The 72,089-nt window shown below is 43.1% G+C and overlaps 1 long non-coding RNA gene across 1 annotated transcript; it reads left to right on the top strand.

The window, feature by feature from the left end:
* The first annotated feature begins 46,018 nt into the window (after positions 1-46,018).
* Positions 46,019-50,145, top strand: LOC134293631 (uncharacterized). The gene is made up of 2 exons (XR_010000580.1): positions 46,019-47,049; positions 49,714-50,145. It is a non-coding gene; the product is annotated as an uncharacterized LOC134293631 (long non-coding RNA).
* The last annotated feature ends 21,944 nt before the right edge of the window (positions 50,146-72,089 follow it).

The raw sequence follows: 72,089 nt of genomic DNA, 5'->3' as shown, positions 1-72,089 counted from the left end.
AGGAAGGAGAGGGAAGGAAGGAAGGAAGGAAGGAAGGAAGGAAGGAAGGAAGGAAGGAAGAAAAAAGGAAAGAAGGAAGGAAAGAAAGCAGAAAGAGAGGGAGGGAGGGAGGGAGGGAGGAAGGAAAGAAGGAAGGAAGGAAGGAAGGAAGGAAGGAAGGAAGGAAGAAAGAAAGGAGAGGGAAGGAAGGAAAGAAAGCAGAAAGAGAGGGAGGGAGGGAGGAAAGAAGGAAGGAATGAAGGAAGAGGAAGGAAAGAAAGGAGAGGGAAGGAAGGAAGGAAAGAAGGAAGGAAAAAAAGAAGGAAGAAAGGAAAGCAGAGAGAGACAGGGAGGGGAGGGAGGGAGGAAGGAAAGAAGGAAGGATAAAGGAAAGAAGGAAGGAAAGAAAGCAGAAAGAGAGGGAAGGAGGAAAGAAGGAAGGAAGGAAAGAAGGAAAGAAGAAAAAAGGAAAGAAGCAAGGAAAGAAAGCAGAAAGAGAGGGAGGGAGGGAGGGAGGGAGGAAAGAAGGAAGGAAGGAAGGAGAGAGAAAGAAGGAGAGGGAAGGAAGGAAAGAAGAAAAAAGGAAAGAAGGAAGGAAAGAAAGCAGAAAGAGAGGAAAGAAGGAAGGAAGGAAGGAAGGAAGGAAGGAAGGAAGGAAGGAAGGAAGGAAGGAAGGAAGGAAGGAAGGAAGGAAGAAGGGAGGGAAGGAGGAAGAAAGGAGGAAGAAAGGAAGGGAGGAAGGAAAGAAGGAAGGAAAATGGTTCCCAGAGAAAAGCCTGTTTCCCAGTGAGCTGGGGAACTCTGCAGAACCACAAAGCCCAACATCTGCAGAACAGCTTCTCCCTTTTCTGAACAACGTCATCCTCATAACAGCAGCAACGCAGAAGAGTTCCCTTCCTTCAGCTCAGGTGACCTCCCTCCCTCCCTCCCTCCCTCCCTCCCTCAAACGCAGGTGGCTCCTGGGTTGTGTTTTATGAGGCACCTGCAGGATGCCAGCAATTGCCGACCCTCGTGAAACCGCAGAGACGAAGGCGGCGAAGGCGACGCTGGCCTTAATCAGGAAACCCAGTCCTGCCGGGTGTGAAATGAAGGAAGTGTGAGCGGGGAGCAGCATGTGTTGTGTGTGTGTGTATAATATATATATATATATACCTTAGCAAACAAGAAAAGCAGGCAGGAGGAAGGTCTCTGCCCCTTTCCTCCCTTCATTTCCATGAAATGCCTTGCCTCAATTCACACAACCAGCAGGCTGCCCCTTCTCCCCTTTGCGCACAAAGACACACAACTGAGGCACAAGGAAACCCTTGGATGGAGAAAAGGCCACTGAGGACATTGTGGGTCTGCAAAGGAAGGATCTGCAAAGGAAAGAAGCGGGGAGGGAATTTGCCACTTATTCTCTTCCTGGAGAAAGAAAGGATAATATCTACAATTTTTTTCTCGCTGTGAGAAAGCTTTTGTCCGTTTCGATGGCAATTCACATTTTGAGACATATTCTGCAAAAAATTCACTCACAGTCGTTTTTATACAGAATGGAGCACATTCTGTGCAGAAAAATGTTACTGCTGTAACAAAATTGTATTTCCTGTGCTGAATAATTCTGTGCAATTTTATATAGAATACATTCTGAACTGGAAGGGAATAATTCGTCCTCAGGGTTGCTTGAAAATGATGAAACATGTTGTCGAAGGCTTTCAAGGCCGGAATCATTGGGTTGCTGTGAGTTTTCTGGGCAGTATGGCCATGTTACAGAACATGTATGGCCATGTTCCAGAAATGGGTAAAACGTCAGGAGAGAATGATTTGGAACATGGCCATACAGCCCAGAAAAATCACAGCAACCCAATGATGAAATGCCTTATTTTTGACCATTTTTCAAATATTTTCAAATAGTCTTCCCTAGAAGAAAGAACTCCAATTTGTAAATCTCCTACTCTCTTTGCAGCTTCCTTCCTCCTCCTTTCCTCCATACTTCTTTTCTTCTTCCTTCTTCCTCTCCTCGCCTCTCACCTTCCTTCCTTCCTTCCTTCCTTCCTTCCTTCCTTCCTTCCTTCCTTCCTTCCTTCCTTCCTTCCTTCCTTTTTCTTCTTTTCTCACCTCTGCCTGTAGACAATGGTGCCACCCTTGCCATTCTGCCCTCCTCAGACGCTCCGCATTAATCTCTCAAAGGCTCCCGTCTCATCCATTCACCCAAAGGGCATAGCATCAAGATATTGTGATCCTTTGTGACGTACCAAAGTAGTTATTAATTTGCGCTCATTATCTAAAAGCCGTTTGTCAGTAGCCTTTAGATAAGTGGCGAACGATTGCACACCAGAGGAAACCACCGACAGACAGCCGGCTCTGGAGGTGGCACCAGAAGACGACGCCATTCCATGCTCAGGTGGCATTTGCCCACCAAGGAGTGGCAGATGCCGGAAAAAACCCTCCGGCTCCATTTACTCACCCTGGAAATACCCACAGAGATCATGTAATTGTAGCCGCCTTCCATGTTTCCTTTCTTGTCCAGCACAAATGAAACCATGATTTGGACCATAGCCATTTCTTCCAGCATCTTAGTCCAATATTTCTGGGCCTTTTTGCAAGGCCGCTACATAGAATAGAAGGTCACTCTGGACATGCCTGATCTCCTCTGGTTTTGGATGTTAAGCAGGAATAGGGTCCAGCTGGTGCTTGCATGGGAGATCACATGGGAGGCTCTGTAGGGAGGACTAAAGGTCCTTAAAATCTGCTGTTGCCACCATTCACGGTCAGTAACACTGGCCAAATAGATGGATGAAGTGTATGGACAGATTCCTATTCTGACTGCTTTCTCTTTTAATTTAATTTTTCTCTTGTAATTTAAGATCTTCAGGGGAGGCCCTGCTCTCAGTCCCACCAGCCTCACAGGTGTGGCTGGTGGGGATGAGAGACAGGGCCTTCTCAGTGGTGGCTTCTTGGCTGTGGAACTCTCTCCCTAGTGACATCTGGCAGGCTCCATCCCTTTTGAGTTTTAGAAAGAAAGTGAAGACCAGGCTATGCGAGCAAGTATTCAAAGAATAAGTTTTGTTGGCTTCAACTCAGTCTGGACTAAGGTTTATGTACAAGGTTCTGTGGATGAATTGTCTATATATATAAAAGGGTAATGAAATTTCGGCCTAGGACAAAACAACAAAACTACACATCCCAGAAACACTAAACTTGGCAGCACAACCCCTCATCCATGCCTCTACGTTCATACAACAAAAAGAAAAGAAAAATAAAGTCCTAATTAGAGGGAGAGGAATAATTGTTTTTACCCAATTGCTGCCAGTTAGAAGGCTAAGCTCCGCCCACTTGGTCTCCTAGCAACCCACTCAGCCCTGGGAACAGGCAGAGCTAGGCCTCACTGAGGCCTCTTCCATACTGCCTATAAAATACAGATTATCTGATTTTAACTGGATTATATGGCAATGTAGACTCAAGGCCCTTCCACACAGCTATATAACCCATTTATAATGGACTTAATGTAAGGTAAAACCTTTACCCTTTACCTTAACTACCACCAATTCCTCAATACTTTATTTCCCATACCACCATACTTCACCACAGCAACGCGTGGCCGGGCACAGCTAGTATTTTATATTGTTTTAAATCTGTTTTAACTGCTTATGTTTTATTCTTTTATATTGTTGTGTATTAGCATCGAATTCTCTCAGTTTTGTAAGCCGCCCTGAGTCCCTTCGGGTGAGAAGGGAGGGATAGAAATGACGGAAATAAATAAATAAATAAATTTCCCAGCATTAATTTTTCTTTTGGCTCTGGTTTTATTGACCCAACTCCCTTCTTCCTTCCTTCCTTCAATCACAAACAAAACAAGCAGCTCCTTATTGAGAGAAACTTATTTGAGGTGCCTCCCTCACCTTTTAAGGCATCAGTAGTTATACTGAATGGGGAGATTTCCCTGCCTGGACCCATTAAACAAACTCATTAGATCCAGCCCAACTTCCAAAGCTTGCCATGAGGGCCTGGCATACCTCGCTCTTGATGTCAGGGGGTTCTTTGTGTGTGTCTCTGTGATCCGGTGTCATGTGTATCTATTATCCATAACCTTAGGAGCTCTGGATGGAGGAGAGATGTCATGGATGGAAACCCTCGCAAACATGTGGCAACCATAAGCATTTAGATGGTCCAAGGCAAGGGCCCACTTCAAAGAGCCTTCCTGCTCTTTCTTCCCGGTCTCTCTTTGCAGAAGGCTTCCAATTCTGCTGCTTTGAAAGACAACATCCACCTCGGCATTGCTCTTTCCTCCCACCTTCCTCCCAGGTAAGGAGCCCAGAAGATGCTCTAATTGGGCAATTTGCGGCTGGCCTCTTCTGGCGGCACCTGACCTGGGGCAGCCCTCTCTGTCACCTGGCCTCCGTAAAGACGCTTCCCCTCCCAAATGGTGAGCTCCGTCTCCCTGATTAGCAGAAGGAGTCCACTCCTGACATCCTTCAGCCAGAGAAGGAGACCCCGCAAACCGGTAATTAATTTCAGGTAGTAAAACTGAGCCGCCTCATTATCGAACGATAAAATAGACTTGTTTGTTTTAAAGTGACGGTAGAGTCTCCTTGGGCAGCAAATGTCAACATGGTCAACAGAGACAATGAGAGCGCAAGAGGAGTTCTGAAAGCAAAGCACCATTTAGGCCAAGAAGATAAGGAGGGCCAAGAGCACGGATCAGAGAGCGGGATATCAATGAACTAGAGGGGAAAGAAAAGGGGCCTCTCCATCCGCAGGAGAAGTAGCTCCGCCTCCTACAAGACCTGCCTTTGGATAAGGAAAGATGGTGGGTCAAGTCACCTTCTCTTCTCCCAGACAAATGGACCCAGTTGCCTAGGTTTAGCTCATTTGGGTCACTTCATAAGGTTTAATTACCATGCCCTTTCTCACTTTGGTCACTTCATAAGTCTTGGTTGCCAAAACCTTCTTGCTTTTGGTTACTTCATAAGCTTTGGTTGTAAAACTCTTCTTGCTTTTGGTCACTTCATAAGCCTTGGTTGCAAAACCCTTCTTCCTTTTGGTCACTTCATAAGCCTTGGTTGTCAAACCCTTCTTCCTTTTGGTCACTCCATAAGCCTTGGTTGTCAAACCCTTCTTCCTTTTGGTCACTCCATAAGCCTTGGTTGTCAAACCCTTCTTCCTTTTGGTCACTTCTTAAATCTTGGTTGCCAAACCTTTCTTTATTGTGGTCACTTCTCTTCTTCACTCTGGTCACTTTATAAGGTTGAGCTGCCAAACCCTTCTTCATTGTGGCCACTTCTCTTCTTCATTTGAGTCACCCCATAAGCCTTGGTTGCTAAACCCTTCTTTGTTGTGGTCCCTCTCCTGTGGACACCATCCAACTTCCCAATGTTCCCTTTGGATGGTGGCGGCCAGAACTGGACATAGGGCTTATCCAGAGGGTTCTGACAAAGGCAGGAGGATGCATCCTTCCTATGACTTCTCTGCAATTCAGTCAAAGCATTTCAGTGGTGTTCACAAATGCTGATGGATTAGTCTTCATGAATGCTTTTCATTTAATTACAATTAGGAAGGGTAATGAGCAAGTCCCTAGAAGCAAAGAAGAAAAGGGGGGAGCAGCAACATCAGGGCGAGTGTTGCAAACACCAAGGAGGAAAGACATTATGCCAGTAGCCCAGGGAAGTTGGAGATATTGACAGGCAATGAAATGAGCTACAAGCTGGATAATGTGGACTAATGCACCTGGGGAGCACTGAGAGCAGCTACTCAATGAGAAGGAATTAAGCGGAAAGCAGGGAGGAGAAGGCAAACGCCTCTATCACCGGATTTCGGACCAGAATGAACCAAGCTGCAGTTTCTTATATACTTTGCTTTGTGTTTTTGGAAACCAAAAATGGAGGGAAAATCTATACTTAATGGGCACAAAGTACAGGTCGAACTCGTGAGGTCTGACCTTTCTGGTAATAAAGTTATGCCGAGAAAGTACCAGGTGGATTCCAAAAACAAAATAAAATTCCATAATCCACTGCACAAATCCAGCTTTAATTATATCAGTAAGTAGAAGGGGTGCCCAGTTGTTATTCACGAGTCAGATGTCATTTGTGTGAGACTGTCCCCACTATTTCTGCCTCACGCATGAAAGCAAAACCCGTTGAATGTCTTCCCAGGAATTAAATTCAGAAAATTGCATTGGATAGACCACATCAGCTCTAGTTTCTGATACAGAACATACGCCATCCAGTAGTCGTCATCTGCTCACCCACAGAAAACCATATTTAATAATCTTAAGATGATGTGGTCTATCCAATGCAATTTTCTGAATCAGCACCCAAAATAACTCCAGAAACAGGCCTAAAAACGAAGACACCAAGGTGCCCCAGCTTGCAGGTGCCACATGGAATGGCTCCGCTCAGGAGAAGGGAGGAGGAGGAGGAGGACAGGCAACAGTCAGGAGGCTTGTTGTGACACCTTTCGTGGGTAGTCAGCCTCTCCCCTCCCGACATTTATGTTGCCTCGGCACTAGAAGAGGGTTTCGCGAGACCAGTCGCTCTTGTTGCAACGGTGTAGTAACGGTGAGACCGTGGACCATACTTTAGTTCTTGGGGACCACTGGTGGTCCATGGACCACAGGTTAGGAGCCACTGCTCTAGTGAGAATAATGGGGTTTGTTGCGGTAAACACAGAAGAGCTTTGTGATGTGTAGAATGAGATCCTTAAGTGCAAACGGGCAGCAAAACTTGACTGTACCAAACATTGGTACCTGCAGCTTTCTGTAATGTCTTTGTCCATTAGAAGAGACATTATGCAAGAGACAAGGCGACTGAACAATTGCAAGAGTTCTTGCATACTTTAATTTGTTTATTTCCCCCGTTTTGGACAAAGAAACAATTTGTGGGAGGAAAAGACCTTGTTTGGAAATTTGTCAGAAGTGATGCATTCTTTGCAAAAATAGGTTGTTTGCATATGAAATGCTGCCCTTTTGCCTGCTGTCTCTATTGCATCCTGTTTATTAGGGTTCAGTCCCTTTCAAAAAGGGAATCCATTTATGGCTCCTGTGGCATCTTCCTGCAGCATGTCTGCCTTGTCTTTTAAAACGTTCCTCTTCCAAGAAATCCCTTCCTTCTAGAAAAAAAGGGGGAGGGAAGGTAGAGGAAAATAATAACAATAATAGAAAAGGTTGGAGCTAATCTTCCTTTTGCGAAGCCCCCAATTCTGTATTTCAGCAACAAACACTGAGAAAATAGATTCCTCCCGAATATGCAGCCCCTTTAGTTTCATGGGGCGCCTTGGATTTAATTTGGGAAAAGGGGAGGGGGTCATTAAATGAGACATGAGGGGTCCCTCCTTCTTTCCTTTTCTCTCTTTCTTTTTCTCTCTCTCTCTCTCTCTCTCTCTCTTTCTCTCTCTCTCTCTCTCTCTCTCTCTCTCTCTCTCTCTCGGCCAGGGATTGGGAGAGTTAATTGCATTTCCAGATGACAAACCTCTCACCTCTGAACTGAATGGCTCTTTATAAAAGCTATCAGTAATAAACTGTAAATCTCTGCTATGATTGCAAATAAAGGTCATCCTTTCCAAGCTGCCACCTCTTCCCCGGCGCTTATTATTATTTCCCTCTCCTCCGAAGCCGCCTTCCTTCATTCCCTCCTTCCTTCTTAAGGTTGGATGGCCAGCTGGCCACAGAGAGGGAGGGAAGGGGGGAGAGGGAGGGAAGGAAGGATGGATTGCTTGCTTTCTCTCTCCCCCCCCCCCCCTTTGTATTGCATTTTCAGAAAGAGACCATAGTGAACCTTAAATGCACAAGGAGATGGAAGGAATAGCCTTCTCCTTTTCTCGATCTCCTTCCTTCCTTCGTTCCTTCGTTCCTTCCTTCTTTCCTTCCTTCCTTCCTTCTTCTTCATTCCTTATCTTCCCTTCTCCTTTGTTCCATCCTCTCTTGTTTTGTTTCCTCCTATTTACAAGGCAGAAAAATCTTGGGGGTGGGGATGAGAAAGAGGGCCTTCTTGGTGGTGGCGCCCCGGCTCTGGAATGCCCTCCTTAGAGAGATTAGGTTAGCCCCCACTCTCCATACCTTTCAATCTAGCCTAATAACATGTCTTTTAAAATGGGCATTTGATTTGGAATAGACTGAAATGGGTGCATATGAAGACTGAGTATTCATAGTGCCCTTTAGTTCGTTAATTGAGGGCAGCCAGTTTTTATACACAGGTATCTTTGCATTTTATAAATTTTAACATTTTTTTACTATGTGAAGTTATGTGCGTTTCATTGTGGGTGTCGCTATAATGTAGGTTGTCATTGTCTTTATGTTTATGTATTGTATATTTTATATGCAGCACTTTGGAGTGCTTTTGTGAGTCGCCCCGAGTCCCTGCGGGGAGATGGTGGTGGGGTACAAATAAAGTTTATGATTATTGTTACTATTTAAAGATACAATAGAGTCTCACTTATCCAACCTAAACGGGCCGGCAGAATGTTGGATAAGCGAATATGTTGGATAATAAGGAGGGATGAAGGAAAAGCCTATTACACATCAAATTAGTTTACGATTTTACAAATTAAGCACCAAAACATCATGTTTAACAACCAATTTGACAGAAAAAGTAGTTCAATACACAGTAATGCTATGTAGTAATTACTGTATTTATGAATTTAGCACCAAAATATCACGATGTATTGAAAACATTGACTCCAAAAATGCGTTGGATAATCCAGAACGTTGGATGAGTGTTGGATAAGTGAGACTCTACTGTACATTTTTCAGTCTGTGAATCCCTTTGCACCAGATGGAAACAGATGAACCATTGCACAAGGCAGAAGGACGGTCAGTGTTGAAGCCAGTGGCCGCAGAAGAACGAATGGGTCTGCCTTGAAGAATGGTTCAGAGGCACAATCGGTCGAACTCAAAGGGGGGTCTCAGGCAGAGCCGGCTCTAGGTATTTTTCAAGTGTAGGCGAACAGAATATTGGCGCCCCCCCCCAAAACAATCACTGAAAAATAAAAGCGTTGGATAAGCGAAAATATTGGATAATAAGGAGGGATTAAGGAAAAGCCTATTAAACATCAAATTACAGTAAGATTTTACAAATTAAGCATCAAAACATCATGTTTTACAACAATTCAACAGAAAAAGCAGTCTCGACTGCGGCCCCGTATGTTTGCTGCCCGAAGCGACCGCTTAATTCGCCTCATTGTTGGACCGGCTCTGGTCTCAGGTGTGTTCCGAAGCAGGTGCAAGAATGACTCAAGGCACTTTTCAACTTCATCCCAGTCCAAGGCAAGTCTTAGAGATACATCCAGCAAAAGGCATGTCCATGATGGCATGGCATAGTTTGGGAAATGGCAAAAGAGAGTGAAGTTTGTCCTGGAGAGGAATCGGGCATCAAAGGCAAAAACTGAGGGTGGAGATTGGGAGAGCACTGCCACTTAAAACAAGGAAAACACTTTTTATTTCCAATTGTTTTGGATTGCACCTCCCAGCATCCTTGACCATTGACCAAAGCAGTTGGGAGGTAGAGTCCAAAACACTTGGAAGACCAAACTTCGGGGATCGCTGCAGAAAAGGATGAGAGGAAGTGGCAACTGGGGTCACTATTTCGGAGAAGCCTCCCTCCTTAAAAGGCCAACGGAAGCCCTGCTTTCTCTCTTGCTTTTAAGCAGAGCGACTTCTTTCCCTCCTTCCCTCCCTCCGTTTCCCTGCCTTTCTCTCTCTTATTCACTCAAATGGACACCGAAACCCTTCGGCAAAGCCACGACTGTGGATTTATTATAAAATGCAGTTGAGAATAATGGCTGGAAGTCTTCGGAGGAGCAGCCAAAGAAGATGAAAAAGAAGAAGTAAACAAGGCTTTCTCTCCTACTAAATGATAAATTAAAAGGAGCACTTTGCTCTTCTGCCTCATTTATTACTGCCTTCCACCGAGGCAGCGGCCGGAGTTAAGTTGGTGTCAGCATTTCCACCGCAAAACCCCTCCTATTTTTAGGGTTTTTGAAAAAAAAAATCATTCATCCATAAAAATACTATGATCTCTCGCTCCCCTTGCTAGCTTCCAGGCCAGATCCAAAGTTGTTAGATTTCAAGGGAGACTTGCTGTGGATTTAAGTAGCTTCATGGTGAAGCTATGAATGAGACATTGGTTGCATCTACACCATGCATAGGCCAACTTTGGCCCTCCTGGTGTTTTGGACTTCAACTCCCACCATTCCTAACAGCCTCGGGACCTTTCCTTTTCCCCCTCGGCCGCTTAAGCGGCCGAGGGGGAAAAGGAAAGGTCCCGAGGCTGTTAGGAATGGTGGGAGTTGAAGTCCAAGACACCTGGAAGGCCCAAGTTGCCCATGCCTGATCTACGTTGTGAAATTAATGCAGTTTGATACCACTTTCGCTGCCATGGTTCAATGCGAAGGAATCCTCGGAGCTGGAGTTTTGCAAGTCTTTCAGCCTTCTCTATAGTTGGGTGCCTCCGCAAACTATAACTCCCAGGAAGGAGTTGATGAAAGCAGCAGACTCTCAGCCTTCTGTAGTGATAATGATTGTTGTGTTCTTAAGTCACGCAAGACTTAAGTGACCAAAATATAAATTATACGCATTATACGAAAATAAACCAAGACACAGGTGGATTAATGCCTCTGAATTACAAGCAGCGGCTCCCCGCAGATCAATGGCTCCGCTGGAGTAACTTCAGGGGAGAAGCCTTCGATAAACGCAATGGATGATGAGAGTCACCGGGAGAATTCACCTCCCTCCCTTTCTATGCAATCCTTCTATTCTGTGGCTCTGAGGGTTTCCCTTTGCTGAAGGGCCTCCCGAGGAATAGCCCTCATTGTTCAAGCGCCCAAGTCCTGGCCAATGTCCCCGTCATTTCTGCAGAGCCAGCCCTTGGTAAGGAGCAAAAGAGGGGCCTCTCCATCCTTTCTGGCGGAGATTTTGAAGGGAAACCTGCCTCTCCGATCAGTCCTTCTCTTCCGAACCCCGTAGGGCTTCAAAGCAACCGCCTGATGCAGAAACAAGGGCCGCTATCGACTCCGTGCACGGAAGCCACGACCTTTCTCCCCCCAAATCATTAATTGGGGGGCATCCCCAGCTCATGTGCATAAAATTAAGCCCTGTCATTCCCTCGCCGGGGACACCTCTCCCCCCCCATCTCCATGTGGGGCGCCATTGATTAGGTGTCAGGTCGTATCGACAGAGCAGTTTGTAGAGGTTCCCTCTCCCATTAAGGCCGGGCAAGCAAGCTGGGACCGGAAAGGACATTCCCTCGCACAATCGTGCAATGGTGGAAGCAGACGCGAGAACATTCTCTTGCACGCTTATGACAACACGGGAGACACGAGCATTCTCTTGTGGTGAAACAGGATGCAAGAGCACACCCTTGCATGCTTGTGAATCAGGAGACAAAAGTATTCCCTTGCACACTTATAGTGAAATGGGAGGCACAAGTATTATCTTGTGGTGAAACAGCATGCAAGAGCATTTCCTTGCAAACTTGTGAAACATAAACACAAGCATTCTTTTGTACACTTACAGTGAAACAGGATGGAAGAGCATTCTCTTACAGTGAAATAGGACATGAGAACATTCTCTTGTGATGAAACACTCTCTTGCACACCTGTGGTGAAATGGGAGGCATGAGCCTTCTCCTCTGGTGAAACAGGATGCAAGAGCATTTCCTTGCACACTTGTGAAGCAGGAGACATTAGCATTCTCTTGCACATTTATTTATTTAATACATTTATATCCTGCCCTTCTCACCCCGAAGGGGACTCAGAGCAGCTTACAAATTAAATTTGCATACAATATTATATTATTAGCATAGCACAATACTGGCAATAAATTACTATATTGTACTATATCAATATATTGTAATATTATTATTAATAATTACATGTAATATAATATATAATTAACATTATTATATTGTATTATTAGTATTATATTGTATTATATAATTATAATAATTATAATTATAATTATATTATATACTTATAGTGAAATGGGAGACATGATCATTCACTGTTACACGTGTGGTTTTTTTTTTTCATATCAGTAGCAAACGGAGTTGCTTCTGGATTGAGAGAATTGGCCGTCTGCAAGGACGTTGCCCAGGGGACGCCCGGATGTTTTGATGTTTTTACCATCCTTGTGGGAGGCTTCTCTCATGTCCCCGCATGGAGTTGGAGCTGATAGAGGGAGCTCATCCACACTCTCCCCGGGTGGGATTTGAACCTGGCAGCCTTCAGGTCAGCAACCCAACCTTCAAGTCACAAGGCTTTTATCCCCTAGGCCACTGGAGGCTCCAACACGTGTGGTGAAAGAGGATGTAAGAATATCCTCTTGCACACCTCTGGTGAAGCAGGATGGCCAGCCAGACTCCTCTGCCTCTTCTTTGGAGCAAGAAGCTATTACCACTATTTGCATCTCTATATGAATATAATAGAGAGGCAACTTCGACAAGAAATCACCAGGAATTTGGCACTGCCTTCCCCTGAGAGAGGGTTTCCATAGCCAGATCTGAATCCTAATCCAACATTGCAAAAACACAACCCAGCAAAGGTTCTCCAATGTTGATTTGTGCTGTGATTGGAAGAAAGAGAGAATGGTGGAGAAGCAACCAAAAGGTCAACAGGCCAATATATGTTTTCCCTGCCTTCACTCTGCTTTACTAGGAGCCTGGCCCAGCGTTTGCTGCAGAAATGTTGAGCAGAGTTTGCCGAGCCCAAAGGGTCCAGTGTATTCCCTTGAAACCTGACTGACCGTCTGCCTGCCTCTGGCCTTGTCTATCCCTCCTCCTCCTCCTCCTCCTCCTCCCTGTGGCCTTTGAAAGGGGATCCCTTGCCCTTAGCCTTGACCCTGAGCCCATTCTCCATTTAGGACTGGCAAGGAGAAGGTCAAGGCAGTGACCTTTCGGTGGGAGATGTCTAATGGGATGTATTTATGGAGCGTCGGGCCCCTTTGGCGTCAAAAGAACAGGCCCACAAAGCATATGGAGGATGCATAACAAACACAAGGCTGTCCCAAGACTATTCTGATTTTCTCCCCTGCCCTCTGAGAGCAGGCTGATACTCTGTTAATCCTAAAGAAAAAGGAAATTCCTTTCATAAAGAACTTGAATCCTAGAGTTGGAAGAGGCCCCAAGGATCCATCCAGTCCAACCTCCTTCTGCCATGAAGGAAGACACAGACAAAGACTTCCCGACAGATGACCATCTAGTTAAATTTGCACGTTAATCCCCTGTAGGTGAAATGCTGCAAATAAATGGTTTCAGAAGAGCGCCAGAAAGAAAACAAGGTCTGGATTAACAACTTTGTCCATCTGCAGCCATTATTTACTATCCCATGACATGATTTATTGGCACAGTTGCATTGTCTCGCCTGTATTTCTGTTGGGTTTCTCACCCAGTTTTGGACCTAGCCTTAGGCCACACTTATATCACAAAAATGGCTAAAAACCAGCCACAAATGACACTGGATGTGTCTGCTGCCCCTTCCAAGTGTGCAGCTTATTTCATAAAAGTCAACTAGATGGAACAAAAGAACTCTCTGGCCTTAATGCAAATGTTAAAACACAAAGAGTGTTCGTTTCAGCAAATATGGCAGAACATCATGCTGCAGTCCGCTTCAGAAAGGGCCATGACATATTCTTCATAAAATATAAAAAGCTGTGGGTTGCATTCATAAAATATACAGTGGTTTGTTTGGATGGTTTTAAAGTGATTGGGCTGAAAAGTGACCCCGTTGAGGTTCCAGCTTGGAAAGGTTCCCCAAGGGCCACAAAGGCATTGCGCCGAATAGCAATCCCGACTAATAAACACTGTGAATCAGGACAAGGGGCTGCTTTTTGCCTCCGATTCTGTACAGAGTGAGCCAAACATCTCTTGGCCCAAAGTGATGCTCTCTTTCATCACCAGTCTTAATGAATGTTGGTTTGCACACACAAACACAAACACGTGTTGCCCATTAACATGATCCCCGAGAGACTGGTAATTATTGAGTCTGTTTACGCAAGGGACTAAACGTGGGAAACCGGGTTGATAAGCCAAAGCGCAAAGTGGGAAAAACATCCTCCGGGAAGGAAGGAAGGAGGACGGATCTGATCCCCCACAGATTTATTTATATGGATTCTGAAGGCGCATCTCAAGACTCTCCGCTCCTTATTAAAAGAATGAGAAGCCCTGGCATTGATTTTGTCGTCGGAACGGAGCGACCCTCGGAAGGAGGAGGAGGTCTGATGGCTGGGAGGATTTCCGCAGCCGAGGAAATCAAAGGGAACGTGTTTATCGGAGTGACTTTGTTTGCTGTTTGTTGGGCCGTGCGTTATTCCTCTAATTCACGGGCAGCGCCCCCTCCTTCCCACAACTTTGGCTCCTGCCAAGAGGGATCAGCATCAAGGCTGGGCCCAAGAGGACCCCAGACAAGGCCTGGTCATGGGGTCCAGCGGCCGAACACCCAAGACATGGCAGGGAGTCCCCATCCCATTAGCCAGAATGGAGGGAGGCAGGATTAGAACCCGGGGCCTCTTCCCGCAAGCGACAGGCTTGCAATGGAAGAATCCTTCATCAATTAGTCTTATTAACTGATCTGTCCACTTTGTTTGTGTGTAGTGATAATGTTTCCGAAGCAAAACAGCGAAGGCACTGAATTTTCAAATGGTGCAATTGTGAGTTGCTTCTAAAAATGCAAGATAAATGGGTGAGAAGCCTTTTTATCTCTCTCTCCGTCTATTTTATAGATCAAGCACGGGCAAACTTTGGCCCTCCAGGTGTTTTGGACTTCAACTCCCACAATTCCTACCAGCCAGTATCACAGGCAGAAATAACCACATCATTTAGGGCATTGTGCTTTGTTGCATTATATTCTTAATTCTTAATTGAAAAGGTGCTACTGGCGGAATTCCGTCCCTCGGAAGTGTGTTCCCATGGACACAATGTATGCGTTGCAAGGGCCGAGGCTCATGGCGATCCTTTGGAGGCCGTCCATCCGCTCCGGCGGCGGCAACGAAGTCCACTTCATCATGTAAATCATTAACCGCGGAACTGCATTGAGCAGGAAACCCCCAAAGAGGCCGCTTGCTTTTCTTTGAGAAAGGCCCTAAAACCAACAGTCTGACAGGCGAGGTATTGATTGGGATGGCAAACAGAGAGCCAGAAACACGGTGCACGAGGGGCGGACAGAAGCGGGAAAAGGATGAGGAATACCTGCAAACTTATTCCGAGTGGCGTCCCTTTTGATGATTGTGTGGTTATGATATTATTCAGATTTGTTTGGATGTACGCTATGCAGTTTGAGATGTAATTGACATTAGGATTGTTTGTCTGTATGCAGAAGTACTGTTAGGTTTGTATATACATTCTTTTCCTGCTAAATGTTTAATTAAAAATATTGAATTGAAAAAAAGATGCCATTATGTAACTCCATGAATTATACTTTGCTTCCTTGAGAAGAAAATAACAACAACAGATCCCTTTGCTCTCCAGTTGGGCTCCATTATTATTATTATTATTATTATTATTATTATTATTATTATTATTATTATTATTATTATTATTTGATACACAACAAGATTAGTACACAGCAAACAAAATCACTATGCTGGCTGTTGTATTAGATCACACATCAGACACTTCCCAAGTGTCTAGGACTATGTGATGTATCGCGAAAAATGTGTGCAGATTTGGGTAGGGTGTCCTTTTGCAGCTGACAGATGGTAATTTTGTCAGCACTAATTGATTTTAAGTGATGTCCAAGGTCTTTAGGCACTGCACCCAGTGTGCCAGTCACCGCTGGGATCACCTTGGTTGGCTTCTGTCAGAGTCTTTGCAGTTCAATCTTTAAATCCTCATATCGTGTCAGCTCTATTATTATTACTATTACTACTACTATTATTATTATTATTATTATGCTCTCCTCGCTTAAAAAAGATGAAGAGCAGATACTCATCATCATCCTATTATTATTATTATTATTATTATTATTATTATTATTATTATTATTATTTCGATCTCCTCTTTTTCAAGAGACTCAAAGCAGCTCCTCAACTTCACATCATCATCATCATCATCATCATCATCATCATGAACAACAACACACTGATCTTTCTTAAAAGATTCTCAAAGCGAGGACTCAACTTTTGCCCTGATGCTGGCCATGTTTGCCAAAGGAAGGGAGATTCTGGAGTTTTTGTGACTGACAAAAGGAACTTCTCCAAGCCCACTCCCTTGGGCCCGATTCCACCTGTGTTGCCCGCAAACCCCTTTGCTGGAGGAAGGCGTTGAGGGCGTTTATGGGGGGATAATGGGGATCGCTTGCCCAGGTTGCCCTCCCGCCACTCAAAAGGGCCACAGAGCCGAGCGCCTGGAAGTTAAAAGCATTAATAAAAGTGTGGCATATAAATTACTTCATCTTTGTCACCCTTCCTGAAACGGGGTGAGGGAGGGCAGCGTAAATTTATATTTAAGTGCTTTTGGAGACCGTCGCAGGTCAGGCCTGAAGCGCCGTCCTCCATAAATCATTCTCTCTCGGATCTGATAAATGTGGGAGGGGGGATCATAACATGAGCCAATATGGCCCTATTTATCATTAGGAAGGCAAGGGCCGGGACCCCATAGGGTTAACGGGGGAGAAGGGGCGGGGGGAAATGAGAACTGGGAAGCCCACCAACCCATCCACCCTCCCAGGGGTCCGGTCTGGGCTCCTGAGGGTCCAGGCATCACCCCTTTCACCACCAACGACAACTGTGTGTTTTGGTTCTAACAATGTTTGGGAAGGTCTTGAGACCTGAGAACCACTGAATTATAGAATCATCAGGTTGAAAGAGATCTCCAAAGGCCATCCAGTCTAGCCCTATTCCGCCAGGCAGGAAGATGCCATCAAAGCCACACACACACCAACGGATGGCCATCCAGCCCCTGCTTAGAAATCTCCAGAGAAGGAGACTCTATTGGGCATATTCCACTCTTGAACAGCTCTGACTGTCAGGAAGTTCTTCCGAATGTTCAGGAGGAATCTCCTTTCTTTCCTGGAATATGAACCTATAGCTCAATTGAGTGCTACAGAAAACAAGCCCGCTCCTTTTTCCTTTAGTTATCCTTTCACATATTTATACATGGCTCTCATTTGCTTTTTATTCTGCAGGCTAAACAGGCTCAGCTCTTTAAGCCACTCCTCAGCAGGATTAATGGTCTCCAGCCCTTGAACATTTAAGTCACCCTTGTCTGGACACGTTTCAACTTACAGTCAATATCCCTTTTGCCCAGAACTGGACCCAGAATTATTATTCCAAGTGAGGGCTAACCAAAGCAGAAGAGAATGGGACCTTGATCCAGACATTAGACTCCTGTGGATGCAGCACATAATTGTATTCGCCATTTTTGCTGCCACATCACACTCTTGGCTCCTGTTCAGTGTGTGCTCCACTAAGACTCCCAAATGCCTTTCCCATGGACTGCTTTCAACTCAGGCATCCCCCATCCGATATCTGTGCATTTCATTTCTATCTGAAATACATTCTTCCATGTTGGTAGAAATAGCCAATCAGTTCTCTTATCTGTGAAGGTCCCTCTTGTGAAGGTCCCATCTGCAAATCTGGAAAGTGTGCCCTCTTTTCCATCACCGTCCCAGTCAAAGATAAAGATTGCCCCAAATTTGGGGGCAAAGTTGGCCCTGGGTCTCTCTTGAGGCCTTGGACTACAACTTCCATGATCCCCGATGCCTGGCCATGGGTTCATATAGCTGACCCCCCCCCCCCAAATAAATGAGTCTGTGTCATTTGTGCGCTGTCTCTCGCACACCTCGCATGGGGATCTCTGCCGCGTCGCTGCCTTCATGGGAGAGGAAGGAGCCCTTGCGGCCCATTAAAGGCCGTCAATATTGATTCTCCGAGGGATTTCCACGCTCAGGAAGCAAATGAGAAACTCAATGCCTGAACTCTTCCTCAACGCAGTGATCAACTTTCGGGTTTTATCTCTTTAAACTGCGGCAGCTTAAGGTCTAATTCCATTAAATTAGAGTTTAGGACTAAGATTTGCACCGAGTACAAAGGCACCATTGGCTTCAAAACGGCAATACACTCAAAGAAAGCCCCCCCCCCCTTAAAATAAAATAATAAATGCCATTAAAGGGGGAGGCTCTTTTGCCATCCCTCCCGCCGCCATCTTCTTTCGGAAAGGCTAATCCTCCTGCGTTGCTCCTTGGCACAACTTTGCCCTTTGTGCCGCAAACCGCCTTGTTTTCAGCTGCTGGCGGAGAAGGAGAAGAAGAAAGAGGCCGCGCTGCCGTCCTTTGTGCAAATGGCACAATGCTGTCCCATTGGGTTCGCGGCAGCCGCAGTGTCAAAGGAGAAGGAGGCAAAGCGAAGGAAAACACACAATAATGAATCTCCGGAACTCCCTTGTTTTGTGCAGGAGTTGCAGTGCTGCCGGGGAAGGCGGGCTCTGTGCTTCTCCCTCCGAATCGGAGGCAAGGCACATGAAAAGCCCCTCCGGCACGGCACAAGTGAGAGCTGAATAGAAGGGCCCCGTGGCACCATTCTGGGAAACATAGCCCTGACACAATGATACAAGAGGGGAGGAGGTTCTGCGAGATGGAAGCGGACGCCTCTTGCATTACGGCGCCGTCGGAAGGGCCGGCTTCGGCCCAGCCTGGATCTACACTGCCACACAATCCAGTTTCTGCACCCAGAGTGTCTGCTTTGAACTGGATTATATGAGTCTACATTCATTTGTAGGGAGACCAAGATGCTTGTTTATAAAGTTATTGTTCTCCCAACTCTGTTGTATACCTGCAAACTGTGAACCGTCTACAAATGCCACTCTCGACTTCTGGAACGATTCCATCAGCATTGCCTCCCAATAATCCTGCAAATCTCTTGGGAGGAAGACAGGTGAACAAATGTCAACATCTGGAAGAAGCAAAGGCCACCAGAATCAAAGCCATGATCCTTCTCCATCCACTTCACTGGACCGAAGGCCCCGCTGTCTGAAGGCCCCATCACCGTCTTCCAAAGCAGCTACTTTACTCTCAGCTCAAGAATGGAAAACACAATGTTGGTAGACAGCAACAGAGGTCTAAAGAGAGAATTGGGAAGCCCTGGCCCTTGAGTTTTGAACTAGAGGTCAGCTGTGACCAACAGCTGTGGATTTTGAAGAGTCACGAAAGGAGGGCGAAACGGAAAAATGGGCCAAGAGGAAGAGGATGCCTCAATCAAACCCTTGTGGGAACGCCTTCCATCTGGAAATTGATGTCCTCACTACAACAGAAAGACCATGCAGATCCAGAATACATCTCTCTACAGTCACTTGCAGACCCATCACCAAAACTCTACACTTGGAAGGTTATCTTACTCACATACGAGGGATCACCTATGGTGATATGATAATTGAGTTCAAAGCAGATAATCTGGATTCAGAAACTGTATCATATAGCAGTGCAGATGGGGCCCCAATCGCGCTAAAACAGGCCCCAGACCAGATCCGGACTCTTACTGGGACTCTCTCAGGACAAGGAAGATGGCCCCTAGCAGTTCCCCAATGGGCCATTGCTTTCAGCACTCTCCCAGTCCACTTTGAGGCCACCAATCCAAGGCAAAAGTGGAGGACGTTCCCAATGTGCTCTTTGGCAGAGGAGCTCCACCACTGTTCTGAAAATAGGCCGTGATTGGGGCTCTGCGGATGAATGGCATTTCGTGACACTTGGGCTTTATTCTGAAATATGCAAATACTTGGTTTGCATTGCACCTCCTTGTGAAGAACACATTTTGGGGCATGCCATTAGGGAGCATGCTTGTTATTACTTTCATTCACATGGGACTTGACAAAAATTTCAGATTTGTTGACAAGTTAATTCATAATAATTCATAATTAATTAGAACACACATATACGCACACAACCCATGAATGGTTTCAGGCCAGAAAGGTTTACATCTTAGGCAAGTGATTTGTTGGTTTTTTTAATGACCAAATCAGTTTGGAGACACCTTCATGGGCCATCCATATCATCAACGTCGTCGTTGTCATCTGTGGTCTTATGGACAGTATGGTCCAGTTCTTTCTAGGGTGGCCTTTGCCTTTGTTACTTACTAGGTTGTTGCTATTTCTTATCAAATCCCATACAACCTGGACCAAGACCTCCATCTCCAATCTTGGAAGTTGGGCAAAGGGCAAAGAGGAAAGAGCTCATTGCTTTGGGTCTCAATCAAGAGATAAAAGCATCAGCATCATCATCATGACATGGAACCAGAAGGACAGGATGTAAAGAATAAGCCCAATACCTCTCTCCCGATTCATGATGTTCCCCAACATCCAAAGGTTGGGTCCTTGACTCTCAAATGAGGTTTATAGTTGCCCTTCAAATACACAGAATAAACCCCAAATGGAGAGGATTTTCACCCATCTGGGTTTCTCCTTGCTGTGGTTTCTCCCAATACTTTTCCAATATATTCAAACATTCTTTCCAAGAGAAAAAGTGAAGTGACTTGGACACAGAGGCCACTTGGAAACATGGATAAAACAATGCAAAGTATGTTTATTAGAATTGACTACAAGTTCACAAAATGCGCAAGCGTCCAGGTTCCCCAGAGCCCTTCCTTTCAGGTAGTTCAGATTCTTCTTGAATTGCATGGAGAAGAATATGCTAAGCTTCCAAGGCCACAAACTACAAGTCCCAGAAGTCTGCAGAATACAGTCAAAGGTACTGAAGTGCCGCAGTAGTCTAATGGAGATGCAAAGAGATTGCAGAAAACCGACCAAATGGACGTCGGACACTCCATTTCTAGTGGAAATATAGTCCATCCCCTGGAAAGAGAGGAAAACCAAAGGATGATTTTGAAAAATAAGGGCAGGAGCCTTGTAAAGAAAATTGGGGTAACAGTCTTTTTCAATTCTACCCCAAAGAATGATGGTTGAATCACCAAATAAGAAATGCAAACGTTAAAAAGAAAGCTTTTTAAATATTCCAGTTGGAAGAGGGAAGGGATTTTTTAAAGCTGGAAATTAAAGAGCCTATGATAATAATCCCTAAAAATGGTAGCAAAATACCACACGGATATCTTAATTGGAAGAGAAAAGGTCAGGGATGAAGCTGAAGAAATATGGGGATGGCTAGATTTCTAGGCTCCCCCAGCATTTGAGGCTTATAGCAAAGGCTGTGAGATAATGATAATCATTATCATTATAATAATAGCAATGACAACAATCTGTAGTCCACCTACACTGCATAGTTATATCACTTTGATTCCACTTTCCATGTGAGGGAAATCTGGGGTTTGTAATCTGGAGAGAAAGCCCTAAAACTAGGTAAACCCTTATATTGCAAATTCTGTTTTAAGAAAAAGTTTCATGGCAGTTATAATGGAATCACAGCATAACAATTGTATTGTGTGAATGGGTTCAGTTGGGAAAATATTACCCCAAATTGGCACAGATAATGAACATAACCCCCTAATTTTGTAAATTAATGGTAAACAAAAATAGCCCAGAGAACAGAATTGGTTGTTATAGCAAAGGAGGGTTTTCCGCCGCAGTCTTTGCAAACCTTTTCCTCCACCTTGTTGCTATTTCTAAGCAAAGCTCTGAATGTTTGCTGGAGCTCATCCTGACATATGTTTCCAATCCTCCGCGCAGAGACGCCTGTCTATTCGGACCATTATGCGCTTTTACGGGGAGGGCTTTCACACCAAAATAGGGGTCTGAGTGGCAGAGGAGGGGGACAAGCTTCCAAACTGAGCCTCGGCCGGTTTTGTATTTCTCTCAAAGACAGAACAGAGAGTAGAGGAAGAACAGCCTTCAATGCAGAGCCATAAATGTGGCCCCATTGTTTTCCATGACAGCAAAAAGACCCCATTGAGGGCAGGGATCGAACCTTTGTGGATGGTCAGAAGGGAAGAAAGAGGGTTAACTGCTCTCCAGAACATTGGCCTATTATTATATGATGGTTATTATTATCATTAGTCATTGTTATTAATTATTATTAAACATTTTATTAATAATTATTGATGAAATAACAAACATCACCATCAGTACCATCTTCCTCTCCTTTTGAGTGAAGAGGCCACCAGCCACGCATCTTGTTTTCAGACTCATGCTACACTTTATTACTGCCCCCATTTTATAGGCTTTTAATGTTTTAACATGATCGGTTCCTGTCCTTCCCCTGTCCTAACTCAGAGTTGCACTAATCACCATCTGTATGTAGCAATTGATGTTTTGCTTTTAATAATTGTCATGTTATGTTGTGTTTTATAACTATGTTATTATATTGTGTTTTAAATTTATGAATCATATGTTATTTTTGTTTTGGTTGGATTGTTTTCTCATGTAAGCCACCACGAGTCCCTTCGGGGAGATGGAGGTGGGGTACATGAATAAAGTTATTATTATTATTATTATTATTATTATTATTATTATTATTATTATTATTATTATTATCCTCCCATCACTGAGACTTAAGACCACTTTCAGAAATTTTTTAAAAAGGGACATGGTGGAAAATACACACAAAGTGGAAATGTAATTAAACTACTGAATTAAAAGCATGACGAAATAGTCCGTCTTTCCTGGGGAGGCCATCATTTTCTTCTTGAAAGACCAGAAAAAGGCAATCCTAAGCTTCTAAATGCAACGGGCTTTATGAGACCAAAATTATGTGGGTCCTCCCTATCCACAGGCTCTGCATCCATGGCTTGAATAATAATAATAATAATAATAATAATAATAATAATAATAATAATAATAATAACTATTAATTATTATTATTATAACAACAACAACAATTTTTCAAGATATGGATGATTGAATCTGTAGATGCATAATCATCATAGCTGTCTTTGTCATCATCATCATCCGAAAAGCCAGCCTTGATTTTGCTATAAAGGGCACAATTCTATAAAGCCAATGCATATAATGTATATAATGGGACTTGAGCACCCTGGCATCAAACCCTAGTGATTATGTTAGCATGACCATTGAAGAGAGACAATTGTTTCTTAATGCATTGCTTGTATGAAAACACCAATGGACCCCCCACCATTAAACTGAGCTTTCCTGTTGCATCCCCATCCATGCCCTGGACCAAATTTGTTTATTTTTAATGGCTCCTTTGGCTTGAGGCATAATCCTTCCCTTCCTCCAACCTTTTGTCCCTCAATGGCACTTTATGGCCATCCTTGAAAGTGACCTCTTCACCTTCGTCTGACCCCAAGATTTTGCATTTCTACAGCCTCCTCCTCATTGACATCTATGGGGCTTCGGCCCATGCACCCTATGAAGGGAACTGGAGTCCACAAAGGTCTGGCCAAGGGTTTTCATATTAATCTCTAAGATACTACAGGATGTCCTTTATAGCTTTATATACTGTGTCTCTACATAAGTGTGGATTCAGGGTCCATTTACACTGCCGTTTTGACATCCCTTTAAATGATAGCGTCTCAAGCACGATCTATACCGCCATAGAATGCAGTTCAGTGCAGTAAATCTGCATTTTGAAACTGGATAATATGGCTGTGTAGATCCATCCTCTGTTAACCAGAACTCAAGACACTGGAACTCTCAAGTAATTGGCAAAAAAAAAAAATCAAAGAAATAATATTACAATCACTAAGTTGTTTTTATAATACAGTAAAAGCTGTGTCACATTAAGTTTGTCTTCATGTGTCTTAATTTGCTATAAATATCGAGTCAATATGGAATGTATGGTATGGTATAGTATGGGGTCTCATCTTAGTTTGGCCAGTTTTTAATAGTAACTCTCCAGCAATCAATAACTCCTATTTATCCGGCACCACCTGCCAATTCCTTGGGTGCCGGTTCATTGTATCTCCAAGCCACGGACTGCTTTCTTGCCTCCTCCTCCTCTAAGGATGATGAAGCCAGGGCTTATTTCATGGGATATTAAGTTCAAAGTCTGCTCCCTGGGAGGAACATAAAGAAAAAAGAGAGAAAGAAAGAGGCTGAGGAAGAGAAAAAGAAGAGAAAGAGAGAGGAAATGGAAGAAAGAAAAGGAAGGAAGGAGAAATAGAGAGAAAGAAAAAAAGAAAGAAAAGGAAGAAAGGAGAGAGAGGGAAGGGAGGAAGAAAGAAAAGGAAGGGGAGAGACAGAAAGGAGAGGAAGAACAGGAAGGAAGAAAAGGAAGCAGAAAGAGAGGAAAGGACAAAAGAAAGAAAGGGAAAGAAGGAGAGAGAGGAAAGGAAGACAGAAAGAGAAGGAAGGAAGGAGAAATAGAAAGAAAAGGAGAAAGAAAAGGAAGAAAGCAGAGAGGGGGAAGAGAGGAAGAAAGAAAAGGAAGGAAGAAAAGGAAGCAGAAAGCGAGGAAAGGACAAGAGAAAGAAAAGGAAGGAAAGAGAGAGAGGCAGGAAGAAAGAAAAGGAATAAGGGAGAGAGGGAAAGGAGAGAAAGAAAAGGAAGGAGAGAGAGGAAAGGAAGACAGAAAAAAGGAAGGAAGGAGAAATAGAGAGAAAGAAAAGGAGAAAGAAATGGAAGGAAGGATGGAGAGAGAGGGGGAAAGGAAGAAAGGACGAAAAGGAAGGAAGGAAGGAAGGAAGGAAGGAAGGAAGGAAGGAAGGAAGGAAGGAAGGAAGGAAGGAAGGAAGGAAGGAAGGACGGAAGGAAGGGGAAAGGGAAAGGATTAGAAGGAGGAAGGAAGGAAGGAAGGAAAGAGAGAGAGGGAAAGGGAGGAAGAAGAAAAAGGAAGGAAGGAGAAAGAGAAGGGAAAGGAAGCAAGAAAGGGGTAGAAACGAGGGAAGGAAGGATAAAGAGAAAGGGAGAGAAAGAAGGAAGGAGAATGTGAGAAAAAAGAAAGGGATGGAGGGAGAGGGGAAGAGAGAAAGCAAAGAAGGGAGGACGGACTGAAAGAGAAAGAAAGAAGACCGACAGGAAGATAGATAGGAAGACAGAATAAGAGAAAAAAGGAAAGAGGGGCCGGCAGACAGACAGAAAAAAAAGAAAGACGGGGAGAGCAAGCGAGGAAGGAAGGGAGACGCAAAGGCGTCCTCCTCCGGAGTGCTGACACGTGTCGCGCGCACCTCCCGTCTTTTGGCCGGGTTCCTGGAGACACGTGTCTTGGGGGCTCAATGCAAACATTGCATGGATCCCCTTTTCCTGGGGGGATCCAGACAAAGCAGAGACACAAAGGCGCGGAGGGAGGCAGCCACGCACTGACCCTCAATGCCTTCCTAACCATTATTATTATTATTATCATCATTATTATTATTATTACTATTACTATTATTATTGTTGTTGTTAATATTACCCGCCTCTCCTGGAGGTGAGCCACTTAAAATACCTAAAAACGCGAGCCAATGAAAACACTTCCACCGAAGATGGAAACTTTCCCGTTTTCCTTCCATTTTAGCCAATTTCTCCCTCTTTAAAAACGGGAATTTGGGGGGAAACGAAGCTTGAAACTGTGTCTCAATGTTGCCAATGCAAAACCCAAGCCCGTCCATCTCTTCCCGGGGAGCGCTCTCTCCCTTCATCACCATAAATCCCGCTTGTTTGGAGGCTCCTTCCAAACAGCATCAAATATTTAGACCCCATTCTTCCTTTGCATTCAAAAGGGCGAGATGTATTGCCTTTTGCGGGGGGGGGGGGGGGAGGTGGCAATCTATTTTTAATCTGTGTATACACCTGACAGGAGAGAAGGGAAAGGATCCCCGTTTGATTCACTTTCCGAAATGTTTTTCATTTGATTCGTTTTCGGGGGAAACCGTCTTCCTGAATACCTGCAGAGATTCAAGCCAGTCAACGGGTAAAAAGCGGCCAAGATTAGATTGTATTCTTCCCTCGACGCTTCCCATGCTTCTCTATTGCTAACCCGACTCTCCCAGACACGTGTTTGTTGCTTGGTTTGTTTGGGAAAGGTTTACAGAAGCATTCTTTCCTGACGTTTTGCCCATATCTATGGCAGGCATCCTCACAGGTTGTGAGGTATGTTGGAAACTATGCAAGTGGGTGGGAGAAAGAACTCTGGTCTGTTTGAGGCAGATGTGAATGTTGCCATTGGCCAGCTTAATTAGCATTGAAAATCCTCAAAGTCTAGTTGTTTACTGCCTGGGGGAATCCTTTGTTGGGAGGTGTTAGCTGGCCCTGATTGATTCAGGTCTGGAAACCATGAAAAATGAACAAAATCTAGTTCCCAGTATTAAAAATCTCTAAAATCAAGACAGTAAATAATGAACCACACTCAGAAAACAGAGGAATACAAAGTGTGAATGTTGCAATTAATCACCTTGTTTAATATAATAATAATAATAATAATTTATACCCGGTTCCATCTCCCGAAGGACTCAGGGCGGCTTACACTGGGACAAGCCCAAAATAGTATTCCATCAATAAAAACAGTAACACAATAATATCACAGAATAATAACACATCTTACAAATGTTAAATTAACTTAAAATATAGACAGTAATCCCAATCAGTAGTGAAGCAACATAGGACATGGGCCATTTTAAGGGGAAATGGAAACCTGAAAGTGCATAGTATTAAAAAGCCTTGCAGCTTCAAAGCCTGGCTGATTCCTGCCTTTAAAAAAAACTCTAAAATCAAGACTGTAAATAAAGAACAATACTCTGAAAAAAGGGGAATTCCAGACAGGAAACAATCAGGGCCAGCTAACACCTCCCCACAACGGATTCCGCTAGAAAGGAAGCAGCCAGGTTTTGAAGCTGCAAGGCTTTTCAATGCTAATCAAAGTGATTAATTATAACATTCACACTTGCCTCCAACATACAAGAGTCCTTTCTCCCATCCTGGACATTATTCCACAGATATATAAACCACACTTGAATAGTTTCCAACAAACCTCACAACCTTGGAGGATGCCTGCCATAGATGTGGGCAAAACGTCAGAAGAGAATGCTTCTGGAATATGGACAGACAGCCTGGAAAACTCAGAGCAACCCAGTGATTCCAGTCATGAAAGCCTTTGAAAACACAAATATAATAATAATAATAATAATAATAATAATAATAATTTATTTATAGGCTGCCCAATCTCACCAAGGGACCCTAAAATGAATAGAGGAAGAACAGGAGGAGGAAGAGAAGCAGCAACACCAACTTTATATGCGATGTATGACTTTTGAGAAGAGGGAAAGAGGTCTGCATGATGGGGAGGGGGTCTTGCAATAAGGGGGGCTCTTTCATTGCCTCCTGATGTTTCTTTGGGGTGGGGGGCTTTGGAAGGGATGAAGGGGGGGGGGGGCTCTTTCGCAATCCATCCCTTTCCCTCTCCTCCTCCTTCTGCCCCAAGTGAGGACAATCCGAGCAGACACCGTGCCCCCCCTCGCCCCCCCAATGACGCGTTGGCAGAGAAGCTGGCAATTCTGAAACCTCACCAAATGAGGGAAATGTCAGAAACGGATCTGACAGCTCCTGGTTGCCATGGAGACCGGAGGGGAGAGGCGGGGGAGGGAGGGGGGAGGCGGCGGAGGGGCCCTCCTGGTCTTGTTTTATATTTTATTTTATTCTATCCGCCTTGAAGGGCCTCCTTCAGTCACAAGCAATGCCCTATTTTCCAGCCATTTGATACCAGAAAAGAGGGGGACTCCTCTGGAGTAAAGGCTGAGAGATTCAGGAGGAAAGGTATTGAATACATACACACACACAAATATATATATTGCACTCTCATTCCAAAGCAATCCAAAGGGATCCATTGCAACCACATTCTGGCAATAATGGAGGGGTGGTCTCGCCCTTCTTCTTTTAAGTCCATCCTCATGATAGAATGAAAATGGAAGAGAGAAGAGGAAGGAGAAGTAAAGAATTGAAAAATTGAGGAGAAAAGGGAATTCCCAAGGCCCCGAAGTGAGGTCAAGGTCATGGGCTTCCTCCAGAGGAAGATGGAAGAGGAGGAACCTTTTGCAAGGAAGAGGCTGGGACTCAGGAAGGAAAGAAACACAGCAGTTGAAGGAAAGGGATGGAAGAGGAAGGAAGGAAGGAAGGAAGGAAGGAAGGAAGGAGAGGAAGAAGGAGAAAGTAAGGGAAAAAGAAAGGAGGGGGGAGAGAAGGATGGGAAATGAGGGAGGCCAGGTAAAGGAAGGAAAAAAGGAAGAGGAAGGAAAGGAGGAAAGAAGAAAGAGAGAGGGAGGAAATGAAGAAGAAAGAAAGGAGGGAGGGAAGGAAGTAAGGAAGGGAAAGAGCTGGAGAGGAAAGAATAAAGGAAGAGGGAGGAAAGGAGGAAAGAAGGAAGGGAAGAAAAAAGGAATAGAATGAAGGAAGGAAGGGAAAGAAGGGAGAAAGGAAGAAGATGGAAAGAAGGGAGGGAGGGAAGGAAAATAAGGGAAGCCAGAAAAAGAAGAGGAAAAAGGAAGAGGAAGGAAAGGGGGAAAGATGGAAGTAAGAAAAAAGGGATGGATGGATGGATGGATGGAAGGAATGAAGGAAGGAAGGGAAAGGAGGGAGAACAAAAGGGGAAGGAAAAAACAAAGAGGGAGAAAGGAAAGGAAGGAAGAAAAAGACCAGGAAAGGAAGGAAATAAGGAAGAGGAAGAAAGGGAAGAAGAAAGAAAGGAGGGAAGAAAGGAAGAGAAAGACCAGGAAAGGAAAGAAAGCAGGAAAGAAGGAAGGAAAGAAGAAAGGGATGGATGGAAGGAAGGAAAAGGAGTGAGACCAAAAGGGGAAGGAAAAAAAGGATGAGGGAGGAAGGGAAGGGAAGAAAGAAGAAACTAGGAAAGGAATGAAAAAAAGGAAGAGCAAGGAAAGAAAGAAGGGAAAAGAAAGGGATGGAATGAAGGAAGGAAGGGAAAGGTGTAAGACCAAAAGGGGAAGGAAAAAAAAGGAACAGGGAGAAAAGGAAGAAAGAAAGAAGAGGGGGGATGGAAGGGAAGAAAAGAAGTGAGAGAAATGAGGGGAACCAGGAAGGAAGGAAAGAAAGAAATGAAGGAAGACATTGGGACCGCCAAGTCCAAGCCAAGCCAAGGGCAGTTTCAAAGAGACAGAGAGGAAAAACTAGAAAACCGAGACATTCCAACATTGTCCTAACTATTATCTTTTAAACATATTGATTATATTTGCAGTTACAGAGGGTGCCAAAGGGAGGGAAATATCTAAGATTTTTTAAAACTCTATTTATTCCTTTATTTTATTTATTTCTAAGCAACCTTTTATTTCTGGCCGGCGAGAATTTAATTTAGGAGGTAGGAAAGCGGCAGTATTCCCTTTTGGTGGCTGCAAAAAGGATTCCGTGTGGCTGAAGAAGCGAGGATGCCATCTACCGGGAAAGGCAGGGCAAAGGAGGAAGAGAAAGAAGGGGAAGGAAGAGAAGAGGGAGAAAGAAGAGGAAGAAGAAAGGGAAAGAAGGGGAGGAGAAGAGAGAAAAGAGGAGGAGGAGAAGGAAAAGAAATGATGGATAATGAATATAAGGCCAAAATAAGAATAAGGACACTATCCAGGCAGGGTTGCTGTGAGTTTTCCGGGCTGTCTGGCCGTGTTCCAGAAGCATTCCCTCCTGACGTTTCGCCCACAACTATGGCAGGCATCCTCAGAGGTTGTGAGATCTGTTGGAAAATAGGCAAGTGGGGCTTGCATATCTGTGGAATGTCCAGGGTGGGAGAAATAATTGTCTGTTTGAGGAAAGTGTGAATGTCGCAAATGGTCAGCCTGATTAGCATTGAATAGCCTTGCAGTTTCAAGGCCTGGCTGCTTCCTGCCATTGAAATCCACAAGCATGTGGACAATTTCAACAGAAATGAGGAACGCGCCCTTGAATGTATATTTATATGGATGTTTTCATAGAATCATAGAATCATAGAATAGTAGAGTTGGAAGAAACCTCATGGGCCATCCAGTCCAACCCCCTGCCAAGAAGCAGGAAATCGCATTCATAGCACCCCCGATAGATGGCCATCCAGCCTCTGTTAAAAAGCCTCCATTTTTAACTAATGCTATCTATTTTAACTGTAACTGTTTTTATACATTATGTTTTAAAATTAGTTTGTTCAACATGTAATTATGCTAATTCTAAGGCCACCCTGAGTCACCCCTCGGGGGTGAGAAGGGCGGAATAGAAATGCTTGTAATAAATTAAAAAACCATAAAAATAAAGAAAATCTTGACTACCAGTATTTTAAAAAAAATATCTAAAATGGGACAGTAAATAAAGAACAACACTCAGAAGACAGGAAAATTCCAGACAAGAAACAATCAGAGCCAGTTAACACATCCCAACAAAGGATTCCCCCAGGCAGGAAGCAGCCAGGCTGTGAAGCGGAAAGGCTATTCAATGCTAATCAAGCTGGCCAATTGCAACATTCACACTTGTCTCAAACAGACAAGAGTTCTTTCTCCCACACCGGACATTATTCCATAGATATATCAATCCCACTTGCCTAGTTTAAAACAGACCGCACAACCTCTGAGGATGCCTGCCATAGATGTGGGCAAACGTCAGGAGAGAATGCTTCTGGAACATAGCCATACAACCTGGATAACTCACAGCAACCCAGTGATTCTGGCCATGAAAGCCTTTGAAAACACACTATCCAGGCATCTCCCCTTGTTCTCTGCCTTAAGGGAGACTCAGAAAGCAAAATTTATGCATGTGGGGAAATGGCTGAGAAATCACACAATTTGAAATGAAATGAAAAGGAACTGCTCCCTGTCTGGGACTCCGAAATGAGCCACTCCCTGCAAAGGTTGACCTCCTGGCTATTTTTGGCCCAAATCAAAGGGAGATGGAGGGTCAGGACACAAGGGAGGCGTAGTTTTCTTCCAGATCTTGCTGGAAAGAAGAAAAGCACAGGACTCGCCCCCAAAAAAGTAAAGTGTGTTTCCAAATAAATATGGCATCAATTTCCATGCATTTTGGAGAAGTCAGGACTCGGCCACAGTTCTGTGAAACGCCTTCCAAAATCTCTCAAAATTATCATGGCTCTTGGTGTTATATTTAGGAACAACATGACGAGCAGCAAAGAAGTCAGGTGGGATGTAAAGGGCTTCATTTTGCAATGGAAGCTTTGGACCCAAAGCACTAGAAATACATTTTTTTTGTGGGGAGGGGGAGGCAATGCTTTGGGGGAAAAGCAGGGCCTGCTTTCAGAGGTACTTTTGGGGATGTTACATTCTGCATTTGGAAAACTATGAACCAGGCTTCCTTTGGGGCCCAGCCTATTCTCCTCTATGGACCAGCTTCTCCCAGCTGTTGCCTCGCTTTCGTTCCACATTTTTTGGAGCGGTTTCCATAGCAATTGGCATTCCTCCTCTACCCCATTGCTCCCTTTTGCGTTAAGGGGGGCCTCCAAAATCTCTGGATACACGGGAGACTCTGTTAACTGGCACCCATAGGGATCAATGCACAGGGCACCCCTAAAGTCTCCATACAACTGAGATTATATATTATATTCTACTATATGCTATACTTTATTTTATATTTTTTAATATTTCTTATATTTATACATTTTAGACTTTTGGATATAAACACACAGATATTTTTAAAAATATTCCATACATAGGGGAAATAAACCATCACATATTACATATTATATCATATTATTAATATTTCTGATATTTAATTTAGACTTTCAGATATAAAATACATAATGTTTTGTAAATATTCCATATGTAGGGAAAATAAGCTCATATGTATATTACATTTAATGCTTTCAGATATACAACATGTAGAGTATTTGGTAAATATCCTGCACATAGCAAAAGCTAACAAAAAACATACTCTGACATATATTGTATTCTAATATATTTTATATTAATATATATGTATTTTATACTTCTGATAAAAAACACAGAGAGAATATTTTGCAAATATTCCATACAGAGAAAAAGCTAACAAGCTCAAATTATATATTAATATATATTTCATATTTTATACGCTATTATACTGTATTATATATTATACTGTATTTCATATGGTATTCCATATGATGGATGGGTAGAAGGGAGTGAAAAAATAGAAGAAAGGAGAACAAAAGAAATAAGAGAAGAAAAAGAAAGAAAGAAAGAAAGAAAGAAAGAAAGAAAGAAAGAAAGAAAGAGAGAAAGAAATTGGTGGATGGGTAAAAGGGAGACTGAAAATAATACAAGGAAAGAGAGGAAGGAAGTAAGCAAATAGATTTTTTTATCGTGTCAGAAGCGACTTGAGAATAAACTGCAAGTCGCTTCTCGAGAATTGGCTGCCTACAGAGACATTGCCCAGGGGACGCCCGAATGTGTTACCATCCTGCTGGGAGGCTTTGTTCATGTCCCCGCAAGCTAGAGCTGACAGATGGGAGCTCACCCCATCTTGCGGATTCTAACCGGCAACCTTCTGGTCAACAGCCCAGCCGGCACAAGGGTTTAACCCATTGCGCCACTGCGGCTCCTGTATACTTCTGATAACATTGTGTAAATATTCCATACAGAGGAATTGCTAACAAGCTCATATTACATGTTAATATACATTTCATATTTTATACTCTATTATATATTACACTATTTTACATTATATTTCATATTTTTAATATTTATGTATTTTATATTTATGTATTTTATACTTTATTTTATACTTTCTGGGAATATTTTGTAAATATTCCATACACAGAGATTGTTAAGATATTAAATTTTACATATGATTTTATATTATATTTTATCTTATTATTTTTATATATTTTTATTTGAGATATAAAATGCGTACAGAATTTTGTGTAAAATTCTGTAATGAATATTTCATAGAATACAGGGACATTGAGCAGCAATAGAGGAGGAGGAAGAAAAGGAGGAAAAGCATAAAGACGAAGGCGAAGGAGCTGAAGAGAAGTATGATTTATAATTCCTCTCTCAATTTTCCTAAACTATTCCTTTCTGGGGCTCGAAACCAGCATGTCTCCCCGCCTTTGGCTTTGAGCCTTAATCAGAAACAGGGCCTCGAGCCTCTCCTCATTCTTTCTCTCTTTCTCCCTTTCTTTCTCCCTCCATCCTTCTCTCCATTGGAAGGAAGGGCTCTGGCTCCTGCAAAATGGATGGAAATCTGGAAGGAATTTGGGGAGAAGCGAGAGGGGCTGCAAGCACGGCGGACCCCCCTCTTTCCTTGCAGCCTCCGCCTTTCATTTCCTTCAGATGTTTATAATCTCTCACCTTTTTCTGGAGACGCAAAGGGCGGCCGCTGCATGAATGCGAAAACCCAAAGGGCATTGAAAACGGGTCGGCAGTAAAATAAAGCAAAACACAGGCCCTTAGAAGTAGCTGCACATCTGCAGAATCAGGCAATATAGGGGCGGGAAGGCAATGCACACATGTATGTCTATGTCTATATATATGGCACTCATGGTTCCCACTCATCTGGAGAATTATTCAGATCCTAAATTAAACGCTGAAAGGCCAGCTGTGCGTTGGGTTCGAAAAAAACATTGCTGCAGCTGGGCCTCAAAGGCCTTTAATGCAACTGAAAGAATTAAGACTCTTGGCAGGTAGGGCTGAAACCCCCTTCTTTTTCTCTTTCCTTCCTTTTTTCTTTCTCTCTCTCTCTGCATTTCTCTTTTTCTTTCTTTCTCTCGCTCATTTTCTCTTTCTCCATCCTTTTTTTCCATCCTCTCTTTCTTCCTCCTTCTTTATTTCCTTCCTTCTATCTCTTTTTCTTTCTCTTTCTATCCTTACATTCTCTCTCTCAACCGACACGCCAACGCCTTAAATCAAGAAACAGTTTTCTAAGATCTATGGAGATATTTGCAGGAACACCTCAGCAAGCAAGAGTCCAAAAGTGGCAGGCCAAAACCTGGAATCTCAACCAGTGGCTGATACCGGAGGAGAATCTCCCTCCTGGACACACAGAAGACTGGGTGACTTGGAAGGCACTGAACAGTCTGCACTCTGGCACCACGAGATGCAGAGCCAGCCTTAAGAAATGGGGCCACAAAGTGGAGTCCACGACATGCGAGTGCGGAGAAAAGCAAACTAGAGACCACCTACTGCAATGCAGTCTGAACCCTGCCACATGCACAATGGAGAACCTTCTTATAGCAACACCAGAGCCACTCCAAGTGGCCAGCGACTGGTCAAAGGGCATTGAATATAATGCCAAGCTTTTTAACTTTGTGTTTTTAAATACATTTCGCTTCTGATATGATAAATAAATTCTCTGTCTCTCTCTCCTTTCCTACCTTCTTCCTTTCTCTTTCTCTTCCTTTTCTCTCTCTCCCTCTTTCTTTCTTTCTTTCTTTCTTTCTTTCTTTCTTTCTTTCTTTCTTTCTTTCTCTCTCTCTCTCTTTTTCATCCCTTTTTCTTTCATTCATTCATTTCCCCCTTCTCTTTCTCCCTCTTTCACCTGCAATCTGTTTTGCCTTGATGGACATTCCAGAAGAGTCTGGGATTGTTTTATCTTACTGTAAAAAGCAAAAGAAAGGCAACAAGGCAGAAAGAAAGAAGGAAGGAGAGGGGACGAAGGAGGGGGCGAGGAATGTGCCCCACGGAGAGCAGAGCCTCCCCATAAATTACGTGGCGTTTTATTATCTCAGGGTTTGCTTTCTTTCGGTGGGAAGGAACCGGCTCCTGAGGAAGGTTTTTGAGAAACAAAACACATACGGCCTTTTAAAGCAGTGGAATTCCCCATTTGGCTAAAATTACTTCTGATTTAATAGGATCCATCTGCAATCAGGACCTTGGCTTCGCTTATGCGGCTGCGTTTGCCCCATTTATCCCTACAGACATTTCCCCCGCGCAAAAAATACGCCTGCGTTTCTGCGTTTCTGAAAGAATAGAAGGAAGGAAGGAAATACATAGGTAGGTAGATGGATAAAAGAGAGACTGAAAATAAAAGGAGGAAGGTAGGAAAATGATGAATGGGTAGAAGGGAGAACTAAAAAATAGAAGGAAAGAAAGGAGAATGAAAGAAGATAAAAAAGAAAGATGGAAGGAAATTGGTGGATGGGTAGAAGAGAAACCGAAAAAATAGAAGGAAGGAGAGAGAGGAAGTAAGTGAGTAGATATATTTTTAAAATTGTGTCAGATAAAAATCCATTGCTGAGACCGTATGAGAGACTCCCTCCTGGACACACAGAAGACTGGGTAACATGGAAGACTGGGTAACAATAGACTGCGCTCTGCCACCACGAGATGCAGAGCCAATCTTCAGAAATGGGGCCACAAAGTGGAGTCCGCGACATGAAAGTGTGGAGAAGATCAAACCACAGACCATTGACTACAATGCGGTCTGAGCCCTGCCACATGCACAAGGGAGGACCTTCTCACAGCGACACCAGAGGCACTCCAAGTGGCCAGATTCTGGTCAAAGGACATTTAGTATCATGCCAAGTTTTTAACTTTGTTTGTGTTTCTAAATACATTACAACTGTATCAGTGGGTTTTGCTTCTGATACAATAAATAAATAAATAAATAAATAAATAAATAGTGTCAGAAGCGACTTGAGAACATATTGGAAGCCGCTTCTGGTGTGAGAGAATTGGTCGTCTACAGAGACATTACCCAGGGGACACCCTGATGTGTTACCATCCTGCTGGGAAGCTTCTATCATGTCCCTGCAAGCTCAAGCTGACAGACGGGAGCTCACCCCGTCTCGAGGATTTGAACTGGCAATCTTCAGGTCAACAGTCCAGCCAGCACAAGGGTTTAACCCATTGCGTGACCATGGCTCCAGTAGATAGACAGATGGATAGAAGGGAGACTGAAAAAAGGAAGGAAGGAAGAACGGAAGGGAGGGAGGGAGGGAGGGAGGAGAAAAGAAAGAAGAAAATTGAGGGATGGGTAGAAGGAAGACTGAAAAAATACAAGGAAAGAAAGGAGAACAAAAGAAAGAAGAAATGAAAGAAAGAATGAAATTGGTGAATGGTCAGAAGGGAGACTGAAAAATACAAGGAAGGAAGGAGAAAAGTAAGAAGGAAATTGAGGGATGGGTAGAAGGAAGACTGAAAAAATACAAGGAAAGAAAGGAGAACAAGAGAAGAGAAGAGAAGAGAAGAGAAGAAAGACAGAAGTTGGTGGATGGGCAGAAGTGAGATGGAAAAATACAAGGAAGGAAGAAGAGAGAGGAAGGAAGCAAGCAAGTAGATCGATGGAAAGATATTAGGAAGTTTGAAAAAAGAAAGGAAGGAAGGAATTGAGGAATGGATAGAAAAAAGACTGAAAAATAGAAGGAAGGAAGGAAAGAAGGAAGATGGATAAAAGGGAAACTGAAAAAATAAGATGACAAATCAAAATAGAAAGCCCTGCATGGTCTCCCATCCTCAGCCACTTTGAGTCTCGTTTAAGAGAAGAAAGCTGGGAATAATGATGATGAGGATGATTATGATGCTCAATTCTAGAAAAAAAGCTAACAAAGCTTTGGCCTTGGAAGGACTGCACAGGTCCTGAAAGCGCAGCAAGCCTTTCTCTCCCTTTCCCCCCATTTATCTCTCTTTGCCTCCAGGACCATTGATGGCCAAAGGGCCAGAAGTGTTGCCACTTTTGGGGTCCCTTCAGGAAGCAAAGGAGTAGGAGCCTGAAAGGAGCCACTGCTTGAAAGCCGCCTGAAAGGGACCAAGGAAGAAAGACCCTGAACGCAATTGGCAGGAACCAAGAGCACAACTCTGCAATTATAACAAGCAACATTCCTTACAATGCGATGGAGTCATTGACCAAGTCCATAGCACCTGGAAGACTGCGAGAACAAATAATAATAACAATGATGATGATGATGATGATGATGATAATAAGGCCACCCTACTGGGATCTGTGCGCATCATCTGAAAATACATCACACAGTCCTAAACGCTTGGGAAGTGTTCGACTTTTGATTTTGTGATACGAAATCCAGCATATCTTTCTTGTTTGCTGTGTCATACTATGTTGTTGTGTCAATAATAATAATAATAATAATGACATTCCAAATGCATTAACAAAACATCTGAATAAACCCATAAACAGCATCACAATTTAAAAAATTAATCTTAATTGGAACTGGACACGGTATGAGATTCACATCCAGAATCTAAAGCACAGACAAACCAAATCTGCAGCACCTATTATTGCGAAACCAATAATAATAATAATAATAATAATAATAATAATAATCCAAACTCATTAACCCCTGAAGAAACCCATAAATAGGATCACAAGAACACAGTCCTTGTTAAACCGGCCATAATATGAGATTCGGAGGCAAAACCTGAATTACCAAAATGTCACCCAAAAAAGAGATTGTAAATTGTATTGTTTTTAATTGTATCTAGTCATTTTGAGTCTCAATCACAGAGATAAAAGCGATGCTAACAATAATAATAATAATACTAATAATAATAATAATGGCATTAAGCAATGCAGGCCTGCCCGTGAATTTCAAACTGTGAATTTTAACTTGGCATTTTATTACTGTTGATATTAGTCTTTATTAGATGTATTTTAGTATATGCATCTTAAAAGTAATATATTTTATTTGTCTGTTTTAATCGGAGCCATGAGGACAAGCCAGATAAAACAAAACTTATTATTATTATGATTATCATTATTGATATTAAGCAATATCTGAGTCTAATACTAACAATAATAATGACATTAAACAATGCCTGATGATGATGATGGCATAAAGCAATACAGGAGCCTAATAATAATAATAATAATAATAATAATAATAATAATAATAATAATGGCATTAAGCAATGCCTGAGTTGAATTAAAAAAAATAATAGTGCAGAAGGAGGAGGAGGATGGAATTAAGCAATGCCTGAGTCTAATATTAATAATAATAATAATAATAAATAAGTGTTATTATTATTATTATTATTATTATTATTATTATTATTATTATTATATTAGGCAATGCCTGGATCTCTTTCCTTCCCTTTGAAAATATTCTTCCAAAACCCATTTGCCTTTGCAGGTCCTTCTGCTGTAATTGCGAAGCTTAGGAAAAGCACACTCCTACAATTGCGCCTTGCAATTACATATTTCCAAATGGAAAGCAAGGGAGAAAAGTCCTTTCAATGCACACTGTCGCAAAATAAACAAGCCTTTTGACTATTATTATTTTGTGGCACTCTTTTGTAGGGAGATGATGGGGTTTTCAGTGGCAGAGGGTGAGCACAAACGGGCCCAAAAGAACAGACCTCGCTTCCGACCGACTGACAGACAGACTTTAATGACACTTTGCAGAATAATGCGCATTAATAGCCCCAGAAAGCCCTTCTCAGCTCCATCCATCAAATGGTGCAGAAGACGAACCCTCCACCAACAGCACCAGGGATCATTCCAGATCTTGTCAGTGATTCGTGTCTGGACAGAAATGTGTGCACATGAGACACTGGCCATTAATCTCCCCTCTTTCTTCTTCTTCCCACGAAGCTCCCTATCGATGGCTTCCGTGGAGAAACCTCACGGATGAAGCCCAGAGATAGAAGCGCAACGGATCTGGTGTCATATTTGAAACGGCACACAAAGCAAAACATAATAATTCATCATATTGACCTCAAAGGAGAATCCTCTCTCTTTGGGGCTTTCTTTGGCGGGCCTCCTGTTTGCCCAGATTCCTGAGATAATTTGAAATGGTAATTCCTGGATGATGGAAAATTGCAATGAAGGTGCCGGACTTTGGAACAAAACAGTCCTATTCTTTTTTTCTTTTTTTTTACAGCAGGAGTCTCCTTGAAATAAAACCCTCTGCTAATAGTAGAAAGGCCAACCATGGATTATGATATTATTATTATTATTATTATTATTATTATTATTATTATTATTATTATCTCTGCAACTGGATTTTTGTAAATTGCAATAAAGGTACATTTGCATGGAATAAAACCAAGTTTTGGAAAACACCCCTGAATCTCCATAATTGTGAAAAAAGCAGGATTTAAAAATGAAGTCAATAAATAATGTAAATACCAAATAAAGTAATTAATAATAATAAAAATGTAATAAACAACAACAACAATAATAAAAAGGCAACACTCTCCTCTAAATAAACACCTCTGCTAGGACAAATACAACCATGGAAATAAACATACTATTATTACTATCACCATCATCATCATCCCTCTTTTATCTAAATGTTCAATCGTTATTATCCTTCTTTTATTTTACATACTATTACTGTTATTATTCCTTTTTATTTCCACATTCTATTATTAGTAGTAGTATAATTATTGTGTTGTCGAAGGCTTTCATGGCCAGAATCACCTCTGAGGCTGCCTGCCATAGATGTGGGCGAAACTTTAGGAGAAAATGCTTCTGGAACATGGCCATACAGCCCAGAAAACTCACACCAACCCAGTATCATTATTCTTCTTTAATTTCCACATCCTATTATGATTAGTTATTATCAGCAGTATAATTATCAGTATAATTATCCCTCTTTTATCTCTATATCCTATTATTATTATCTCTCTTTTGTTTCCACAGTCTATTATTATTATGATTATTATTACTACTACATCCCGCTTTTATCTCTTCATTTGAGACACAAAGCAGCTCACAACTTTAGAAAACCCAGCATATTCTAGAATGGAAAGAATTCTCCATATGAGTATATAAAGCCAGAATTTCTTTTTTTTTTTTAAAGGAGAGATTTTTCTGGCCAATTTTTGCCTCAAAACATAAAGAGCAAAAGGGGGATTTTGGACTAAGGTTCCTCAAACTGATGTCTTTTCGAACCTCCTGGCCATTAAAGTGATGGTGCCTTGGACCATTGGCTGAGAGCAAAATAAAATGGGGAAAAAACAGGGTAAATGAGGAGGATCTCTCTCTGGAAAACAAAAGGACACAGAGGACCCTGAAAGACCTGCAAAGCTGGAAAGTTGATTTAGAAAGAAGGCCTTCAAGGGAGACTATTAGGGGATCCCTATGGAGGAGGAATGACTGGCAGGTGCACCCCAAAAGTGTGGTCAAAGGGCTTCAATGGGAGGATATTATTATCTCTATTAGAAAAATAATGCCACCTTCTTTCACTCCCAACACACTGAATTGGAAGCCATGAATTTTAAAATATTTTAAAATATCATTCTATTTTTATTGTATTTTAACTTTTGTGTTATCTATTTTAATATGTGTATGTTTTTATATATGCTTTTATGGTTGTATTTTAGCTATGCTTTAGTATGTGCTTTTACAGATGTCTTTGACTATGTTATGTCCTGCCTTGAGCCGAAAGGAGAAGCGGGCTATTATTATTATTAATATTATTATTATTACTCCAAAAGGGACATGCTTCTACAATGGGATTTCAATGGATTGCTATTATATCCAGACCACTTTAAAAGAAACCAGATTCTGGTAAAGGCTCTCTTTTCTCCATGGAGACCCCAAAACTGTGACTAAGACTTCTACAATGGCCTTCAATGGGTGGATATTGCACATAGACCCCATTAGTCTAGATTCTGGTACAACTTTGTCTATTATTGCAGTTGTTGTTATTTCACTTAATGGAGAGCTCTGGAGACCCCAAAAGTGTGAGTGCAGGATGGGTTTCTCCAATGGCCTTCAGTGGAAGGATATTGCCTCCAGACCCTACTGGAAGAGTCCAGATTGTGATAAGGCTTTCTCTATTGTTATTGTTATTGTTCTCCTGTTAATGTTTAATGGGGGGTTATGGAGACCCCAAAAGTGTGATATCAAGGGATGTGCTTCTACAATGAGATTTCAAGGATTGATAATATATCCTGACTCCATTAGAAGAGGCCGGATTCTGGGATGGTTTTCTCTATTGTTATTATTTTGCTCCCGTTATATTTAATGGGGGGCCATGGAGACCCCCCCCCCTTTGCAGGAGGCTCACTTCCAGAGTCCTCTTTCAGAGCCGCAGGGAGTGTCTCTAAACCAATCACGGAAAGACAAGCACCAAGTCTCTGCACGAAGCCAGGCTTCATGTCGGTGCTGCGGAGATAAAGGCCCAATCTGCTCATCAGACCCCTTCGGGGCTCCGGCTCCTAATAGGGACAAATTGGCAACGAGGGTCCAATCCGAGAGGGACTCCTGATCTGTGGGCTGATACTGATGCCTAATGATGCCCTTGAGCGGATCAATAACCCCCTTCTGTCCCAGTCTTCCCTCTTCATTGGTCCACAGAAGGCGGACGGGGCCCTACACACAAATACCCCAAATGCAGGTCTGGACACAGAAGGGGTCCAGGCACATTGCTCCTGGAGACTGGGGGCAATGGATTCAAATGGCAACAAAGGGATTCCACCTGAACATGAGGATGAACATCCTGGAAATCTGAGTCTCCTTCTCTGAAGGCTTTCAAGCTGAGGCTGGATGGCCATCTGTCAGGAGGGCTTGGATTGCGCTTTTCCTGGCTGGCAGAAAGAAGGGGGGTTGGAATGTATGGCCTTTGGGGGTCTCTTCAAACTCTGGGAGTGGGAGTGAGGTTAGATCTTTTCTTGGTGGCCATCTGTCGGGAGGGCTTGGATGGCATTTTCCTATGACACAAGGAGGTTAGACCGGATGGCCTTTGGGGGTCCCTTCTAACTCTGGGATTGGGAGTCAGATGAAATCTTCTTTTGATTGCCATCTGTCAGAAAGGCTTGGATGGTATCTTCCTATAAGAAGGGGGTTGTACTGGATGGCCTTAGGGGGTCCCTTTCAACTTTAGTGAACTTTAGACTGCCTGGGAGTCTGTTGGTTACGAGATTGTGTGGTTGCTACTAGTCCTGACAGGGAGAAGGTCTGGAAAAATATTATTATTAATATGTGGAGATAAATGTGGGAAATAATAATAATAAAATAATAATATTATTAATAACAATAAAAAGAGAATGTGGAGATAAAAGTAGGAAATAATAGGATGTGGAGATAAAAGAGAGATAATAATAATAGAATAGGAGCCCCCCCCCAGTGACGCAATAGGTTAAACCCTTGTGCCGGCAGGAATGCTGACCGAAAAGTTAGGGGTTCGAATCTGGGGAGTGGGGGGAGCTCCTGCCTGTCAGCTCCAGCTTCCCATGCGGGAACATAAGAGAAGCCTCCCACAGGATGGTAAAACATCAAACATCCAGGCGTCCCCTGGGCAACGTCCTTGCAGGTGGCCAATTCTCTCACACCAGAAGCGACTTGCAGTTTCTCAAGTTGCTCCTGGCACGAAATAATAATAATAATAATAATAGAACGTGAAGATAAAAAAGGAATAATAATAGAATGTAGCAATTAAAAAGGTGTAACAACAACAACAGAATGTGCAGATAAAAGAGGAATAATAATAGAATGTAGTGATAAGAGACATAATTACAACAACAGCCACAACAACAGAATGTGGAGATCAAAGAGGGATGATAATGAAAATCATCATAGAATGTGGAGCTAAAAATGGGATATAATAATAAGGGCCTGAATTGAGGTGGGGTTCCTGCTTCTCCCGCTTTCCCTTCCTTCTATTCTGAATTTCCTTGGAAGAGGGACATGATTTGCATATTTTCCAGCCAAAAAAACAAAATAAAATGGGGGGGGGTTCTGATTTTCTTCCTGCAAAGTCAAAGGGGGGGTCTGCATTGGGATGGAGCATCTCGAGACAGAAAAGGGAGGAAGCGACAGACCCCTCAAAATGTGCTGCTGGAACCTTTTGGGAAGGGTCTCCAACCCCCCCCCTCCTCCTCCTTCCTCCTCCTGCTGCTGCTTCCCTTTAATTGGCTGCTGCTTCAGCCTCCTTCCCTCCCTCCCTCCTTCCTCGCCCCCCGCCCCTTCGGAGATGCAAATGAGCCAATCAGGCCCGCGCCAATTAAGAGCTTGCGCGAGTTTGAAAAAACCGGGAGGAGCCGCCGAGGAAGGAAGGAAAGAAGAAGAGATGAGGAAGGAGGAGAGGAGACAGGTGCTGGGCGCGCCCCTCATTTGCATATTCACAAAAGGGGGGGGAAGGATAAAAAGGGGGTGTCGCGGCGGAGAAGCTCACCTGCGAAGCTGTCAGCTGCATCCCTCCTCCTCCGCCGCAGCTCTCTCTCTCTCTCTCTCTTTCTTTCTCTCTCCTCCTTTCCTCCTTTGCTTCCTCCTCCTCCTCGACCCCTCCCTTCCCTGGACGGTTTAAAGGGGGGGGGGGGGCGCAGAGGACAAACAAACAGGCCCCAAGGAAAGGGGGAAAGGGCGAGACCTAGCTTTTTCCTCAATCCTCCCCTCTCAAGAGGCTTTAGTGGGAAGGAAGGGCTCCCCAAAGGCCATCCAGACCACCCCAAGCTTCCAGCTCAAGAGGCATCCCTTCACCTTTGCTCCTCCAGGTGCTTTGAAGTCTCAGCTCCCGGAAACCTTGGCTATTAGTCAAGCTGGGGATGCTAGGAATCAGGTCCCTAGCCAGAAAATATTTTTGGGAGAAGCTGAAACTCTTCTCTCTCCCCCCACCAAGATGACTTTTGATCTGGCACTAGATCTCAGTAGAATAGATCACGGAACAACAGACTGGTTCAAGATTGGGAAAGGAGTGCGGCAGGGCTGTATACTATCGCCCTCCCTATTCAACTTGTACGCAGAACACATCATGCGACGTGCGGGTCTTGAGGAATCCAAGGCCGGAGTTAAGATTTCTGGAAAAAACATGAACAACCTTAGGTATGCAGATGATACCACTCTGATGGCTGAAAGTGAGGAAGAGCTGAGGAGCCTTCTCACCAAGGTGAAAGAAGAAAGTGCAAAAGCCAGGCTGCAGTTAAACATCAAGAAAACCAAAATCATGGCAACCAGACCGATTGACAACTGGCAAATAGAGGGAGAAAACGTGGAGGTAGTGACAGACTTTATATTTCTAGGTGCGAAGATCACTGCAGCCAGGAAATCAGAAGACATCTACTTCTTGGGAGGAGGGCAATGGCCAACCTTGATAAAATACTGAAAAGCAGAGACATCACACTGGCAACGAAGGTCCGCATAGTGAAAGCAATGGTATTCCCCATAGTAACCTATGGATGCGAGAGCTGGACCATAAGGAAGGCTGAGCGAAAGAAGATAGACACTTTTGAACTTTGGTGCTGGAGGAAAATCCTGAGAGTGCCTTGGACCTTGGCAAGAAGATCCAACCAGTCAATCCTCCAGGAAATAATGCCAGACTGCTCACTGGAGGGAAGGATATTAGAGGCAAAGTTGAAGTATTTTGGCCACATCATGAGAAGACAGGAAAGCTTGGAGAAGATCATGATGCTGGGGAAAATGGAAGGAAAAAGGAAGAGAGGCCGACCAAGGGCGAGATGGAGGGACGGTATCCTTGAAGGGACTGGCTCGACCTTGAAGGAACTGGGGATGGTGACAGCCGACAGGGAGCTCTGGCTGGTCCATGAGGTCACAAAGAGTCGAAAACGACGGAACGAGTGAGACAACGACGACGACTAGATTTCAACAAGGCCCTGAAATGACCCTCATTGTGCAAAGGTAATACATCCTGAATCGGGAGCCCCCACTGGCACAGTGTGTTAAACCACTGAGCTGTTGAACATGGTTGCAGGTTCAAATCCATGAAGCGGAGTAAGCGCCTGTTGTTAGCCCCAGCTTCTGCCAACCTAGCAGTTCTAAGACATGCAAATGTGAGTAGATCAATAGGTACCGCTCCCAGCGGGAAGGTAACGACGCTCCATGCAGTCATGCTGGCCACATGACCTAGGAGGCGTCTACGGACAACGCCGGCTCTTCGGCTTAGAAATGGAGATAAGCACCAATCCCCAGAGTTGGACAAGACTGGACTTAATGTCAGGGGAAAAACTTCACTTTTATCAACCTACGTCCTGAATCATTGCTCCCTCTTTAAGCCGGTTCTTGTTGGCCACAAAGGACAATCATTTACACAATTGGCAGAGGTTTCTTTAATAATAATAATAATAATAATAATAATAATAATAATAATAATAATAATAATAATAACTTTATTTATATACCGCCCTATCTCCCGGATGGGACTCAGGGCGGTTTACAGTCATAAAAGCAACACAAACATTACATAACAACATAATACACATTATTAAACAAAGTAAAATAATACAATTATAACAATAAATCACACTTACATGACCAGATCAAGGGGACGGGAACCATAAACCCAATATATTAAAATGTATCATATTGTTTGTGTAATATATTCAGGCCCTGAAATCGGCGGTAGTCCAATGTAATTACTCAAAAACCTGCCGACACCACCATCTTCTTATATAGTAGTGTCTCACTTATCCAACATAAACAGGCTGGCAGAACGTTGGATAAATGAAAATGTTGGATAATAAGGAGGGAATAAGGAAAAGCTTATTAAATGTCAAATTATGTTATGATTTTACAAATTAAGCACCAAAACAATATGTTTTACAACAATTCGACAGAAAAAGCAGTTCAATACACAGTAACGTTATGTAGTAATTGCTGTATTTACAGATTTAGCACCAAAACATCACAATGTATTGAAAACTTTGACAACAAAAACATTGGCTACTAACAAATTGACTACAAATAAAGATAAAATTGCATAAAATGAACTTATAGTAATAACATTGTCAGAAATTATTAAAAGTTCAATCCTTGCTGCCTAGAGAAACAGCTGTGGATCCGGGCTGGAGGCAGACTGAGTTGGATAATCCAGAACTTTGGATAAGTGAATGTTGGATAAGTGAGACTCTACTGTATTTCCTTTCTCATCAAGACATTTTCCACTGTGAATTAGCAAGAAGTTTTCAGCCCAGCACAAGTTGTTCTGATGGGACTCTGTTTTTGGTTTCTATTGCATTTTTCCATCACACAAATGGCTTTCCAAGCTTCTGATGACCACCTTGATTCCCAACTTCTCCTCCAAACACCACACAGGACTTACAGAATACACCTTGTAGATGAAATGAGTAGGCTAATCAGGGAAATTCGCTGAACCATTTGGGTTGAAAACTTAGATGCCTCTGTTTTGTCAAAGGCTTTCATGGCCGGAATCACTGGGTTGCTGTGAGTTTTCTGTGCTGTTTGGCCATGTTCCAGAAGCGAAACGTCAGGACAGAATGCTTCTGGAACATGGCCATACAGTCCGGAAAACTCACAGCAACCCTTCGTTGCCTCTTCTTATCCACAGGAAATACATATCCTGGCCATGGAGCCTGTGGATTTTGCACTAACTGAGCTTTCACTTGGTCATCAGAAACAGTCCAAGGTCCAACAACGACACAGCTTCTTCTCCTTGCTCCTGTTCCATTGTTTCTTTGGCAGGGCTTGGATTAGATGAACCAGTGGTAGTCACCCCAGTTTCCTCAGTTTCCACCTGCAATCCAGGTCAAATCCCAACCACATTTTGGAAGCTTCGACGATGTCATATATTACAATGTAAATTGGTAGAAAGATAGGTAATGACAGTGTGAATTGTCAAAATTTGGTTGAGATAGTGCTTGCAGTTATGGAGGGACTCTGATTTTTGCTTCTCATATACTTGACTATGGGCTTGTTGGGAGTCCAAAACACCTGGAAGACCCATCCATCTTAGCATTTGGTTAGATTAGAAAGGTAAGGGCTCCTCAAAGGCTATCCGGTCCAAGAAGTGTCTCCTAAATTGTGTTCCTCCAGGTGTTTGGGAGGACCTCGCAGCATCTCCAAGAGTTGGCCAAGGGGATAGCAATGATGGGAGCAGGCCTGGGCAAACTATGGCCCTCTCGGTGTTTTGGACTTCAACTCCCACAGTTCCAAAGTCAGAACTGGAGCGTCGACTCTTAATACCCAAGGTGATATTGTATATATTAGGCCGTTAGGAGAGGCGGGTCACCAGTAAACATTATAATAATGATTACTGTGTGCGCTTTAATGTCTTGGCATTGGGCCCAAGGGGCAAATGTTGCCCTATAAAATGCTGGATGCCAAAAGCGCAGCATCAGAGTCCCACCCAATCCCCCTCAAAACACTGCTTTCTTAAGGGATTCCTCCAGTGTTTTACATGCAGCTCGTGTTGGATGCCGGCCATCCTGACTTGTTTTCAGGGGGAAAGGGGCGGAGGTGTTTGGGGCCTAATTCCTGTTTTGTTCCAGAGCTGCATCCCATAGAATAAAAACATTTCCAGGCAGAACTACAAAGCAGCCAGGACTTTCTGTAATAATAAACAGGGAGCCTGTTCTTGTGGCTCTTTGGAGAGGGAGGGGTCCCAACTTCTGTGCTGTTTGGACCCCAACCTATTGACTGCAAAGGGGGAGGGGGGTTACATGGCATATAGGGTCCCCAGAGACCCTACAAATGGCCCATTTTGGACAACAGGGACACCTTCTTTTATGGACAGAGATGTTCTGTTGGAAGAGGCCTCAAGGTAAGGCTTTTTGACTGCAGGCAAAGACCTCTTCCTCTTTCTGTCTTCTCCTCTTCTTCTCCTTCCTCCTCATTTTCTTCTTCCTCCTCGCCTTCCTCTTCTTCCTTTTGGTCTTCCTCTTCTTTTTTTCTCCTCTTCCCCATCTCCTTCTTCTTCCCCCTCTTTTTCTTCTCCTTCTTCTTCCTTCTCCTCTCCCTCCTCCCCTCTGTAGCTGATAAAGAAAGCAAAGGGACTTCTTGCGAACCGTAATGACAATCATGCCTTCCCTGGGTGTCTGTCCTTCCCAGCATGAAAGAATGAGTTATGGGCCTAGCGTCTTTGATTCGGCGAGATTGGAGTCAGCAGGAACGGCAAAAGGCAATTCCCTTTTGGAACTGGCTCTTCCGCTAAAACAATGCATATTTTGTTTTGTTTATGCTGTTTATGCTTTGTTTTTTCTGGGATTGTGTTTACCTGCTGCAATGAATTCCTCCTGACAGGCTCACAGAAATGGAGTAAAGGGAGAAGGGCACTGAGTAAACCAATGTGCAAAATGAAAACGATGTTTAAATAGTATGACTGAGAACATCACTAAGAGAGTGGTTGCCAGCCCAAAATCTGAGACCCAGAAACAACAACATCAATTATTAGGATTATTATTTGATACATAACAAGATTAGTATACAGCAAACAAGATCACTAGGCTAGCTGTTGTATTGGATCACATGTCTGACACTTCCCAAGCGTCTAGGACTATGTGATGTAGCGGCGAATAATGCGTGCAGATCCGAGTAGGGTGGTCTTTTGCAGCTGACAGATGGTGATTTTGTCAGCGCCAATTGTTTTCAAGTGCTGGCCAAAGTCTTGAGGCACTGTACCTAGTGTGCCGATCACCACTAGGACCATCTTTACTGGCTTGTGCCAGAGTCTTTGCAGTTCGATCTTTAAATCCTCGTATCATGTCAGCTTTTCTAGTTTCTTCTTCTTCTTCTAATTATTATTATTATTATTATTATTATTATTATTATTATTATTATTATTTGTTGCCTGCCTCTCAAAGGATTGCATTAATTACCAACCATTGTTGCTCACCACTGAAAATAAAACAAACTCATAGTATCTATTTTCCCTCATCCAAAATGAAGGTAGAAATCTTCCTTAATGAAGGTGAAGGTGGGGATTGTTCCTCCTCGCTTCCCAATGGAGGAACATTTAATTCTTTGCTGAATGCAGGACAGAGCAGAGGGTGAGCCCTGGCCCTTTGTGGAGAAAGCCAATGAGGCAAATACATACATTCTCCAGAGAGTTTGTTGCAACAATAAATCAATTAAAGCTTCCCGCTTATAACAAGCGGTGATTCTGCAAGTTGCAGCTCGGGACTGGAGAGGAGATAGAAAAAACAAGAGGGAGGGAAGAAAAGAGGAGAAGAAGGAAGGAGAGAAGGACGGAGAAAGGGAGAGAAGGAAGGAAGGAAAGAAGGAAAGAAGAAAAGGAAGGGAGGGACGGTTCAATGGACACTCAAACCCACTTTCCCCTTGGGCAGTTCTGATTTAGAAAACAAATCACCTGGATACTTTTATCTTGAAATATTTCCTTTTAAGATGAAGCGAATGTGAGAAAGAGAGGTAGATAGTAATAGCAGTAATAATAATAACAATAATAATAATGTGGGTTGGAAGGGGGGGGCTTTAATAAGAGATTTTCCTGTCCCGAGGAGAGCTTGACAGCCACAATTTACCATTTTCTGCCCTCCATTCCTCCCTCCTTCTCTTTCTCTCTCTCTGCCTTCCTTGCTTCCTCTCCCCACATTCTCTCCTCCATTTCCTGATAACTTCTCATCATGCGAGTTCATGCCTTCATATAAAATGGTGGTGCAGGGAGAAGGGGAGGAAAAGGAGAAGAGGACATGAAAAGGGAAGGGAAGTCAGGAAAGCATCGCGAATGGGAGCCAAAGAGAGACATTTTTTTTTGGGGGGGGGGAGACATTATTCGCCTGTTTAAATCCAGTCACGCTGAGAAATGGACGGCCGGTTTTATGAATTTTATGAGAAGGGACATAATCCCATTGAGGCAGGGCTTTGGCCTTTGTATAATCAACCCCTCCTTCTTTAGGTCCATTTGTCTCTCTCCCCAAATATGAAGGTTCGGTAAGTGCATCCTATGGGTCCCGAGGCCTTGCTTTTGCAAATCAGGGAACCACCGCGTTGTTCCCTTTTCAAAACCTCATTACAATTGCCCTTTTCCTGGGGCTGGATTCGCACCAAAGGGATCTGCTCTAAAGGAATCTGACCCAAAGAGGACGGCATTTGCACTCTGTACTTTTCCCCATTTCCCTTCATATGGCATGTTTACAGACCCCAAATGAGGCGCACCCTTCCTTCCCTGGATATAATCTACACACATAATATTTGTGCACTGTAGAAACAACACCCCAATTATGCAACGCCTGTGTGTGTCTCTGCGCACCTGTCTGTCACCCATCCTGCCTTTCAAATATTAATTACAGGCCATCAATTATGACGCTTCGTGGCGCGGCAAGGTTTTCATTATCAGCCTCCCTGGGAAATGTCAGTTCAAACGTACCGCCGGCACCTTTGATTTTATTCCGAGAAGTCAAGCCCTAACACTGCTGATTTGCTTTCTTGCTTTCTTTTTTTCTTTCTATCGTTCTTTGCTTTTTTAAAGGTAAGGAAGAGTTGGAAGCAGCAGCAATGTGGAGTTGAGTGCATTAGCGACCGGAGCAAATCTGAAAATCGTGGTGAATCGCAATCGATGGGCAGAAAGCGGGGCAAAGGGAAACAATCAAGAAGGGAAAAAGAAGAGAGGAAGGAGAGAAGGAAAAAATGTCAATATGAACACCAAGTCAACACAGAGCTTATGGGATGGACTAGTATGGGATATAGTATAAGCTAGGCCTACATTGATAGTAACTCTCAAGTAACTCAAAGGACATTTATCCGGCATCTGCTAATCTCTTAACTGAGAGTCTACTATGTTTCAGTTTTATTAACTGACAAGATTTCATTGCCAAAATGCCCATTTTGACCAGTTTTATATCTCTATCTGTATCTAAAAATGAGCAAATCACTAATAAAGTTCCAGAGCATCTGCTCCAAATGGGTTGTGGCCAAGATGCACAAAAACCTCAGAGAGGGATGGATAATGGGTCCTTTTATTTTCAAGGGAAAGAACGAAAGAAAGAAAGTGCTTGTGTCTCTGGGGAAATGCTGCCCCCAAACCGTGCACGACGGAAACTGCACCCCTCCATTGCAAAAGCCACAAAAAGGCACATCAATCTGGGGACCCCAAATGTCTGCACAAAACAATGCAACCGAAGTGGATCCCAAAAGAAGGACAGAAAGGAACCCAAGGTTGATGCATTAGGTTCAATCTCCCCTTTCTAATAAATGTGTGGGGAAATCCTACAAAACAATACAGTAGGCTATTATTAATAATAATAATAATAATAATCCTTTCTTCTCATTAAAGAGACTCAAAGTGGCTAATAAGGAATTATTATGACAACTATTGAGATCCATAATCAATAAGCACTGAATCAGATTTGAGGAGGAAGTGTCTAGAGACTTTGTCACACAAAAAGTCTGTTGCACAATTGTAATGAGTTCATCTCGCATTTGCGCTTTTCTTATCACACAACGTTGAAACTCCCGCATTGTTACCTTTCTATCATTAATGGATGACATCTTTAAATTGACAGAAAAAAATCACCAATGGCTCTCTATTCATGCATTGTTTTGGGTACAATTGTTTCACTCCGCCGCAGCTCCAATATTCCGTCTGGCCTATCGATCTCCAAAAAGCATGAGTTTGTGTTGCTTTGCTCCGATCCCCAGTTTTATTATTTTAATGTTTATGTTATGGGGGGGAACCCCGGTGGCAAAGTGCATTAAAGCACTGAGCTGGAGACTGAAAGGTCCCAGGTTCAATCCCCGGGAGCGGCGGGAGCGGCCGTTGTTAGCTCCAGCTCCTGCCAGCCTAGCAATTCGAAAACATGCAAATGTGAGTAGATCAATAGGTACCGCTCCAGCGGGAAGGTAATGGCGCTCCATGCAGTCATGCCAGCCACATGACCTTGGAGGTGTCTACGGACAACGCCGGCTCTTCGGCTTAGAAATGGAGATGAGCACCAACCCCCAGAGTCAGACATGACTGGACTTAACGTCAGGGGAAAACCTTTACCTTTTATGTTATGGGGGATGGGCTGCCACCATCCTCCAATGACACATTTTTCAAGAAGTGTTGAAACTGTGTGTTTGCAGCATTGAAAAATACAAACTAAACTGCAAATAGGCACTATATAGGATGGACAGAGGTAAGACGGAAGGGTCAAGCAAGACCGATTGCACAACACTTAAGTAAAGCTGGTAGTTCAATGGATACCACTTCTCCCAGGGATAGATGCCCTGAATGAGAGGAAACACAAGCTTAGAGAGAAACAATGCCAATCTGAGCTGGAAAGAGAATATCCTATAAAATAAATGATTGCCATTGGAGATGAGTTGGCTCTCAAAGGGCCATGTGAAGCCCTGTATATCTATATCTACATCTATACACACAACTTTGCTCCATGTGATGTTTCTGGTCCACTTTCCATCCCTCTATGCCCTTCCTGTCCATCTTTGTGTCCATTAATTGCCTGGCCCCAAATCCATTTGGTGCCCCATTAAGGAATGCTGTCCGTCCATCTTCCCTCTGACAATTTCAAGAGACGCTTAATCGAGGACCCCTTCTTCAGCCCCATTCCTCCCCATTTAAGTAGCACCCTCCCTGCCTCTCCAAAGCCCCCCACCCCCTGTTCCATATGCATGAGAGTCCCTTCAACCCAAGAGCCAGGCCTTCACTGCTTCATAAATCTCCGCAGTCCCCTCTTTATTAAGACGGAGGATTACAACTAATCTATTCGCCCCAGAACCAGGCCCAGAGTGGATTAAAATGCAAAAGATAGTCCCAAAGACGAAGGGGCCTGATGCTAAACAACAAACGTCACGATCATAGGAATATGGTATATTTTCTTTCCTTGTTTATGCTAAAGAGATGGCATTAGAGTTAATGTCTGCATTAAGGCGAGTTGCGGGTAAAGCCATTTTAAGGAGGCCGAAAGACTTGGGAATTGATCTCAAAGTGACGGAGGCCTCTCCGCGTGGGAAGTCAACGCTGCACAGTGGATAGACAGAAATATAGATGATAGATGCATCTATGCTATATAATGAATGCAGTTTCACTCCACTTTATTTGCCATGATTCAATGCTATGGGATTTTAACAAAGTCTTTTGCCTTTTTCCACCAACTCCCAGGATTCCCTAGTACTGAGTTATGACAATTAAAGTGGCACCAAACTACATTTATTCTACCATGTAGATATGCACTCTATCTATTTATCTATCGATCGTATGCACACATACCTATAGGTGATTAAAAAGCAAACCAATCGCATTTCTCCCAGGTTTGTCCCCAAAATATGTGCCATAATACAGACCTAGAATGAACTTTCATCCTTCTATGAACCAACATGTTGGAAGTGCAGTGTGTTTGTTTCCTAATCTCTTTCACACACAAACAAACACATTCCTTTGCAACGGTTGACTCTGGGATCAGAGCGGCCTATTGAACGCCCCTGATCTCTGTCTCCTTTGGAGCCTTTTGGGGCAGATTGATTGGTTCTTATTTAATTTCAGACCAACCCGCCCTCCAAATCCAAGGCCCTTCAAGGCAGAGATTAGAACTTTAGGTAGAAAGACAGAAAGGGAGAACCTTCCCTGTTCAAGCCCTCTTGTTTCAAACTGATCCTAATACACTTTCTGGTTTCAGGGGCAAAGGTATTCACTTGCATTGGTGGAATCGGGACCCTGTGATGAAAAAGGAGACCCCCCTTAAAAGTATTGGGGGCGGTGTTTCATGTACCCAAGCACAGGCCCCTTCCACAAATGCAGCCCTTTACTTGCTATTCAGAGATCAGAGGGAGAGGAGGGAAGTGCATAGAGGTTTATGGGATTAATTCTTATCTCAGGGTCAAGGCAAGGCAGGGTTGTCACTCAACCCGACCTCCGGATAATCTGCCTTCATTGCTGGCAATCAAATGTCTCCCACAGACCTACTTTGGGGGGGGGGATACAATGATGATCTGGGATGGATCCTGACAATGGATCCTGACAAGTACAAAGGTGGCAGAGGGAGCTGGCCACTGAGAAAGGCTTTGCATTGTTCAAGGTAGAAAAGCCTCTTTCTCCATCCAGGTGACGATGGCTGCAGTAAGGAGGTTGGAAAGGGAGAGATCACACAGGCTATAGCTCAGGCATGGACCAACTTGGGTCCTCTAGGTGTTTTGGACCTCAACTCTCACAATTCCTAACAGCCGGTAGGCTGTTAGGAATTGTGGGAGTTGAAGTCCAAAACACCTGGAGGACCCAAGTTGACCCATGCCTGAGCTATAGCTGTATATTGGGCCAAATCCAGCTCTCCAAGGTCTTTGACTCACTCCCTACCCTAAACGTTAAACTGAGTCTGAAACGACTTGAAGACACATGATAACAACAATTTTAATTAACTTGACTCTCTCATCAGTCAAAAGCAGGCCCACATGTCCCATTGAAATACTGGTTACTTTTATGTGGGTTAAAATGCTTTCTCATTTTAAGCATTGCCTTGTTCTTTTATGTCTATTTGCACTACAAATGAGATATGTGCAGTGTGCATAAAGATTTGTTTGTGGTGGTTTTTTTCAAACTATAGACCGCCTCCTCAACAGTCTGAAGGACCACGAACTGGCCCTTAGCTTTAAACGTTTTAGGACCCCTGACCTAAAAAAAGCAGGTAATGGGTCAAATCAGGTGCCTGTGTGTTGCGCATTAGAGCCAAGAAGGGAGGCTTTGCTGGAGAAAAGGATACTCAAAAGTGATTGTGAATTGCTCAAAATGCTGCTGCTTCACTTATGCTTTCAGAGGCTATATCAAAGCAAGTCGGGCTCTGTCCTGAGCTTGGTCTTCAGTCGCTCCTCCTTCTCCTCTTCCTCCCTCTCCTCCTCTCCAGAGGCCTTCTGGTTTTCCAGGCAAGTGGACCTGGAACCACTTATGGCAGAGGCTTAATAAGAGGAAAAATGTGGGTTTTATTTAGGACTGGGTTGCGCAGAAAAGACAGATTCCCTCTCTCTCAGCTCTCTTGCAAAGAGGATAATTGGGGGTCGGAAAATAATAATAATAATAATAATAATGATGATGATGATGATGATGATGATGATGATGATGATAATAATAATAATAATAATAATAATACTTTATTTTTCTATCCCGCCACCATCTCCGCAATGGGGACCCCAACTTTCCACTTGACCACTTCATGGCATGCCATGGTTTCCTTTGCAGAATCAGTCGGCAGCTGCAGCAAAGGCATCAAGGGTGGATGTTTGCTTGTCAGTGAGATTTCATTGGATATGAAATGGACATGCTTCTCTCCTTCTTCAGGAAGGAAGGAAGAAAGGTTGGTTCTTCCATCTCTACCAGACCCAAAGAGTTATAAAAACTGGAAGTCCCATCTCTAAAATATCCCGTGATGTATCTATATGAAAATACAGGCATTCCAAAATCCACAAAAATCCAAAACACTTCTGCTCCCAAACATTTTGGCAAAGAAATGCTCAACCTGTCTTGGCTTTCAATGAAAACGAAAATTCCTCCATCGCATTCTTCCTGTATGCAGATATCCCAAAATCGAATGGAGTAATTGCTTTACTGGGGAATGTGCTCTTCTTTAGCACAGAACCAGGTTAATTCATAGGGAATAGCACTTTCTGTGCAGAAAACAGGTTTTTATGGGGAAATTTTGTTTTGCAATGAAGAATAACTCCTGCACAGTGCTTAATGTTGTGCACCCTTTATTTTCATGGATAACAACAACAATTATCTTTGAGGCCTCCAAACTATCTTCAGTCTCTCTGGGGCCAAAGCCAACCAAAGTGAGGCCTTCCCTCTTGGTTTCATGGCTTCCATTTGATCCTTGCCACCACATTTTTATGAAAGGGTTTCATGAATTTAAAATTAGGGTTGTTTTAATCAAATAGCTTCCCTAAATGTGCTTTATTGTTTTTACCATTAGTGTTTGTGCTTGATCTTGCTGCTCTGGGTCCCATGTTGGGACAAAGGTGGGGCATAACATGGATGAATAAATATGTCATTCTCATTTAATGACCCGTGTATTCCTTTGGCCTGTAAAGTAAACCTGGGCTATTCTTTTTCTTGCTGTTGTTCATGTTTTTTCACTGCCGCCAACTTCCTTGGAAAGCCTTCTGGACATTGATCATGAGTCCGGCATCGTTGCCGACAGAATGGAAAGTCTATGGGACCCTATAAATTGCCAGGACAGGTTTCGGGAGGCAAAGCGCAATGGATGACAACCTGAATAATACATTTATCTCTCTTTTTGTGACTGAGGTAAGTGATGGCTCTCTTTGGGCAGCCAAACACTGAGAGAGTTCTTTCAGAAAGATTCTTATTAAATCCCAGGTTATCATTAAGACGACGCCTTAAAAGTCAGAAAGAACAGGCTTAATTCCTGGGTCTTTCGGCAAGTGAAGGGAAGACACTGAAGGATAGATCTGTACTGTAGAATTAATGCAGTTTGGCATCACTTTAACCACCGTGGCCCAATGGGAAGAGGACTCACAAGGTCATTCCCTTCCTCTCCTTCCTAAACTGACTTTAGCTCCCAAATTAGATTTTTCGGCCGCATTCATTGCCCCCCTTTTTGAAGAAACGCTAAGCCCAGCGTTTGCTGTTATTTATGACCCGCCTCGCTTCTGAACTAATATGATTCCGTTATTCTGCAGAAGGAAAGGCACATCTGGTTCTGGTTGGCAAAATGAGGGCCAAATTCACTGTATCCTTAAAGGGCGGGGGGAGAAAGAAAGAAGCCAAATATTTCTCTCTCGCCCTCTGTAAATGCATGATCTCCAACTATGTCTTGCTCTCCTTTCATGTACACACAGCATCCCAGGTTATTTCCAAAGAGAAGCTATGGCAGCCAAACAGGTACGCCCTTCCAAAGACTGCCTGCTTTCCTGGACATGCACTTTGCTGGCCATAGGCTTTAATGGTCTTGCACTTTCCTGGCCATGAGCTTTACTGGCCATGCATCTTCCTGGCCATTGATGGCATCCTTGCCACTGTGCATGGTGTCTTGGTCCAGAAGCTGGCACTTGGTGACATCAGAAGCATTGATTGTGTGTATCTTTGGCCAAGGGTCAATGGTCATCTGCATTCAAAGCCACAGAAGGGGAAGTTATGCCTCTGACTCCGCATCCCTTTGGTCATCCAAGGGTTGATGCCTATCTGTATCCAACTCTGCACTCATTCGCCATCTACTCCATTGAGCATTTGTGCCACAGGTGTCCTGCTTCACTCTGGCTGCCAAGATGTCTGCCACTCAGCCCTGGCAATGGATCTTGTTGGACCCAGGCCTCTCATTCCTTCCTTCTTTCCATGCCCCTCATTTCATCCCCCCCCACACACACACACATACACACTGGCCATCATCTCCTCCCAACATTGTGTGGGGGTCGGCAGGTGTGGCGCACCTCTCCCCTTCCCAAATGTGGAACCATTCCTTCCTAACGAGAAGCACATGGGAGTTATGCTCCAGACAGGCAAAGGGCGGAATGGCTCCTTTTTTATCTCCAGGAAGATTTGTGATTTGCGCAGATTGGGCTACTGGGATGTGATTTATGGAATCTGCTGGGCCGACCAAGGTGGGGGGGGGGGGGCTCTATGGCTGGACCCCATTCTGTGCTGCAAACTGATCCCTCTCCACCTGCAAACTAATGAGAGCCAGGCAGATTCCAGCCAAGGGCTTGCTCCCTCATTGTCCTCCTCATTTCTCTATCGTCATTCTTCTTCTTCCTCCTCCTCCTTTTCCTACCTCCTCTTCCTTTTCCCCCTTCTCCTCGTCCTACATCTCTTCTTCCTCCTCCTCCTTTTCTGGTTCTTCTTCTTCCTCTTCTCTTCCATCTATACTACTACGACTTCCTCCTCTCTTTTCTTGTTCTTCTTCCTACCTGTAAGGTCTTAAAGCAACATGTTACGGGTAACAGCAGTATTCATAACGTGTTCCTTCCAGGTTCGGAAGCATCTTCAAAACTGATGAAGAGTTGTGTTTGTATCTGTGGCTGTGTTTCTGTGGATTCGAGAGGCCTTCTGGTGACTTTCACATGGACCTTCCCATCCCAGCTCCTTGGTTGTCACTTCTTGCCTTTGCCTCTGCTCTGCTTCTAGTGCCGGCAGCCTCCACTTCCCTCCTTCCCCTCTTTCCGTCCCGGGGCCCAGAGAGATCACCGCAGGCAGGAAATCAATTCTTTTTATCGTTAACCACTTTACTCCTTACAGGAGCTGTGTCCTTCTCAGGCCAGAAAGCGGCTGGTGGATGGACTCAGACGGCAGCTTTGGAGGTTTCTCAGGATGCAAAATTCCAAGAGAGGCAGAGAAGGAACCCTGAAGTTCAAGGAATTGTAAAAAAAAGTTCAGCCAAATCCCATAATCTGATAGAATGGAGGGAAATGCTTATCTTTATAACAAATGCCCCAGTGAATTCCGAAGTCCAGAGTTGCACAAAAAGATGCCATGGCAGTTCAAGTGGAGTAAGTGAAATGCAATGTGGTCCCAAAAGTGGTTCTGGAGTCCCATGCTCAATAGAGGTGATGGTCATCTTCAGGGATTATCATGCCCACAAAATTTAGTCCCGTTTTCCTGGGAGCAGTTTTACAAAAGACTGGTGGCCCATTGGGCTCCATGGATGGAGCTCATGGAACCACGCAACGGTCTGCAGTGGATGACAACCATTTTTCAATCTATGTCTGTGTCTTTGTTGATCTTGCAATTAAAGCTGGATCTTCAAAGCCCTTGGGATAAAATTATCGTTCATTACATCCCAATTGTACTTTTATAACCAGAGCTTAGAGAACAGTATTGGAGGAATTTCAACTGTTGGGTTTTTTGAATTAGAGGAATGCTTTCAAAAGTATACATGCAGTTATATGGCGTTATCTAAAGGGGTAAAAAGCAACAACCAGTGACTGAGGTTCGTAGTTTAGCAGTTGTTTGCTTAGCAAATGTCTATTAGTGTGGGTATGTTGTGGGTTACTGTGTTTGTCTTAGAATTAGTTTTATAAGTTATGGTGGTTTTAATGTAATGTACTACAAAAATCTGCTTTCTTTGTATGGGTTTGGCTCTTTTCCTCACTTCTTAATTCAAATTAATATATATATATAGAGAGAGAAAGAGCACTGAATGTGAAGTCTTCCCCTCTTCCCAGAGGGAGGATAAGGTCCTTTGTCCCAATTGCCCTGGTGGAATGCCAAAGGGGATAATGGGTGCTCTGGTGTCCCATCTCCCATGGGCCGGGCATCCCATAACACCTCCGGCATGGAGCACGATGGCATTTAGAGGGCTCTTGTCTGCGCCAGGCTGGGAATGGTAATCCTGAGAGGGATTAATGACATAAATGAAACGACGGAGATATTAATGTTATCACCAATAAGCGGCAGCGGAAGAAAAGAAGCAAGGAGGAAAGGAAGGAAGGGAATGATGCATCAGGATTCCTGACACTCTTTGAACATGACAGACCTGCCATTGTAAGGGTCTCCCCATCCATCCACACACTTTTGCACGCACACATCCATCCACTCTCCCTTTTGCAGCCTTTTACTTTCTGCAGCCGCTGAGCCCTTTGTATTAAACACTCTTCCCAAAGAGTCCTCTGACCAGAATGCTTTCATAGTCTGATGTGTATTGGAAACCTATGAAATAACCAAGATGCACAAAGTGATGATGCTGATGACCAAGGACAGACCTTTGACCAACCTTAAGAAAGACTGGGATTTGTTGATTCCCTTTAGAGGAATGCCATTCAAATAGAAGTGTGGACATACAGTGCAGGACAATAAGGGGCAGAAATCAACAGGCAAGGAGTGGGAAGTTCACAGAATAGTCCCAGCGGCGGTGTGTCTCGTATACGTTTCATAGCCTAGGGATGTCTTTGGTTCATGTGTTTGCTTTAGATTTCGTTGTTTTAGGCCCCTTCCACACAGTTGAATAAAATCCCACATTATCTGCTTTGAACGGGAATATATAGCAGTGTGGACTCAGCTAACCCAGTTCAAAGCAGATACTATGGGATTATCTGCCTTGACATTCTGGGTTATAAGGCTGTGTAGAAGGGCCCTTAGTGTTACACATTAGAAAGATCGGCTTGTGGCCATACAGCCCGAAAAAAATCACAGCAACCCAAAGATCTGTCTGTTTGCATTTCCTATTTTTTGTCTTTATTTTTGAATAAAATTTAGTAATAATAAATGTGCATCCAATCCGCTCCTGGTTTTATTCCGGTCTTTACATGCACTTTCCCCTATTTGGGGGGCTTTGGTTTTCAGGACCTTGGAGAGCGCAAGGGGGGGGGGGGGAACTGAGTGCGGAAGCCAAGAACCAGAGGCCTTGGGGCCATTGACCCAGCATCTGATATGCACAGAAAGGCATATAAACATAGATAGATATAGATATTTATATACACAGCCCCTTCTCTCTCTTCCTCATAGAGTCCAAAGCCTGAAGAGGAGCCTTGCATTGCAGACACCTCCTCCTTCCTTTGTTATGTCTCCCTCGCCTTCTCTCCATCCCTCCCTCCCTTCCAGAATTGCATTTATTATATATATATATCTATCTGTCTGTCAGGGGCGGGGGGGGGGGGGGGGTCCTAGGAATACATTTGCCCTGCCTGGCTCTCAAGAAAGAAGAAGGGATTGGTGGAGGGAGGTAATTGCTTGCTTCTCCTCCTTGCATTGTTCTCGGCTGCTGCCATCATCAGGAGATTCATGGGGCCCTTGCAAAGGCCTCCTTCCCTCCCTTTCCCCCCCAATTGCTTCCCCTCTAATTCTCCAGTATCCCCCCCTCCATAAAAAAAGAAATCACCCAGCAGACACCTCTGCTCTCCATCTCGCTATCTTTCTCGCTCCCTCTTTCTTTCTTCCTTTCTGCCCCCTCCTTCAGGGAAAAAAAAGTAATTTGTCTGTTTTATTTATGATGCCATGAAGGCAGGCTGAATGCAAGGAGGCTTGACACTGGTCAACCTCTCTGTCAGCAAAGAGGAACAGCCCTCATGGAAGCCGGACTTAACCCCTTCCCTCCCAAAATGGGGGGGGGTTCTTTGGGGGGGGGAGCTCCATTTCTTTATTTATGAAATAAATATGAAAATGGGTTGCAGAAAAGCCTTTGCACCTGATGGCGCTGACTTCTTTGGACATTGTATTTTCTTCTATGCTGCTCTGAGATTTCAAGAAACGGGGCAAAATACGCTGCATAGACTGATGCAAGAATCTGGAGCACAAAGCCATAGGTAAAATGCCACTCAAAGGCATACATAAATGCAATGTTTTAGAACATGAAACCATAGGTAAAATGCCCTCGAATGCAGAAAGAAATCTGACATTTTGGAGCACGAAAGTATGGGTAAAATGCCCTCAAAGGCATAAATAAATGCAAGAATTTGGAGCAAAAACATCATGGGCAAAATGCCCTCGAACGCATAAATGAATGCAAGAATTTGCAGTACAAAATCATAGGTAAAATGACCTCGAATACAGAAATAAATGCAAGAATTTGGAGCACAAAACCATAGGTAAAATTACCTTGAATGTAGAAATATATGCAAGACTATGGAGCACAAAACAATAGATAAAATGATCTCAAATGCATAAATAGATGAAAAATTTGGAACATGAACCTATGGGCAAACTGTGTTCAAATACAGAAATAAGTGCAATATTTTAGAATACGAAACTATGTCTAAAATGCCCTCAAATGTATAAATAAATAAAACAATTTGGAGCACAAAATCATGGGGTTGGCTAAATTGCTCTCTGGTTGGTAACCTCTGGATGTAAGGCCCATGCCAGAATAGAGACCCCACAATTCAACCCACCAACATGGAAATTATTATTATTATTATTATTATTATTATTATTATTATTACATTTACTTCCCCTGCCCCTTGAGTGCCCACTGGGAGCCACGTTTTTGCAGCCGAGAGCACATTCGGGCTGCAGCCATGAGAAATGCATTTGCATCAAGAAGATGGACACGGACACATCTGTATATCGCTGACCCACTTCCAAACCCCACAAAAACATTCAGATTTTCACCAAACAACGGGGAATTTTCTTATAACGATGATGATGATTTCTCAAAGCGTGAAAAGGAGAAATGTAAAAATGCACATCTAGCATGGAAGAAGGGAAACAAAGGGACAGCAAATGCAGGGAATGATGATGACGGATGTGTTTGTCGGGCCCTTATTTATTTCCGATGCATTTCTGCGTTTGCCTTTAATCTCTGAATGAAAGCACAGAGGCCAAAGGAGGCGAATGAAGGGAACCCACCTGCAACGAAGGCAGGATTAAATAAAGGAAAAGGATGGGAGGGATTCGAAATTGAACCATGGCAGGGGTTCAGAGAGAAAGAAAAAAAAGAAGGAACATACACACACACGTTTATATGGGGGAATTGGAAATCAAATGGCTGGACTTTTAGGGGGAAATGCTCCATATGAAATAATTTCTGCAAAGCAAGCCTCACTCATTTACAAAGGGTTCCCCTTCAGAGAAGTGCAACGTTGTCCTCATTGAAGAACAACCTGGTTTAATTTGTTTTAGAAAAACAAAAAAATAATGGGTCTTCAAGAAATAAAGAAAGGCAAAGAAACAGGGCAAGATTTAAAAATAAAACAATGCAATTAATTAAAGGCTGCGTTTGAGGGCATGGAAGAGATGGCTTTGCGAACTCAGCTGACATTTCAAATTGACAGGATTGAAATATTGTATTTAACTGCATTGACAATTTTGGCCCTGTCCAATTTATAATCTAATACAGCAGACTCTCAGTTAACTGGAGCCTTCAAGCAATAGGCAAAAAAAATCAAAGAACTAATACTTTAAATCAAAATTAAAATAAAATTAATTTAAACTGCCATTTAACTAAAATTACATATTGCATTTTTTGCTGTTTTTATAATATAGTAAAACTGTGTTACACTGAAGCAGGTTTATCTTTATTTGTCATAATTTGCTTTTAATTATTATTTTTCAATATTAATATCAAGTCCAGACTGAGGTAATAGTAAAGAATGAGGCCTGGTTTTAAGAGAAGCTCTCAAGCAACCAGAAACGCTATTTATCTCATAGGTGCTGGTTAACTGAAAGTCAATAACAGTAATAATAATATCTATATTTTGCAAAATATTATGATACGATACAGCAATGGGATATAGTATTTGGCTTATTTTATTAGTAACCCTCAAGCAACAAGGGATGACATTTATCCCATGAATGCTGGCTAACTGAGAGTCAATAATAATAATAATGTATTGGCATTTAATGTTTGCCATTTTTTTACTTTGGAAGTTGCCCTGAGTCCCCTTGGGGAGAGAGGGCAGATTAAAAATAAAGTCTTATTATTATTTTATAATAATAATAATAATAATATCTATATTTTACAAAATACAATGGTATGATAGTATGGGGTATAGTATGAGTTAAGCCTATTTTTAATAACTATCAAGCAACTGGAGATGACATTCATCCCATGGATACTGTTTAACCGAGAGTCAATAATAAAAATAATATCTATATTTTACAAAATATTATGGTATGATAATAAGGGGGATAGTATGAGTTAGGCCTATTTTTAATAAGCCAGAAATGACATGAATCCCATGGGTGCTAGATAATTGAAAATCAATCAATAATAACAATACATTTTATAAAATATTATGATAATTATATTAATAGTAATATTTCTACATTAAAATATCGATATTCCTCTATTTGACAGAGATAGAAGGGATCGCTCTGTGTTTGAAGCAAACGCAAATCGCAACCCGCTGCCTGTTCATTTTAATGCTTTGGGGCCATGTCTCCCTCCTGCCAAGACGGCGGTATCAATAATAACGGGGGCAGATTCATTCCATGGTGATGGTCCCACGGATGTTACCGTGAATTGCTCCAGACCCAAAGCACTAAAACACAGCACTGAAAAAGCACTGCAAATAAAGGACCTCTTTCTGAATCACGTTTATTCGAATGTAGAGTAAGGTCTGCAGGCAAACATTTTGTAAAAACAGAACAAATTTTGCAAAACAGAATGGATTAAATATATTTCTGGTTTTTCCCCCCCAAAAAACTGGCCTGCTCTTTGGGCTTGCTACTCTCGTTGCACAATTTTGCAATATATAGAGATTTGTATTGATTGTAAATATATTTACACTTTTGTAAATCTATTTGTAATTTCCAAAGTAGGAATGGCATTCAGGTGCTGGGAAGTGCAAAGAATTTGCCATTAAACATAAGAATAAGACGAACCAAGAAAAATAAAATATTCTGAGGCAAAAAAGTACAAGTATGTGTATGCATGTGTATATATGTCTATATGTGTGTGTGTGTATATATATATACATATGTATGTACATATGTATGTCTATATGTATATATATGTCTATATGTGTGTATATATGTGTGTGTATATATATATGTATATATATAGATGTCTACATATGTGCGTGTATGAAGATATGTGTGTGTATAATCCTAGCAGCAAAGAAAGGCCCCTGAATTCAAGAATATCCATATTTGCAGTAAGACAATGAGCTTTTTGTTCCATTTTTAGGAGGATTTTAAAAGGAAATATTGCTCAGCAAAACCTACAATGACTGGAAAGTGAGGCCCTTTTTCCTGCCATAAAGCAATATATGGACTTTGTTTTAAAGTGTAGGTTTTCAATTGCATCGTTTTTAATATAGTCAACTGCTTTGAGTCTCGTTTAAGTGAGGAAAGCGGGATATAAATTATTATTAATTATGTTTTGTCGAAGGTTGTGAAGACTATTATTAATTATTGTTAATTATTACTATCCCACTGGGAGCATTTGCCTGACTGTCTCGAAATAAATCCCCTTTTTCTTGCAACATAATAAGGAACTCCCAGGTTCTGATTCCAGGGGAAAATTGCTGTGAAAAGGGCTGCATTATTCATTTCAAGATGCAACGCTGTCATCCGCAAGAAGAATTTTCCTCCACAGGAAAGACTTGGTTGCCTTTTGTTGAATAGCACGGGGAGAAAAAACCCTTGCTTTCCATCTTTTCAAGGCCCTTTCCTGCACCCAAGAAAAAGCTGGGTCCCGTTTCCATTATTACTGCGCAAACCCACCTGTCTCTTTGCCTTAACATCATTTTGCATCTCAGCATTGAAAACATTTAATTTTTCAGTCTCGGGAGATGCTTTATGACGTTTTTAGGGCCATTTTGCACCTTCACAGGTAATGTTTAATTTTGGATGATGCCCACGAAGAACAATATGTGGAGAAAGGAAAAAGAAGATGAGGCACACTCCTTTTTTGGCACTTTCCCCATCATCTGTTCTTTCCAATGGAACAGAAGGGGGTGGGGAGGTTTACACCCTTTCTGCATTTAATGTGGTTCTTTTTATTTTATATATCATATGTATATACATATAGATATATGATGTATATATCCCCACAACAACACGCACATCTGTGCTGTGTTCAAGCAGATGAATATTTTGGGTACAGACCAAGAGGCTTCCTGAGGCTGGTTTTGTGGAGAAACGCTGCCCCCTGCAGGACAGAATGGTCACAACAAGAAGCACAACACGACACAACCAAACACACAACATACATCATCGCACACACTTGGGAAATCCATAAGTACCCCAAACACCATCATTGCACACACTGGGTAAATATTGGCACATCCATATTGCACACAAGAGTCAGGATCTCACAGATCAATGTCATCTCTGGTTGCATCTAAACTGTGGAAATAATAATAATAATAATAATAATAATAATAATAATAATAATAATAAATTTACATATATCCCGCTGTTCTCCCTAATGGGATCCAAAGTGGCTCACAACATAATGCAACACAAATCAAAGCACATTAATGTAATTTAATACAACTTGAACTGCTATGGTTCAAAGCTTTGGAATCCTGGAAGTTGTAGCTTTGCAAGACTTCGGCCTTTGCAGTTTGGTGAGGTCCCAGAGCGCCTTGGTAGAGAAAGACCTTGGGAAACTGCAGCTCCCAGGATTCCCTAGCATCGAAACCTGGAAGTTCTAGTAGTATCAAACTGCATTAATTTCATAGTGTAGGTACAGCCAGAGATGACATAGATCTGTGAGATTCTGACTCTTGTGTGCAATATGGATGCGCCAAAATTTCCGAAGTGCATGCAATGAGGGTGTTTGGGGTATTTGCTCAATCCAAAAACCTATTTCCAAGGATCCCTGTCTTAGCAGAGGACGGAGAGGGCGAGGTGGCTGCTTTGTGCTCCCCCAGTTCCTTCCGAAATCAAAGTCAATGCCTGGCAGCCAAAGGCCCCACATCTTTCCCCCCAAAACGCCTGCTCAAAGGGGACCGAGCCCAAGGCCAAGAAAACCCTCCAGAGGCAAAGCCCAAAATCCGTCCCCATCTTTCAATGAAAGATGAATTATTGATAGGAGCCGAGTCTGGGCTCCAAGTGCGGGCTATCAATATTTTAATACATCGGCTGCTAAGTCAGTTCTCAGGGAGGCCGGGAGGGCAGGGAGGGGGCCTTCAAGGAAAGAGGAAGAACCCCCTCCTTCCCTTCCTTATCAAGAACATTCACATCTTGGATGAGAAAATTGTCAGCCATCTACAGAAATAGATATGTGTTGCAGCTTGAGAAAATAATTGTACAGTATTTTAAATCTTTTTGTTTTGTGCTTTTTGTGTAGAGTGTTATTCTCTACACAAAATGCAAATTCCAACCTGGAGGCCCCAAACTATTGGGGGCTTAATATGCCATTGGTCCATCTGGAAGTAAATTGGGAGAGTTGGGGGGGGGGGCACAAGCAACAGGCTGCATGAGCTACATGGGGGGGGGGAGTACTGCATGAATTTGCATAACTTTGCATGGATTCCCTTGCATGATGGGGAGCGCATCCTCCGGAGGCATGAAGCAGAGAAGGAGGCTGGTGGAAGGCACCTCTTCATCCGCCATGAATTTGCCTGATTAACCAAATGCAAAGGATGCCCTTGACGGCTTTATTTACCCCTCATTAGCCTAATGAGGCTGTTTCCCGGGAGCTTAATTGCTGCAGCAGAAACCATTCATTTGCCTTTGCCAGGAAGAGGAAAGGGAGAAGCATCTCGGAGGAGCCAAACGCTAAGAAGGACCAAAGGAAGGGAAGGTGGGCTCCATAAGCCCAGACCATCTGAAAGGGACCTGGGAGTCTTATGGACCACAGCACAAATAAGAGCCAAGAGTGTGATGCGGCAGCTAAAACAGTCAAGGTGATTCTGGGAGACAACAGGACGAATTTCATGTCTAGATAAGTGGATGTCATAGTCCCACTTCATTCTGCTTTCGACATATCTCTTTACCTGGAATGATAGCATTGTATCTGGTTCTGGGCAACACAGAGGCTGGGGGACCCTCTGTCAGGAGGGCTTTGATTGTGTCATTCTAAATGGCAGAATGGGGCTGGACTGGATGTCCCTTGGGGTCCCTTCCAGTTCAAATGTAATACAGACTTCCTATGAGTCTGACAAAGTCTCTTCCTCTGGAGGTTTCTGAGCAGAGGCTGGGTGGCCATCTGTTGGGAGGGATCAGATTGTGTCCTCCTAAATGGCAGAAAGGGGTTGGACTGGATGGCCTTTAGGTGCCCCTTCCAATGCTATGATTCTATGATGAGCCATACAAGGCTCCAGACAGGGAGGGGGCTGAAGAGTCCGCTGGCAAGAATTAAAAGCATATGATTAATGTTTCAGGGAAAGCAAGGGCCCTTGGCCCTTTGAAACTTTATCTCTCCGTCATTTTGCCATTTACAGCTTAGTAATGAAATTAGATATGGCCAGAGGAGGAGTGGGGGGGGGGGCTCAAAGGGGCGGCGGGCATTTGCTGCCCAACATTTTTCTGGAGTTAAATCAACATATTTCCTATCTTCATCAGGCGATGGAGGAAAAGGGGATCAAGCAGAATCAGAAGGGCAGATGGAAGTCAGATAGATTCTGGGATGGACCCAACTCCCATTGAGCAAAGTGGCCCAAACCCTTAGAAGGAGCTGGAGAAATTATTATTGTTAAGGTTATTGTTATTATTATCCTGCTTTCCTACTCACAATACTAAAAACAACATAATAAACAATATAAAACGACAATAACATAACAGCTTATCATCATCATCATTATCATCCTGATTTCCTTTCTTAAATAAGACTCAGAGCAGCTCGCAACACTAAAGGCTAGATGATTTACAAATGAAAACAACAACATCGTATTATTATTATCATCATCATTATTATTATTAAAATCCCGCTCCTTCTCTCCCAAAGGAGACTCAAAGCAGCTGGCACTACAAATCATACAATATGTAAACTCAAAGCATACACGCATATAAACACGACAATAGCATTGAACATAAGACTATTAAAAATAACTAGGTTAAAATCACATAAAGCTATTACAATACTCACAGAGAACTATTAAAATTATTTTATTAAGGAAGGGGATGGAGGAGGCCAAACTGTTTGGTTGTATTGTACTGTTTTTAGCATTTTAGCTGCTTTAGGAGATGAAAATGGATTATTATTATGTGTTGTCGAAGGCTTTCATGGCCGGAATCACTGTGAGTTTTCTCTCATAGGAGAGAATGCTTCTGGCCATGTTCCAGAAGCATTCTCTTCTGACCTTTCGTCTACATCTATGGCAGGCATCCTCAGAGGTTGTGAGGTCTATGAGGGCTTTCACACTGAACATTCCACAGATATATAAACCTCACTTGTCTAGTATCCAACACATCTCACAATCTCTGAGGATGCTTGCCATAGATATGTGCAAAACGTCAGGAAAGAATGCTTCTGGAACATGGGCTAGACAGCCCGGAAAACTCACAGCAAACCAGTCGAGGAATATGTTTTTTCAACCATTTTTAACAAATTCCAAAAATTCTTCCCATCCTGATTGCAATGTGAAATTCTCCAACGTTCTGCCCCATTTTGTACAAAAACACTCCCAAAGCTGTTGTTTTCTATTCAACAAATGGGCTTCTTGTGCAGGAAACAAGGGTACAGAAAGGACTGGAAATCGGGTTAAAATATTAAGCACACAAGAAGTAGACGAAATAATTAGGAACATAAATAAAATAAAAACAGAAAAATATAATGAATTAGAAAAAAAGATGGTATTAAGATGGTATAGAACTCCGGAACAACTGTCTTATATGATAAAAGGGAAGAATTCAAAGTGCTGGCATTGTAATAAAGAAAAGGGCACTTATTCACATATGTGGTGGGAGTGTTCTGAATTAAAAAAAATTTGGCTAATGATACAAGGGAAAATCCAGGACTTATTACAGATAACAATACAAATTAATAATGATTTGTTACTTTGGGGAGTGCTGGATCATCCAAGTATAAAAACTGAGTGCCAAGAGTTATTGAAAGTAACAATAAGAGCAGCACATGCTGTGATTGCTAGAGGATGGAGAGACAAATCGAAATGGACGTTAAATAATTGGAATGATTATTTGTATGATCAAGTGTTGTTAGATATTACAGGAATTATGACTAACCAAGTAACAAGAATGAATAAACAAAAGGACATTACAAACAGATGGAAAGACTACTTCAACTGGGTGAAAAATGGAGGAGCCAACGATTACATTAAAGAAAAAATACAAAGACTTTACCTGTGGCTGGATCTGCAAGATTAATATAAACATACTGTGGTTGAGGAGGGAGGGTGTGGGTGGTAGGGAGGGAAAAAATATTGGAAAAAAGGGAAGCAGTATTGTTATGAATTATGAATTATGAATGTAAAACCCAATAAAAATGTTTAAAAAAAAAAAAAAAAGAAAGGACTGGAAATGAAATTTGTAAGAGAAAAGGCACATTTTCCAAAACGTGCTTAGCTCCCTTTCGATTATGGCAAAGAGGGGCAGTAGGCTCCTTTTATTGAATGCCCTGGCGAGGCTACGACAATGTTCCTAATTAATAGCCGGGAATTGGGCCCAAAGCCCCCCTTTCCATAGGATTCCACTTAGCCTGTTCGCATCCACCAACGGGTCGCTTGATTTAATCAATCGGCGCGGAGAAGCGTGTTTTCCAATAAATATCGTATTCCTGGGAAACAAAAGGGATCGTTTAACATGGACCCATCGGGGCTGATTGTTCTTCCTTAACGACTCTATCAGGCTGAAGCCAAAGCCGTTCATTTGGGGCCTCCTTGGAAACAAACCGGTTGGCTTCATAGCCCTAAAGGCAGGTCCTCAAACTTAGGTATGGTTTCGATGGAACTGAATTCATAAGAAGATAACCAAACTCTGAGAAAATTAAGGGGTGCTGTGACCCCATGCTATGGGATCCTGGTTGTTATAGTTTTGCAAGATATTCATTTAGCCCTCTTGGCCAAATAGTGCATCTACTCTGCAGAATGAAGGCAGTTTGACACCACTTTAGCTGCCCTGGCTCAATGCTATGGAGTCCCAGGAGTTGTAGTTTTCTAAGGTCTTAGGACTTCTCTGCCAAAGATTGTATCTGCTCTGTAGAATGAATGCATTTGATACTTTAACTGCCATGGTTCAATGCTATGGAGTCTTGAGAGTTGTAGTTTCCCAAGATCTTCAAACTTCTCTGGAGGAATGCATTTTGACACTGCTTTTGCTGCTATGGCTCAGTGCTATGGAAGCTTGAGATTTGTAGTTTCATAAGTTCCTAAGCCTTCTCTGCCAAGGAATGCAAACTACAACTCCCAGGATCCCATCACACAGCCATGGCAGTCAACGTGGTGCCAAACTGCATTCATTCTGCAATGTAGATGCACTCAGAGAAAGCTATGGACCTTGCAAGACTACAATCGGTAGGATCTCATAGCTTTGATCCATGGCTGTCAAAGTGGCACCAAACCGCATTCATTCTGCAGTGTAGCTACCTTTGAAAACCCTCCATTTTACCTGAATAGAAAACAAACGCATTGCAAAGGGCAAAAGGGAAAGAAGAAGGAGAGGCGCAGAGTCGGAAATCCCGGAGGGGAGAGGTGTATTCTGCGGGAAAACCAGATGAAAGGCAATTATTCTCCCTTTAAAAACGTGCAGCTTCATGTCAACCGAAAGACAGCCTTCTGTGAAAGAAGGGAGGCTCAGCCAGGGTTCCCTCCTCCTCCTTGTTGTTGTTCTCCCTTTGCCTTCAGGCCTTTCTAAGCCCCGCTAACAGCAGACCCGGGAATTACAGCTGTTTATTGATTTCTCTGCAAGGAGGGGGTCTCCATGCCCCCCCCCCCCAATAGAAGGAAATGTTAGCCAGGGCAACGCGAGGGGAAAAAGCAGCCGCCAGGTCCTTGGACCTCTTTATCTATGGTTTTTGAATGATGGAACAAAGGCATACTATCAAATCTGAGGGTGGCACCTAATAGGGAGGAGAGCTAAGATCCCAAAGGAAAGGATCAGGGTCCAAAAGAGTCTCCTCAACAGGTGAGAGAGAGCTGATTTGGTAACCAAAGGTTACCAAATAGATTTCAATAGGAAGAAAAATATGAAAGGCAGAGATATAGGATGGGTGACTTGGAGACAGTCCCTGGGAAAGAGATCCCGGAGTCTCTTTATGAATGGACCACAAGCTGAAAAAGAGCTAGGACTATGAAGCGGCAACAAAAAACACCAATGCAATTCTAGGCTGTGTTAAGAGGACTCTATTGTCTAAACCAGGCATGGGCCAACTTCGGCCCTCCAGGTGTTTTGGACTGCAGCTCCCATAATTCCTCACAGCCAATAGAGTGTGAGAAATTGTGGGAATTGAAGTCCAAAACACCTGGAGGACCGAAGTTGGCCCATGCCTGGTCTAGACCTAGGGAAATTGTCCCATTCTCTTCTGCTTTGGTCAGACTTCCTCACCTGGAGTAATAACCCTGTGTCTAGTTTTGAGCAAAGCAATTCAAGAAATAGAGATGGACAAGATGGAAATCCCAGTCAAAAATGACCAAAGGTTTAGAAACTATGAATCCTACTGGGAGTAGACTAGGGAACTGGGGCTGTTTAGCTTGGAGAAGAGAAGGATGAGAGAAAGGAACAAGAGAGACAGGTTAAAATGTTTGGAAGTATGTCCCATTGAGGAGCAGAAAGGGGCAAGGTTTGTTTTCTGCTGGTCCTGAGGCTGACATAGAATAACGGGTTCCACCTAAATCTTGGGAAGATCTTCCTGCTTGTAAGAGTTGACAATGGGATATGTGAGAGTGTCCTGGAGGAGTTGAAGCATCTGTTGGGAGGTGCCTTCTTGCCTGGTAGAAAAAAGGGGGTTGGAATAGATGGCCCTTTGCGGCCTCTTCCAATTCTAGGAATGTATTTGATGATTCTAAACTCCAGGTCAAATGAGTTATAAATTGCAAATTAAAAGACATATGTTGTCACTGGTTTGCTGTGAGTTTTCCAGGCTGTCTGGTCATGTTCCAGAACCATTCTTTCTTGATATTTTGCCAGCATCTATGGCATCCTCAAAGGTTCAGAGGTCTCTTGGAAACTAGTCAAATGGGGTTTATATATCTCTGGATTTTCCAGGGTGGGAGAAAAAACTCTACTCTGTGTAAAAGAGATACCTCGGACTTCCCTACTTCCATGAGTATTGAATAAGTATTTCTGACCATTCAGGGTCCCAAATGCAACTGGGAGAATGCCCCATTTTCCAAATGCCAGCATTTAGAATAGTAAGAGTGTGCACATTCTATCTCCAGCCCCGCTATTTACATTTCAGACGCAAGTCTCAGCTAACACCTCCCTTCCCGCCCTCAGGTCAAGGACAGATCTAGGCAATATATGCGGATCAGGAAATGAGTTTCTTCATTCCAAAGAGATACCATCTTCCCTGCCCTTCCTTCTCTCTCCACTAAACCCCAAAGCTCTTCACTTTCGTATGGAGGGGTTGCTGCGACAGACAGGGCCCTGGGTCTGTCCATTTAGGACCTATAGAGTGGTTGAGG

This window comes from Anolis carolinensis, unplaced genomic scaffold, assembly GCF_035594765.1.
Source record: "Anolis carolinensis isolate JA03-04 unplaced genomic scaffold, rAnoCar3.1.pri scaffold_9, whole genome shotgun sequence".
NCBI classification, from domain to species: domain Eukaryota; kingdom Metazoa; phylum Chordata; class Lepidosauria; order Squamata; family Dactyloidae; genus Anolis; species Anolis carolinensis.
This window is presented reverse-complemented; position numbering and strand designations above follow the sequence as displayed.